This window comes from Xenopus laevis, chromosome 2L (genome assembly GCF_017654675.1).
Source record: "Xenopus laevis strain J_2021 chromosome 2L, Xenopus_laevis_v10.1, whole genome shotgun sequence".
NCBI lineage: Eukaryota > Metazoa > Chordata > Amphibia > Anura > Pipidae > Xenopus > Xenopus laevis.
In genome coordinates this window covers 13,423,303-13,495,391 of record NC_054373.1, presented here as the reverse complement: position 1 = coordinate 13,495,391, position 72,089 = coordinate 13,423,303, and the positions used below count along the sequence as shown (strand labels likewise).

The 72,089-nt window shown below is 40.1% G+C and overlaps 1 protein-coding gene across 2 annotated transcripts; it reads right to left on the bottom strand.

Annotated features, from left to right (window-relative positions):
• Positions 1–19,900: 19,900 nt before the first annotated feature.
• On the bottom strand, positions 19,901–33,059 carry kcne1.L (potassium channel, voltage gated subfamily E regulatory beta subunit 1 L homeolog). 2 transcript variants are annotated; one of them, XM_041580907.1, is made up of 2 exons: positions 32,799–33,059; positions 19,901–20,853 (listed from the first exon to the last, which is right to left on the bottom strand). In XM_041580907.1, the coding sequence occupies exon 2, from the start codon at positions 20,807–20,809 to the stop codon at positions 20,453–20,455; it is 357 nt and encodes a 118-aa protein (XP_041436841.1). In that variant the 5' UTR covers positions 20,810–20,853; positions 32,799–33,059; the 3' UTR covers positions 19,901–20,452.
• Between the last annotated feature and the right edge of the window lie 39,030 nt (positions 33,060–72,089).

Genomic DNA, 72,089 nt, shown 5'->3' with positions numbered 1-72,089 from the left:
ATGACTAGATTGCCTACTCACAGGACGAAAATGCAATACAATGCCCGTAGTATTAGCAGATCTCCGTTCCCGTCTGGTCAGCTCACGTGTCCCAATATGGAAGACACAAATCCAGGATAGTGTAATACCGTTTCTTTAAAAACGATTTTTACCACTCACGTTTGTTCGAATTGAATCACACATGTAGCATACAGGTTTCACAGGCTTTCCTTCTCCCCGTGGCCTTTCCTGTGATCCTAGCGTGACATCATTGGGGAACCTATATGCTACATGTGTGATTCACTTCGAACAAATGTGAGTGTTAAATTTATATTTAAAATTTGTGTTTTCCATATTGGGACACATGAGCTGAGAGTGGTGGATTAAAAGGGAACTACACCTAGAAATAGATCTTGGCATCAGGTGCTGCCGCAATATTTAACTATACTGCACTATTTTTGGTTTTTGTTTGTTTCTCTGTTGGCATAGGCGCTGGTCCATATATAATTTTGACTGCAGCTGAGAGACTGTGCAAGGATCGGCAAGGGAAAGTTAATCTAAAAGACTGAAATTTTTTTCCTATATTATTTTTGTATATTTTTTGATTTGAAAGCTGTTTGGTCAACCAAGTTGCAGAACGACCTTATGAATGTTTTTGGCCATACACATGGATATTTGGCTCATGAGAAACATGAGGTTCCAATGCCAACATGGACTGCTGGGAAGTACTCAGTTGTGTTTTCATGAAACTACAAGACAGATGCGCAAAAGGTCTTCTGAGGACAAAAGACATTAATTCAGCCCAGCTGCCCAATAATTTAGCTTCAAGTAGAGTCACCTGAAAAAGTCAATCAGATTTCCAATGGACTAATTTTCTCATCCATAGTTTAGATCAATTAAACTCATATCCACAGACTTCTACATCAGCTACTTGCAATAACTTACTTAAATGAGAACTAAAGCCTAACTAAAGAAGTAGGTAGAAATGTTGTACATTATGTTTTGGGCTTCTGTAACAGCCCAATGCAACCACAGCCCTTTAGCAGTAAAGATCTGTGTCTCCAAAGATGCCCCAGTAGCTCCCCATCTTCTTTTCTGCTGATTCATTGCACATGCTCTGTGCTGCTGTCACTTACTGAGCTTAGGGACCCACTCACAATATACAGTACACATAGAATAGAAATGTCACAATATAAGGCTGATTAGTAATTAATACAGATAATTACTACATGGCAGCACAGAAACCAGTGCAATTAGCATCAGAATTTAATAATCAGCAAACCTGTAGCATCAGCTTATATTACAGGGGAAGCTCATTTTCTGCTGGATAATTAGTGACGAGCCCTAAACTTAGCTTCTCAACAGCCAATCAGAGCCCACTGAGCATGTGAGTGTCACAGACACTTTCCAAGATGGTGACCCCCTGTGACAAGTTTGAAGTCCTGGATCATTGCTGCTATTGACAAGCTGAAACTTTAGCCTTGTGCAATAAGTTCACTATATAAAATATGGCATTTTTAGAAATACTCTTTTTTAGGGTTTAGTTCTTCTTTAAAGCATGCACCTTAGTAGTACAGGTATGGCAACCATTATCCAGAAACCCATTATCCAGAAATCTCTGAATTATAGGAAGACCATCTCCCATAGACTCCATTATGATCAAATAATTCATGTTTTTAATTTCCTTTTTCTCTGTAATAATAAAACAGTACCTTGTACTTTATCCCGACTAAGATATAATTAATCTTGTTTAATATTTACATGATTTTTTTTTTAGTAAACTTAAGATAGGGAGACCCAAATTACAGAAAGACCCCTTATTCGGAAAACACCAGGTCCTGAGCATTCTGGATAACAGGTCCCATACCTGTATGTGTACTGGGAAAATTATCTGCATCAGCTCAGAGCATACTGAGCATGTGCAGTGCCACTGACACTCAGAAGAGGGTCTAACAAGCTGCTGGGGACATGGAATCATTACTGATATAGGGCTTCTAAATGTTCAGTGCATGAAATACACATTATTCGCTGTATTTCTAATGCATTGTGTCTCTCTGTTGAGGATAATATGTGTGTGAAGTCTATAAGGAATGAAGCTGAGAGGAAAATGCTGCTCAGTAATAGATAATATTGTTCCTCTAAATGTGTTCTTTTGGTTAGCCTGGCATTCACATACAGACTACAGGTTCCCTGGCAGCAGAGCTGAGATTTAATGGTAAGAAAGAAACCCATTAGTGAAATGGAAAAGCATCCTGTCCATTGTGTGGATAACCACTACTTTGTCTAGAAAACTGAGATATGTGGGGAGGTTTGTTTGGCTTTGTAGGTCGCTGTGAGGGCTTTGTTTGTGTGATAACATAGGATTCCCAGAGTAGGCTGCATAAGCTGGTGTCCATCATCCCTAACTCTAGGGGGCAAGTTCTTTGTTACCTGCCCCCATATATCTAGGGCAGGCTGTAATCATTAACCAGATGGACAAGAGAACAACTGATGGATCATGACAGAAAATCTAGACGTGTTAGATCTAATATTAGCTCTAGGGATTGCACACTAGTAGCAAGGCCTTTAATCCTATTAATTGTAGATATTTCCACTAAATCCATTCAGGCATATAGATTTTTTTCAATTCATGGAGGACCAAAGGATGTGGATGCATTGTTCTGGTACCAAGAGTAGATATTCCCCCAATAGGGAAACGATAAAATCCCATAGTTATTCCTTTCAACAGACCTCCTAAAGTGGGAGGGAGGAGATGCAGGAGATTGCTCCACTGCTTCCCAATCCATTTTTGTCTGGCACACCCCTGTAACACCTGCTCCACTTTTCCATCAGGCTTACATTTTGTCCTCTTAAAGTCAGTTACCCATCAACCCCTTCTGCCCTGCTCACTCCTAAAAAAAATTCAATGCAAGGACCACTTTTTTTGGTCTTCATTTTGAAGGTGGGCTTTCTGGTGTATCTAGGCCAGCACACAGTTATAGAGATATATGGTACCCATCCTTTGTTTTATATAAAATATGCCAAAACCATGACTAAGCTGTAAAATATATATTCTCTTAAACAGAGTGTATAAGAGTGTACAATAGTCAGTTCCTAGTGTATATCCACTCCAGTTCATTGTACCTATTGTGCAAGTCACCCCTGCAACTTATTTATTCTAATGAGAACAAATCCAATTAGTCAAGTTTTTCTGCCAGGTGAAACCATCCATTACACTTAATTTCACAACTACACTCATTGCCCTTATTGTCTGCACTCACGAATCTGAAACTCTTGTGTAATGGACTCAAGTTGCCACAAAAGGCTTAGCATGGGTCTCCAGCTGGTATATCATATTACTAAGAAAAATACAAGTTTTCAGAATGTTCCACACCAATGTGATGTCCCACAACAATCAGATTGTACTGAGAATTCTAATTTATTGGCACGGGACATGGCTGGAGCCATGGGGTTGACTTACTAACTAGCTGCTTTGCTTTCATTTTTTTGCTTGTAGTAGACCAGTGGTGTCCAAGATTTCCCACGCAATGGAATCCACATAATTATAATACTGTTATGTCACACAAAGGAAAACTTGGTCATTGGGAATCTATTGGAACCGTAAATCTCCGTGCAGTGCTATGGGGTGTTAAAGATCATCACTGCCCTATAGCACAAACTGAAGTTCATAAAGCCCAAAACTAACAAGCACGGGATGCTTCACAATAGCTTTTTTTGACTGAATGTTTACCATTGTTAGTGATCAGTAAGAAAAAAATGCCAACATTTCAAATATAAGCCCCTAGCGATTGATTGGTTGCTAAAGATAACAGTATTGGTGCAGTGTAGTTAGTTAATTATTTCAGCGGTATAACTAGATGCTACTGGGTCCCACAGCAAAACAATTTTAGGGCCCCAACATATCCATAAGTTGACCTGTTTTACCAATATTTGTTGAAATTGCCCTTTATCTGGTCCTCATGGGGCCCCTTTTACGTCCTGGGCCCACCTGCAGCTGCAGGGTCTACTTCCACAGTAGTTACACCTCTGAATTATCCCTTCTGTTGACTCCTCTACTGATTTTCCTTCTTTCCATCCTCGCTCCTTCCCCAGTCCACACATCTTCCCTTGCTTCAACCACAATCTATGTTCTCCATCATATCCTCCCTGCCCTTTCCCAAATCTCTGTGTTGTCTTCCCCTTCTCCCATATCATTCAACCGATAAGTAAATTGAAGTAAAGTGAATATTCCCTATAAATATTGCTTGGCTCAAAGTGCAAAGATGTAAAGGCAGCAAAGCAACTTTTTCTGGCATGTTCCACTAAGCACGGACCTTCCAGTTGGAATGCGGCTGCCAAAGTCTTGATGTACATGGCTGGCATTGGTGGTCGATAGCTCTGCAATCATTGGTGTCCCACAGTGATTATTATTGTGGACATCATATACTTGGTCTTCTTTACAATTTACCTATTCTGGTTTCTTCTTCCAAGAGCATCAAGGTTTCCCTCAAGGCTGCCAGGTGGGTACTAAGCATTGCAACTCTATTTCTTAAGACTTGTCCTGTTGAAGACTGTGCCTTCATGGTTTAGAGACATGATACACCTTCCTCACAACGTATAGCAGCATGAGGTTAAATACAATACACATTGATTTGGTATTTTTTTGCTTGAGGCCATGTTTTATCTCTAATTTGCTCCATCTGAACCATCTTTATTAGCAGTTACGACACTTATGGATTAATTTGTTTGTATCATCATCATCATCATCATCATCATCTATTTATATAGAGCCGACAGGTTACGCAATGCTTTCTCTCAGGATTAATTAATATATAATGGAGAGGTGTATTTATTAAAGGGGAACTATATCCCCGAACAATGCAGGTCTCTTTTAAAAAAAGCCCTTCTTCATTTAAATAAATAATAGACTTTTTTATCATAATAATAAAAGTTTTTAGTTGTTAGTGCATTTGATAATGCTAAATAGAAAATTGCCATTTTAAGATCTGAGGTTCGCTCCCTGGGATCACAAGATTCACGGTGCACACTAATAAATCAAGGGCACAGAAACATGTTGGTCACATGAGCCAATTATCAGACAGAGTTCTGTCTTTTACTCACACACTTCTTCCTGTTAGAGCTGCAGTATTTCTGGTCAGGTGATCTCTGGGGCGGCACACAGACCATCACAAAATGGCGGATCAAGGTACTCAATGTAAAAGATGTAAAAGGGCAATATTTACTGATGTCTTTATTCCCGTTTGGTAAGATTCTTTAATAGACCACTTAATATGATTTAAACTATTTGTTGCTTAAGTATTCATGTTGGAGGTAAAGTTTTCATTTAAAGGACGTTTCAACCCAAAAAAATTTTTTTTGCCTGATAAAAGAAAACACATACATAAGCCACTTTCCAATATGAATTTATTAAAAATTGTTAGTGCTTTAACAGTTATTTGCAAATGAAATTGCTATCGAAAGCAGCAATGGTTGTTACTTTTTAAAGGATGTTGCAAAAGCCAGTCTCCTCCAGCAACGACAGGTCTGTTAATCCGTTGGCTTGTGTTACATTGTTTCAAAAGTCAGAGTCACCAGGACAGAGACTAGAAAGGGACAAACTGCTTTCAATAACAATACATATGCAAATAACTTAAAAACCATAGAAAATATGTAATGAATGTATATTACAAAGTTGCTTAGAATTTTGTTTTCTTTTCTTAGACAAACAATTATTGTTTTGGTTGACATGTCCTTTAAGGTGTATGGTGGGTTTGTACTGCTTGTACTGTTCTATTTCTGGGAGTGCCGTCCCCCTATACTCCTGTAGCACCAGGTTTATCAAAAAGTAGAGAATCCAGGGGGCAAATTCACTAAAGGGAGGAAGGCTCCACCACACTTCACGGCACTTTGTCAGGCGTTAATTTGCATCGCATACGCTAATTCATCAAAATGCGAATTTGCGTCTCGGCAGCCGAACGCTGGTGAAGTTTCGCTAGTGTCAATTCGTCAGCACAAGTATTTCATGGTGAACTTGTTGTGTTGATTTCTGCCTAGAAAATTACGCTTACGCTTAGGTCCATTTGAATAGGGCGGGTACATTTGGGTCATATAGTCGTCTTTATTAAAGCTATTGGTGCAAATGCTTGAAGTGGCCACTTATGATTACAAATGTCCAAGGAAGCAAAATATAGACAAAAGAGATCCTCTAATATCCTAGACACGAGCCCACCCTAAAACAAATGTGGCATGGGCTTCAAATGGTTAAAAACAAAAATATTTAAAAGTGACAACTTTTAAACACAATCCCACTTTAAAATATGAAAAAACACCAGCGTTTTTTTTTCTAATTTTATGTTTTTTCGGCATACAGGATATGTCAGTGACATTAGATTGAGGACGATGTAGCTTCATCTTATCCGTTTGCAAGGTATGACCTGGCGAAGGAAACTCTGGCGAAAGATTAATGTAATGGAAAATTCACACTTTATTGAATTTGCGGAGTATCGATTGTTCGCCCTGAACGAAAATTCACCTGGCGAAAGGCCGCAAATCTTCATTAGCGATGAACTCTTTCGCTAGTGAATGTCCTCTATGCCTGTTATTGAATTAGCAATGTCCCTGCGGATGGGATTTCTGGCCAATTTTCGCTAGCGACGGCCACTTCACCCTTTAGTAAATTTGCCCCCAGGTGTGCATGTGAATAAACTTTGGAACATGGGGCACACACAGGGTGGAATTGGGCCCCCGCCCGGCCAGATCCGCAAGATTTTCCCTGCCACAAATTCTGTTTTGCGGGTGGCCACGGGTAAACATAGTGTGTGCATTCGCACACGTGCTGCGTGCCGGTGGTGCAGCAGTGGCCGGAGGGTGGCCCTGAAAAGGAGCTCAAATCGCAACACTTCACCAGGCGTAGATTTGCCAGGACAACCCTAATTCACTAAAATCCAAAGTTGCGTCCAGGGCGCCGAACTCTGGTGAAGTTGCGCTAGCGTTGCTACACCAATCGAAGCGAAGTTGCGCTAGCATTGCCTAATTTGCATACGGCGGGAAGTTAAAGTTGAATGGACGTATATGTTGCAGCAAATACATTACATTACACAAGCCCAGGGAAACCTTAATAAAATAAAATAAAGTTGTTATATTGCCCTATACATGAGCCCAGTGTATAGTTTATGTTCCATATGTTAGGAAATGTATGGGGGAGCCCGAGTACCCAAAAAAATTTTTACGGACATTTGCAGCCAATCACCCTGAAAAAACTAAAAGACGCCAGCGTTTTTTGGGACTTAGAAAATTTTTCAACTAAAATTTGAAGAAGCCTTATACATTACATTGCACTTCACCTGGTCTGAGCTGGCGAAGGCAGGTAACGTTCAGTAAAATGTACACCTTAGTGGATTTGCGAAGTAACCCTCTTTCGCCAGAGCGAACTTCGCCTGGCGTAAGTGTGCGAAGTAGCACTAGAGTATCTCCTTCGCTAGCTAAGTTACGCCAGCACCTGTTAGTAAATCGGCAAAGTACCGAAATGACGCCATGCTGGCGAATTTTCCCTAACGTTAGTCACTTCGCCCTTTAGTAAATTTGCCCCATAGGATCCTCAATGTCCCTGAATGACATATATATATATTTATATTAGGGATGCACCGAATCCAGGATGTCCGTGATTCGGCCAGGATTCGGCCTTTTTCAGCAGGATTCGGATTCGGCCGAATCCTTCTGCCAGGCCGAACCAAATCTGAACCTTAATTTGCATATGCAAATTAGGGGCGGGGAGGAAAATTGCGTGACTTTTTGTCACAATACAATGAAGTAAAAAATGTTTTTCCCTTCCCACCCCTAATTTGCATATGCTAATTAAGGTTCGGATTCGGTTCGGTATTCGGCCGAATCCAAAATAGTGGATTCGGTGCATCCCTAATTTATATATTATTAAGGACATTCCAAATGGCAAAACTTAAGTCCATATAAGATCAACTTGATCATCGTCATAGTGGACATATTCATAAAACATTTGTTTTCTGTAATGGGCTCTTAGTCCCACTCAAAACCTTCTAGGGTTCTTCACAGCTCTCCTGATGCCTTTTACTGTTAAGGTGGGTTGCCTTCGACTCCCCTCCCCCAGCTCTTCTGGCTCCTGCCCTTGGACCTTTCTAGCTTGGTTGGCCCAATCAGGGTTATACACTCCTGCCAGCATAGCTCTCTGAGTCATAAGAGGGAACGCAAACCCCCTCATCAAAGTTAAGGTGGCCATAGACTCACCAATAATATCATATGAAACCAATTTTCGTACGATATTTGGTGCATGTATGGTGGGAGACGAGCTGACCAATATCAGTCAGGACGTCGATCGGGGAGCCCGGAAAATTTTGATTGGGCGCTTTTGAAGGCACCTGAACATCGGCCATTGTTAATGCCGAATCGTCAGATACAGGTAGAATTCTATTGTTTCTATCTTATATCTGATTATTCAGCTCTAACACGTGTGTATTGAAATGAACAATCTTTTCTGCAAAGATCATAATTGTTACATCTATGGCCAGATTTCCTGTCCAATCGGAGTAACCTGTAATTATTATTTAGTAAATATAATGCTGATTTAAAAGCCACTGTTAAAAGAGCCAGAAAGTACCAGTTAGTGCTCAAGCACTTGTGTTTGGTAAATGACCCTTCAGGGGGTTGTGAAACTACAATTCTCAGTATCACTTCAATTGCATACCTGCCCCCGTCTGTTAATTAGTTGGATTTTGCTACACTGAGTCAGAACCAGCAGTGCAGAGAAGATAGACAAACACAGCTTTTAATAACTATTACTTTTACATATAACCACGGAAGATAAGTAATTCATGTATAATAGAAAACTGCTTATACTTATAGTTTCTTTCTTTAAGCAAATATTATTTTTGGGATTTGCATTCTGTATTAAATGCTCGAGTGCCATTTGTTTTCACTGATTCGAATCAAACAATGGGTAATCCTTGACTTCTGATCACCTTTCGGTTTAAAGAGATTGCTTTTTTTTTTATGGTTGTCTCCCTGTCAGACTCTGAATAATCACCTGTATGATGCCTTTGGCAAAAACATCCTGCAGGGAACAAGAGGAACGGGTTCCACAACATTAAATTTTATACAAAAGTGTTGAAAAGCTCTATGTATCCAGATAAGACAAGATGCGATACAGATATAACTGGTATCTTCTAGTCTCTCAATCGCCATTACACCCTCATCTGGCACCAACGTACAATTGGGTGACATTCCTTGAAGACAGAAACATCTTGTTACCAGTGTTTTATGCTCAGATGATGAAATGTGGATTATAAATGTCGAATTTACTGATTTGTGTCTTAATACAGACTATATACTCATCCTCTAGTCAATTAACCCTTTATCTGCCATTGATGGCACCATGTAGTAACCACATTGGCGATCCTAGAGGGGGGCGGGCCCTGGTGCGTGACGCACAGCTGGGCCCCGCCCCCCTCTGTACGGCCACATAAGCCAGCATTCTCAGCGGCGAACAGACTGCCGGGGGGCCCTGATGGGGTGCGGGCCCTGGCCCGCTCGCACCCCCTGCTCCCCTGGTAGTTCCGCCACTGAGTAACCATTCTCTGCCCGCTTGTGTCCGGGGCATAGTTGCTTGCTCCACCTTGTGCAGACATAACATAAAATCTGGTGTAAGGTGCAGAGCACAGCACTGGTGGGTACAAGGTAGACCTGTCCATAGGGCAGGGGATAAGGACAGGGCTCCTTTGCACCCTGCACCCCCTGGCATTCCTTTCCTAACATGCTTTATTTAGTTTGGTTAACCCAGATTATGTATACGTAGAACCTCAATTTTACATCCCCTTTAGGTTTCCCTCATTTTACATTGTTGTTTTGTGCTCCCACCTATATATTATGCATAATACATTTCCCTGATTTTACATTTTCCTGGATTTTAAGCCATTTTTTTTCTGGTCCCCTGAAAAACGTAAAATGGGAGTTCTGCAGGGGCGTAACTACAGAGGAAGCAGACCCTGCGGCTGCAGGGGGGCCCAGGAGGTACAGGGGGCCCCATGAGGCTCTCATTGATGAGCAATTTGAACATATATTGGTAAAACAGGACAAACAATGGATATGTTGGGGGCCCTAAAATTAATTTGCTGTGGGGCCCAGCAACATCTAGTTACGCCACTGGGGTTCTGCTGTATTAAAATTAGGGATGCACCGAATCAAGGATTCGCTCTGGATTCAGCCTTTTTTCACCAGGATTCGGTGGCTGAATCCAAGGGTCTGGCTGAACCGAATCCGAATCCAAAAAAACAAGTGACTTTTCATCACACAACAAGGAAGGAAAAAGTGTTCGTTAATTAACACATGCAAATTAGGGTTCGGATTCGGTTCGATATTCTGCCCAATCTTTCGCAAAGGATTCGGTATTTGGCTGAATCCTAAAATAGTGGATTCAGTGCATCCCTAATTAAAATATATTAAATATACAGCACAAGGTGCATGGTCTGAATGACTTGTTTGCTAGAGGGCATTCCAGTTGCAACATCTGCAGATCTGATTTGGTCCCAGTGCAAAGCTTTTGCCCGTCATTGCACTTTGCCCTTTTGCCTAATAAACTTATTTTTTTTGCAAGCTGGAGAACAATTTTGCTGCCAGTAATTAGCGCAGTGAAGACACTTATGTTTTTGTATTTTTCCCTTAACCTTTACCTTCACAAATCAGCAGGTGCTAAAATCCTGTCACTTGTCGCCTGTCGTTTGAGGCAATAAGGGCTTTCCGACATACCTGTAATTCCTAATACATAGACTTCTGAGTTTCTTGTTTGCTCTATTCTTGGATACTGGGGGCATTTACAATCCTTGGCATCATTAAAGGGGTTGTTCACACTTGTTTCGGTTTCGTTTTCAGATAGTTCACCAGAAATAAAGACTTTTTCCAATTAAGTTTTCTATTTGTGACTGTTTTTCTAATATTGAAGTTAAAAGTTAAAGTTTCATTTTTCACCTTCTTGTGTCTTTCTAAAGCAGCTTGGTGGCGGGGGGGGGGGGGCAGAGACACACGCTGCAATTCAGGGAGATCTGTTTTCCGAAGTCGCCTGAAGTGAGGCAACTTCGGAAAAGGAAGCGCTCCAAGGGGCAAATTCACTAACCTGCGGAAATTCTCCAGCGCCAGCTTCGCTCACACTTCACCAGGCGTAGATTCGCCAGGACAACGCTAATTCATTAAAATCCGATGTTGCATCCAGGGTGCCGAACTCTGGCGAAGTTGCGCTAGCGTTACTGCACCAAGCGAAGTTGCGCTAGCGATGGCTAATTTGCATATGGCGGGAAGTTAAAGTTGAATGGACGTATATGTTGCAGCAAATACATTACAGGGAAACCTTAATAAACCTTAATAAGATAAAATAAAGTTGTAATATTGCCCTACACATGAGCCCAGTGTATAGTTTATGTGCCATATGTTAGGAAATGTAGGGGGGAAGCCGGGTACCCAATAAAATTTTTACAGACTTTTGCAGCCTATCACCCTGAAAAAGTAAAGGACGCCAGCGTTTTTTGGGATTTAGAAAATTTTTCAACTAAAAATTTAAGAAGCCCTATACATTCCATTGCACTTCGCCTGGTCTGAGCTGATGAAGGCAAGTCTGGCGGAAAAGGTAACGTTGAGTAAAAGGCGCATCTTAGTGAATTTGCAAAGTAACGCTCTTTCACCAGAGCGAAACTTCACCTGACGTAAGAGTGCAAAGTAGCCCTAAAGTCTATCTCCTTCGCTAGCGAAGTTACGACTGTGCCCGTTAGTAAATTGGCAAACTCCCGAAATGACATCATGCTGGCGAATTTTCGCTAACATTAGTCAGTTCTCCCTTTAGTGAATTTCCCCCCCCCAAGTGCCATCCCGCCGCCGATTTCCATTCTAGCCCGCGGGAAGGCATGGGAGGCAGTTCGGGAAGATTAGTCACCCCAAAGAAGAAGAGATTTAGATTAGTCTCCCCAAAGAAGAGGAGATTTAGATTAGTCTCCCAAAAACACAGCGTGTGTCTCTGCCCTAAGTTAATAAATATCTTATCTTTGGCCCTTCTGAGCAGAATCCTTGAGTTTCATTACAGGCAGCTGTTTAGCTGGCCATAGGTATGATGAGGTTGCCAAAAGAGCGGATCTCTCCCTGATATACCCTTGATGTGGGCAATATTGGGCTTATCCAATTGTGGGCCCCCAGTGTCGGACTGGCCCGGCGGGATACCGGGAAAATACCCGGTGGGCCCGACCCTAGTGGGCCCCCCGCCGGGCCAGTCCCCCTCTCCCAAACAGTTTGGGAGCCGTTTCTGTTTGCGCATGCGCGCCGTTTGCGCATGCGCGATGCGCCGCCTGGGCGCCGAGCAGGGATTCGCCTAACAAGTAGGTAGCGGGGGTCAGAGTGGGGCCCTGGACACCAGTCCCGGTGGGCCCCGGACCCCCCAGTCCGACCCTGTGGGCCCCTGGGCCCTACAATCACAACGAGGAGAAGACGAGAGGTTTGATCGAGAGCGGCATCAACAAACCGATGCAGTCCTTGATCCAACCGGATTCATCTGATTATAGAAATTGCTTGGGGCTCCACCAACAAAACGTTTGACTGCAAGGAGTAGCAAGGGCCTATTATCATGTGATTTCTTCTATACATGAATCCTCTTCCAGCTTTTAAATGGGGAGTCACTGACCCCATCTGAAACAAATGCTCTGTAGGGCTACAAATGTATTGTTATTGCTACTTTTTATTATTCATATTTCTATTCAGGCCTCTCCTGTTCATATCCCAGTCTCTTATTCAAATTACTGCATGGTTGCTAGGATACTTTGGACCCTAGCAACCAGATAGCTGAAACTGCTGAATAAAAAGCTAAATAACTCAAAAACTACAAATAATAAAAAATGAAAACCAGTTTCAAATAGTCTCAGAATATCACTCGCTGCAATCATACTAAACATTAATTTAAAGGTGAACACCCCAGTTAAGAATTCATAGGAACTGATACCCAAGTAGAAGTAAAGGCTTTATGGCTGCAGAACTCCTATAAATATATAATATGGGGCAAATGTGTGTTAGTGGCAAAAAAAAAAAAATGGATTATTTCATTATTAATTTCAGAACCTCCGCCAGCCCTATATATTGCCCAGGTTGTCATACCACTTACAGACAATAGGTGGCAGCATTTTAAACAGAGGAAATTAGTTGAGATATTTTCCATATCCATAGGATTTATATATAAATGTTCCGTGCAGCTGCTTGAGCTTAAACTAGAGTAATGGAAACAGCACAGGATTTAGGCTTTATGTAAATTATAAGCCCATTAAGATGTGGAATGTACAGTATATACCAGGGAACAGCATCGGCTCTCTTACATATCTCTCCCATCACTCAGTCTAACTGAACAGAGCCATTCTTGTTAGGAAGAGTTACTGTATATGTTATGGAAAATTATTTCTATAAGAGTCTTATAAATGTAGTATGCACAAGGCACACGTCTGTCTGATGGGAGGGGGGACCCATTGCTTCCAGGCTACACGATAGGGAAGCACCGAATCCACTATTTAGGATTCCGCCGAACCCCCGAATCCTTTGCGAAAGATTCGGCCTAATACCAAACCGAATCCTAATTTACATATGCAAATTAGGGGTGGGAAGGGGAAAACATTTTTACTTCCTTGTTTTTGTGACAAAAAGTCACACAATTTCCCTCTCCGCCCCTAATTTCGTACGCAAATTAGCATTCGGTTCGGCCGGGCAGAAGAATTTGACTATATCCGAATCCTGCTGAAAAAGCGGAATCATGGCCGAATCCTGGATTTGGTACATCCCTACTACACACACACAGCTACTGACAGGCCCAATACTCAGCTATTGTTTGAGGGACGCAGATAAGGGTAAATGCTTTTCTGAATGTTTCCCTTTGCAATTAGATCAGGGGAATAATCAGAGATCAATGTACAAAATGTGGACACAGCAGCGGCTGATTTTGAGGCTATACTCCAAAAACGATTTTTTTCTCATCTTGGCAGGATATGGGCGGTAAGATTTTTACTTACAATTTTGATTTGATAATATCAAAAGAGACAAATCATAGTAACATAGTGACATAGTAAGTTAGGTTGAAAAAAGACACGGGTCCATCAAGTTCAACCTTTTAACTTTTTTTAACTGCCAGTTGATCCAGAGGAAGGCAAAAAAAAACCATTTAAAGCCTCTCCAATTTGCCTTAGAGGGGAAAAAAATTCCTTCCTGACTCCAAAATGGCAATCGGACTAGTCCCTGGATCAACTTGTACTATGAGCTATCTTCCATAACACTGTATTCCCTCACTTGCTAAACACCATCCAACCCCTTCTTATACCTATCTAATGTATCAGCCTGTACCACTGATTCAGGGAGACAATTCCACATCTTCACAGCTCTCACTGTAACAAACCCCTTCCCAATATTTAGCCGGAACCTCTTTTCTTCTAATTGGAATGGGTGACCTTGTGTCAGCTGGAAAGACCTACTGGTAAATAAAGCATTAGAGAGATTATTATATGATCCCCTTATATATTTATACATAGTTATGATATCACCCCTTAAGCGCCTCTTCTCCAGCGTGAACATCCCCAATTTGGCCAGTCTTTTCTCATAGCTAAGATTTCCCAGACCTTTTACCAGCTCAGTTGCCCTTCTCTGGACCCTCTCTAATACAATAATGTCCTGTTTGAGTGATGGAGACCAAAACTGTGCAGTATATTCTAGATGGGGCCTTACCAGTGCTCTATACAGTGGAAGAATGACCCCTCCTCCCGTGACTCTATGCCCCTTTTAATACATCTCAAGACCTTATTTGCCCTTGATGCTGCTGACTGGCATTACTTGCTACAGCCAAGTTTATTATCTACAAGGACTCCAAGGTCCTTTTCCATTATGGATTTGCCTAGTGCAGTCCCATTAAGGGTATAAGTGGATATTTTTACATCCCAGGTGCAGGACTTTACATTTATCAACATTGAATCTCATTTGCCACTTAGCTGCCCAGATTGTCAGTTTGGCAAGATCTTTCAAAAAAATTTACGTTTTGCTAAAGTTCACTTATCCGTAAAGTACTGAAATATTAACTATACTGTGAATGTACTGGCCTGGGGCAGCACAGGTGAGCATGGGAAATAGAAGATGGAGATTACCCCTGGGACATTTTTTACACAATAGGAGCTCAGCAAGTCGTACAAAGTAAGTGACCGTATTCACTGACCAAAAATGGGCACCCTACAGTGAAGTTGACTTTTCGTGTCCTTTACAGGGTTTGTTCACCTTTTAGTTATCTTTTAGTATGACATAGAGAGTGATTGCCATTGGTTTTCATTTTTTATTGTTTGTGGTTTTTGAGTTATTTAGATTTATATTCAGTAGCTCTCCAGTTTGCAATTTCAGCACTCTGGTTGCTATAGTCCAAGTTACTCTAGCAACCATGCATTGATTTGATTAAGAGACTGGAATATGAATAGGAGAGGGGCTGAATAGAAAGAAGAGTAATAAAAAGTAGCAATAAAAATAAATGTGTAGCCTTCCAGAGCATTTGTTTTAAGATGGGGTCAGTGACCCCCCCCATCTGAAAGCTGGAAAGAGTCCAGAAAAAGACAAATAATTAAAATACTATAAATAATGTATAATGAAGATCAATTAAAAAGTTGCTTAGAATTGGCCATTCTATGACATACTAAAAGTTTACTTAAAGGTAAATCACATGTTTAAAAATTCAAGACATTATGGCTGTCAGCGTTGGTGTCCATGAGTTTCAAATCTTAGATTTCCAGGACATACCTTACAACATTTTGGAAGTAAAAAGAGGGATAAAAATTTGACCATGCCTATTTTTGTTGCCACACCCCCCTAATTACCATGTTCGTTTTACAAAATTTGGCAGGTTATGAGAATTTCTGTGGTTTTTATGTGTTATTACAGTTTTGCTAATGGAGGTGAATTTCCCCACAATTCCCACAGTTTCTGCTTATTTTAAATTGTTACAATTGTTTCTTTGCTTATCTTAAATTGCTACAAAAGTATCTAAGTGCACCTGCCACCTATTCTGGTCTCTCTGCCAAAAGCCAATTGAGTTTTAGAAACTTTGTATCTTTTTCTGGGTGTTCAGTGCAGGAGATCAAAGAGAAAGTCGGGACATTTCAGTAACAATCTGGGACTGTGGGTTGAGCTGTCAAAATCAGCACTGTCCCACGAAAAACTGAACAGTTGGGAGGTATGTTCCACATCACATAGTGCTCTAGGCCCATTCATGCTCAAAGTTTTTTAAGATTTTTAGTATTTTTTGGAGAATGTGTTTTATTATGTCAATCCTAAAATGACTTAAATAATAAATGGGTTAGAATCAGTTCAATTGGCAGCAAATTCTTCTTCCTACAGGGAAATGGCACTTTATACCAAACAGAGTGTATAACAGAGACCACAGCAAGATTCAGTTGGAAACCAAAAGCAAATAAAATGAATCTTTCTACTTTTCAAAAAATCCCCTAATTGGTTTCTAAACTTTTGTTGTTCTTTTTTCTAACTGGCTTAAAGGGGTTTAGTTACAAGTGGGAGTTGCAATAGAAACATTGACGTTTGGATACAAAGGCAGTAATGAATATGCTAGAAAAATAAACTCTGCTGCAAAAATGATTAAAGAAAGTCTCATTGCTGTCAGACATGCAAGTAACACATACTTATATTACTGAGGAGCTACTCCTGCAGTATGGCGTCCCTCACTGTATTTTTGGGATTTATGATAAAGGAGCCAATCAATATGTCTTTCCTGAAACTGCAAAAACTACAATTCCCATCATGTTCTACGTTAGCAACTTGCAAAATGGCAGCTCCCAGTAGGAACTTACAGAAGGGAGGTATCCGTATCACTTTATGACTTACTGTTCCTTGTCCATGGTCAGGGCCGTTCCTGCCAAGAGGCAACTTGTTACCAGGGCCACTTACCATGGGTAAATAAAACCGCCTCCTGTATCTTTAAGAGCTGAATTGCTGCGGCAGCCCCAGGATTGCTCCTGTCCATGAAATGGGTGCATGTCACAGCAATTTGACGGGTGGTGGTCCTTGCCAGGAGCAGTTAATTGTAAATTATACTCATATGATCATTGCTCAGTGCAATGGCTTCCATCTGGTCATCAAGGTCATCTGGCATTCAGCGAGAATTCAATGTTAATGATTATTGTGGGCAAAGATCATCATGTGTCATACTCATTACTAATAAAGCTGCTGCCAAGAGTTGTCAACCTCCACCCATCAAATTCCTGATGTGTTCTCAGTTATTAATTCTGAGGACGGTTTAGTGTTCTTTCTAGGGGTTACTAGGGAAATAGGTCCTCACAATCATGAGAGTACCTTATTTGGGACCTATGCAGCCCGATTCAATTCTTTGATCCCAATAGAGGTCTATGGTGAAATTTGGAATTTGGATACATTTTTCAAATTGAATTGAATCTGGTCCATTATGAGAAGACCCAATTATCTGAATTCTAAGAAGGGTTGAAGGGAATGAAGAACCTGGTCAGTTCGCTACAAGATGCAAAGCTTCAACCATGAACATTCAAATGAAAAGCCTGAATACTGAATTCAGGGTATTGGGAAACACATGTGATGATGGTCACTAGGAGATGAAATCATCTTGATGGCACTCAATTATAAATACAGGACTTGGACAGTCTGCAGCTGCTACTGGATCAATGGTGCTAAAAGTTGCTAGAAGAGCCATCTGGGCACAAATGATTAGAAAAACAGTAGAAAAAGACATTTCAATAATAAAAACACCAAAGCTTGTAACTTGTAAAACAAAACTAAGGACAGGAAGAAATTAAAATGGTTTCAAAAGGAGAAGAAAATGCATCAGGAGGTTTTATGGTTTTTATTTATGAATATCCTGATTAGTAATAATACAAAGTGAAACTATGGCTTAGGTGCAAGGCTACGCTATATAAAAATATTCGGTGCTAATCACACTCCCGCACATGCTTCATAGATGAGGAGTTTCTAAGGAGATCACCGTGATTTTTCTTTTTTATTCTTTACACCCAGTTCTGCACAGCAGAAAGCTGCTCCTCTTATCCTATTGTAATGCTATTGTATCTGACCTTGCAAGAAAGGTCTGGAAGGTATCTACATTTGCCCAATTAGTTGGTTTAAAGGGCAGGTGGGTATTAAATAACTAAAGTTTGCAAAGGCATTACAATATTCAAACAGGCATGAAAGTTCTTAATAACATTACAAAACACCAGGATTGTTTGCGGATTTTGAAGAGTCCCATTTAAGGACGACCTGAATCCAGGATACGTAGTAATCCTAATCGTTCAGCCCAACTGAATCCAAGCTGACTTTGAAGCTCAAGACAACTGATTTGACATCTTTGTTCACAAGTGATGTCATTGTATTTTGTCAAATATTAAATATACATTATGTAAATGAGTAAATCTAATTTCAATTGAATTTTTTTATGGGGATTCAGTAAGGTCAGTATTAAAAAATGATCGATACAGTTTAGGATTCCAAAGCTAACCCAGCTTCTCATATATTTATTAGTTGTATGGACTGTATTGGATCTGTAGGCCTATAGTACTATTCACTGGTTTTTTTTAATGGTTGATCAGCCACATACTGGTGTAGCGATCATCATGTGCAATGGCAAGGTCAGGTAACATTGTGATGCTACTGGATTCTAGAGCAGTGGAAAGGTTCCCCAGATCAATAAATAGTCACAATCTGATGGACATGTTCCTGTGGGCAGATACTAGTAGGACACTACCCGCCTAACTGCATAATGCTGACTGTTTGATGGTGGAGAAACAATGGTCTATGGATGTTTGTTATGATTTGGGTTTGGGCCCCTGGTTCCAATGAAACTAAACCTCAAGCCTGCAGCATTCAATGACTTTATTGACAACTCCATGCTTCCTACTTTGTGGCAACAGGTTGTGGAATTCCCTTATCTCTTTCAGTACAATAATGGCCCCATTCACAAAGCCACGTTTATACAGCTTGGTCTTGTCTGAGAGGGGAAAGGAAGACCCTTTAAGGCCTGCACAGATCCCTGTCCTAAACCCAAATGAATGTTTGTGGGATAAATTGCACACCCAGAGCCAAACCTTGTCTCCAACTTCACTAATGCTCTTGTGGCTGGATGGAAGCACCGCCATCAATGTCGTGGAAACCTTTCCAGAAGAATAGAGGCTGTAATAGCAAAAAAGGAAGGATCAACTTCATATTAATCCTCTTGGCTTAAAAATGATAGTTTGGGCACATATGGTGTATGTACAGATTATAAATACATTTGACAATTAACATGGTAATTAATGGGCTGACACCTTTGGTTACAGTTTGCCAAAATCTGGAGGGTGGCAGGTTAAACACATTTTGAATATATATACTGTATATTCTTTCACAGTTTAATATTATTCGGATTTCCCCTAAAAATGAATATAGCTAAAAATGCTATATTTCATAAACTAAACGTATTGCACCAGGCTAAAGTTTCAGCTTGTCAATAGCAGCAATGATCCAGGACTTCAAACTTGTCACAGGGGGTCACCATCTTGGAAAGTGTCTGTGACACTCACATGCTCAGTGGGCTCTGATTGGCTGTTGAGAAGCTAAGCTTAGGGCTCGTCACTAATTATCCAGCAGAAAATGAGCTTCCCCTGTAATATAAGCTGATGCTACAGGGCTGATTATTAAATTCTAATGCTAATTGCACTGGTTTCTGTGCTGCCATGTTGTAATTATCTGTATTAATTACTAATCAGCCTTATATTGTGACATTTCTATTCTATGTGTACTGTATATTGTGAGTGGGTCCCTAAGCTCAGTAAGTGACAGCAGCACACAGCATGTGCAGTGAATCAGCAAAAAAGATGATGGGGAGCTACAGGGGCATCTTTGGAGACACAGATCTTTACTGCTAAAGGACTGTGGTTGCCTTGGGCTGGTGCAGAAGCACAAAACATATTGTACAACATTTCTAGCTACTTCTTTAGTTAAGCTTTAGTTCTCCTTAAAGGGACCCCCTTATTCTGGGAACCAAGAGTATACAATTCTAGCTGACCTACAAGCTTGGCCCCCAGCAGCTGATCTGTTTCCCATGTACAGCAGTCCCAGATTAACTCATCGTATGTATTTGTATGTTTAGTTTTGAAAGGGGGGCTGTCGAGGTCCCTCAGAGTTCCAGTAAGATATTATGTTCCTTTTTAAACCAAATATTTTCCTTTGGAGGCAGCTACATTTCTCTTTGATGTTAATGAGTGGGGGTTCTCAGTACAGCACAAACAGCCCCTTGCATAAACTCCTAATGAAGCATTTCACTCCTTCACATTCTACTGAAGACATATTAAGCATATTATAACTGTTTGAAATGATTTCCCATTGATACAGTCATGGCAAAGGGATATTTGATGAAGCTTTATCCTTCCATGTCCGACCCCTTTTCCAACCCATCTCTTGACCCCTTTCTTCTCATTCAGTTGCTGGGAGAAGAGGGGATATATTGGGTTGGCTGTTCTACTGCAAACTTGTTCTCTACTAAAAAACAAGTTGGCTTTGGCCTCTTCATCACTGACGCTTTCTTGGCTTTTTCACAGTCTTGAGCAATGTACGTATTATAAGGATCTCCTGAGTGTTCTCGTTTTTTTGAGCGGATGTAACTGAACATTATCCCAAAAGTAAAAAAGCCGAAGAATCCCAGCAGTAGAAGGATATACACCACTTCCATTTCATCAAAAGACTTTATTGCCGTGGAGTTCATTGACATTGGTGTATGAGTATTGGTATATGTCAGCAGCAAGGAACTGGCGGCAGTGGTGTTTAACCCTGGCATTGTCTTCTTCTCTATCTTGGACTCCTTCTATCACTGTAGGTTTCCTAAATATAAAAAAAACATATGATGTTTGTTTGAGGCAGAGTGGCTTGTGTTATAAACATAAACATATATATAAGTTCACTTACCAAGGCAGATCAACTAAACAGTAGTTTACATTCTCTAGAGCAGTGATCCCCAAACAGTGGCTCACGAAGAACATGTTACTCATCAACCCCTTGGATGTTGCTCTTAATGACCTCAAACCTGGTGCTTATTTTTGAATTCCAGGCTTGTAGGCAAGTTTTGGTTGCATGAAATACAGATGTACTGCCAAACAGAGCCTCCTGTAGCCTGACAGTCAACATAGGGGCTACCCAATAGCCATCCACAGCCCTTGTTTTGCACCACCAGGAACATTTTTCATGCTTCTGTTGCTCCCCAACTCTTTTTACATTTGAATGTGGCTCTCGGGTAAAACAGTTTGGGGATGCCTGCTCTAGAGTCATAGTGCCCATTAAATAGCGCAGACATTGGGTTATCGCCAACAGGCATGTATTCATACTAGTGCCCTTCTGGTTTAGTTGCATCACCTGATGTGCCAAAGTGTTAAGTACATGGGTTGCCTTTGGCTATAGGCACTTGCTATGGAATTTGGTGAAGAATGTTGTGCTGTGAGTAATAAACATGGTAAATTGCACAGATTCTTTGCACTCCTTTAGTAAATGGACCCTGTAAGATGAAAAAGATATGTGCAGAAAATTCAGGGATTATAGCCCCAAAGCTGCCTAAGGCAGCTTTTGGGATGTTTCCCCCCTGCTTGCGCCCCACACTTATCTTTACATTGCTGGAGGGGATTTGGGGGGCGCAATTGCTCTTTCTGCACTAGAAGAATTAAGTTTATGATTTACTATCTGTAAATTCAACTCTTAGGGCAGAGGCACATGCTGCTATTTTCGGAGATTAGTCACCCAGCGACAAATCGTTTTTTCTTCAGGCTACTAATCTCCCCAAACTGCCTTCCGACGGCTAGAATGTAAATCGCTGGTGGGATGGCACTTGGATCGATTCAGCTTTCCGAAGTCGTCTGAAGTCTCCTTGTGAGGCAACTTCTGGCGACTTCAGAAAATGAAGAGTTCCGAGTGTATCCCGCATTCTAGCCATCTGGAAGGCAGTTCGGCGAGATTAGTCACCGAAGAAGAAGCTTGGAGACTAATCTCCTGAAATAGCAGCATGTGTCTTTTCCCTTAAAGTTGCCAGGGGTGGCTTTTGCTGCCCCTTGTAACTTTTGGGGTGCTGCTGCCTAAGTCGAGGTTCTAACCTTGACTTATGGTAGAAGTGCTGCAGATTAAATTGTCTTATCGCCTGAAGTTGTTCACCCTCTAAGGCAGTGGTCCCCAACCAGTAGCTTGTGAGTAACATGTTGCTCACCAACCCCTTGGATGTTGCTCCCAGTGGCCTCAAAGCAGGTGCTTATTTTTGAATTTCTGGCTTGGAGACAAGTTTTGGTTTATAAAAAACAGGTGTACTGCCAAACTGAGGCTCCTGTAGTCTGCCAGTCCATATAGGGGCTACCAAGTGACCCATTCACAGGCCACCCCAGGAATGTTTTCCATGCTTATGTTGCTCCCCGACTTTTATTTAATTTGAAAATGACTTGCAGATCCCTGCTCCAAGCAGTGGTGTAACCTTGTTCCATCTAACTGTACCTGCATTACTCCCCACCATGGGTGGGAGGTTGGCAGATGTGGAGGGGGCCCTAAAGATTTTCTGTATGGGAACCAAGACAAGTCCCCTTACATACAGTAGCTGTCCCTGAATTTCCTGTGCAACAGGAAACAGCCGTGTGAACACATAACCCCATTTATAATTACTGCATGCCCAAGGCAAAGTATAGGTGACATTACTGAGACTAACAGATGCCTCGTTATTTTTTTCTGGAAAAAATAACAAATGACCTTTTCAGACATCTCCCAAGAATTGCTACATAATATAATAAAACAGGGACTGCATTCATTTTAGGTACCCCCACCTCCTCCAGATCCGAAAAGTGCCATTCACTTGTCTCACCAAGAGATATGAACCAAGGACTCAAGGACAATGTAGAAGGAAATTTATGTCAAATAATCACATCTGGCTGCTCTCCATCCACACCATGTGAGAACAATATTCTGTAAGCTCCGTGAACAACAGAATCTGCAGGGAGACTCCATGGTCGAGCTCAGATCTATTACGTAGACCTTTTACTGTACCTGTGCCTGAACAGTACAGGGTGATTTTGAAAGCGTAAAAGCTTAAAGTTTAAAAAACTTGTTGGTGGGAATTAAATGTAAAAACTATTTCTTGGAATTAGCTGGAGAATTCTGCTCACTCTTGCCAACTTCTGCAGGTGGGCTCAGCCAAAAGGCCAGTTAGGGTGACATTTGCTCTCCTGGAGACAATTGAAAGCCCAGCTTGAAGGTCATTTAGGGTGAGATGCGGGGTGGAAATATGTTGCTATATTAGATGTACTTGGGATGACACATACCAATATTTTTTTATACCCTATGTGTTAAAGATAAAATCACCGGCACATGGTTACAGTGTTAGTTGATATACCATGTTTTTCGCTCTACCCTCATCTTGCAAATCTTTGCACTATTCTGTGATGCTTTCCCTTTCGAAACTCTGGATGGCTAAAATATACACTAACACTGTTGTTATGAAAACAGCCTTGCTATACCCTGAGTGGTCACATGAATGTTTGTATAAAGGTACCGTTATATTTCAGAAAGAATTGCATCAATGATGTTTTCGGATGGACTAAATGCTTTTCTGTCAGCACAATGTGTGAACACCCTGATATACAGTACCTTCTTGTTTTTATGCTTAAGACTTTATTAAAAAAAATAAGTTCCATAAAAACAACCAAAACTCTGCACCCTTCACTGATACAAAAGACTGGACCTCCACTTGGCTTAGATATACGTATACATGAGCACAGACATTTTACCTACAGCATGATAGAATTAGGCTTTGTACTAATGTGGTCACACTCTGCCCTGGTCCAATAGCCCATCCATGGTGTAGTGTAATACCAGTAATTAATGTGGACTTTCATTTTCCTTTTGCCAAGAAATGGCAAACGCTTCCTCTTCTATGTGGTTGTAACTAATCTGGGTGTTTTAGAAGTATAGAATGAAATGAGATAACAGGACAAAATACAGTAACTGGACATTCTGTTCGTGTTCGTGTTACTCATACAATACTATCTGGATTCAATAATGGATATTGTTTTCCTGGTCTCATTCTGCCTAAATGTCTAAAATGAATAGTTCCTGCAGTACTGATGTCTTACAGGGTATAGGCTTATGGCACATAGGGCACATTCTTAGTTGACAGAGAAGCTCCAACATCCTGACGTGGAGTCTTTCTAACAGTGGAAATTGCTGAATTTTGCCCCCCCCCCAAAAAAAACACTCAAAGGGTTTCACGTAAAACTAGTGATAAAGGTTCAGTGGTTGGGTTCAGCCTGTTCTCTGCTGACAGAATATGCTTTTTTTGCTATGAGCTTTATTGATGCTTTGGAGGCACCTTACTTTTCATTCATAAAGATTTCTTAGGGCATAGAGTTTCTAATAAGTATTCATTAGAATGATCATCCATGTATGCTTCCAGGGGGACATTTCTGATGAAGTTTCATACCTCATACAGGGTGACCAGTGGCAGATATTATTTGGCCAAGTCTCAGCCGAGGATCCAAAATACCAAATTCCAATCCGACATGCAGGTAAGTCTTTTCAGTTGGCAATGATCATGATAAGTAAACAATCATCAGCTGAATGGTTTAATGGGATACCTGCCTGATCTAAATGTCTGACTACTGAACAATCAGATCCAGACCTTTTTTATATCTAATTTGGTAACAAGTATGTTTAGCCTCAATGGCCAGAGATCTGCAATTTGTCTGTCTGGTCAGATGAACACGAGAGCTTATCTACTCATCATAACCCAACGGCTGTAATAACCTCCTCCATAAAATTAATCTGATCCCTGTTATCTTGATCCCACTTTGAGTAAAGACAAGTTGAAAGAATGATGAGTCAGTGTTGCCAGCAAATACTGATACTGTACCCGTGAATCAACTAGGGAAGCACTGAATCCTAGATTCGGCTCAGGATTTTGCCGAGCCTTTTTTTTAGCAGGATTCGGGGAAGCTGGATTTCGTGAATCTGTAGAATCAACACTTTAGTGAACCACCAGAAGAAGACATGACGAAGAACTGGAAACTGGAAACACTATAGGCTTCAATGTGCAAGAGGAAAGTTCTCCTGATATAAAATAGGAAACAGCCTTTACTTGGATTAGATTCCTTTTGTCCTGTGAAAACCATAGAACTTGCAGTGCTAGTACTGCACGAAGAGCCTTGTGAACTACACGTGTGCATAATTAAGGTTTAATGTAAATCATCTCTATAAGGTAGGGCGTTGTATTAAATAATCTGTCCTACATGTGACCTGAGTTGTGACTTCACCTGCTGAGCTGGCTATGTATCTGATCTAGGTGTTTACCCAATCCATGGCATGGGCACAGCTCAGTAAAAAAAAACAACAATTGCTCAGTGCTTTCAGAGGTGGAAAAGATGCCAAGCCACGCAACCAGTGATGACACCTTGATTTCAAAATGGCGTAATTCTGTTTTATAACTAGAAATAAACACACCAGCAATGCTGGGTGCATGTCTAGCCCATATGCACCACTCATAATCCCAGATGGAAGGATTATTTGAGGGTGGTATTTAGCAGCAAGGGCCCTAGGGAGCTGTGCCATAGAGACAGAGGGACATACAGATAGAGGAGCTTGCTCAAGTTTACAAGGAACTGACTTGGGAATCAAACCAAGGTATTTTTTCAATTAGAGTCTAGTGTTACCATCTAGTAACTTAATCACTAACACACTTTTGTCTCATTCAGCTTTAATGACAGTATTGTGTTCTATTGTAGTATTGTAGTTCGGGGTCAGTTTGCAGCAAATAACTGGTTTTGCAGAGGTTTTGGTTTCTTTGCGTCTTTTGTTGGATTGTGCTTAACATCTATTTAATTTCTGTAATATAGACATTTCAGTGTGAGGGCAGAGTTTATTATGTGGAAGGAATGGTGCATGTTTGCATTGGAGACTGCAGTTATGCCTAGAGGAACATTCTACGTATACGATATGCTATAACGGTACCGCAGTGCTTTAATGGAGTGGTTCACCTTTAAGTTAACTTTTGGTATGTTATAGAATGGCTTATTCTAAGCAACTTTTCAATTGCTCTTCAGTTTTTTGTTTTTTTGTTTTTATTTCAGTTCCATCTCATTCCTGGCCATCCCCCGGTAGAAGATAAACTGTATAAAATGTTATGCTGGCCAGGAAAATAAAATCTCGGTAAGTATGAATTGATTTTCTCCTATCATAAGTATTGATTTGTGCAATGATACAGTCAAATGTTACAAGTTATGTAAGGGGAAACAATCAATAAAATCGCTTTGATTATTACAATGATTTAGTTTGTGAGTTAGTTCCCCCCCCCAATATGTAAGTTATCCATATAGATATAACAAAATATGAGATAAATAAAAAATATAGAACTATTTGAGGTGGGGTAGTGGTAGTTGCACTAGTAATTCACTGCTACTCCTGACTAGAGTGGGTGTAAGGAGCCTTTTATTTTTTTAAATGTATAACAATAACAAAGCAAAACAATATGATAAACCAAATAAGAATAAAATAAGCCGTAATTTGCCATATCTGTGAGTGGTTGGGATATTCACAAATACCTGTGTATTAATAGACTTTGGGAGGCAGCCAGTTTTGTCGTCTGATTGGATTAGCTGTGTTTAGAATCAGTGGGTTGGTGCCTCATAGGCTTTACCAGATCATACGGTTACACAGGTATTTTATCACTTATCTTTCTATTCAGACCCTCTCCTAGTCATATTCCAGTCTCTAATTCAACTCAATGCCTGGTTGCTATGGGAATTTCGGCTCTAGCAACCATATAATGCTGAAATGACAAACTGGACAGCTACTAAATAAAAGGCTAAATGACCACAAATAATAAAAAATGAAAACCAAGTGCAAGCAGGCCCGGATTTGTGGCGAGGCCACATAGGCCCGGGCTTAGGACGGCATGCCGCCCAGCCGCATTATGGGGACGTGTGCATCCCCATCCAATTACACCAGCTGCGCCGGTGCATTTTCGCCGGCGCGCTGGGAAGGGGACGTGTAGGCGGGCGATAGGACCGTGCGGCCGCCTGGTCGGACCGCGCGGCCTAGGGGTGGCCGGCAAACAAATCCGGCCGAGTGCAAGTTGTCTCAGAATATCAGAATATCATGAAGTATGCAGGAAACTGGAGAGTCTTCAAATGTGAATGTGAATAAAGTCATTTTTATTGACGCACTACATGTTTCGAACCCCTGGGTCCTTCCTCTGGTGCAACTTGCAGACCAATCAATACACTCACATATATACAAATCTATACAAACACCTTTGTAGGGTAAATGGTTCCTGCCTTTCACTCTCTTCTGCTGATGGCTGCTGCTGCATTGCATCCTGGTTACCTCTATATCCTCGGATTTTCCATATATTTATGGTATCAATTATTACAGGTAATGGAAAACTTAAAGGGATACTGTCATGGGAAAACATGTTTTTTTCAAAACGCTTCCATTAATAGTGCTGCTCCAGCAGAATTCTGCACTGAAATCCAATTCTCAAAAGAGCAAACAGAATTTTTTATATTCAATTTTGAAATCTGACATGGGGCTAGACATATAGTCAGTTTCCCAGCTGTCCCCAGTCATGTGACTTGTGCTCTGATAAACTTCAGTCACTCTTTACTGCTGTACTGCAAGTTGGAGTGATATCACCCCCTCCTTTCCCCCCCAGCAGCCAAACAAAAGAACAATGGGAAGGTAACCAGATAGCAGCTCCCTAACACAAGATAACAGCTGGTAGATCTACAGTAAGTACAGTCCCACTGAGACACATTCAGTTACATTAAGTAGGAGAAATAACAGCCTGCCAGAAATTAGTTCCATCCTAAATTGCAGGCACAAGTCGCATGACTGGGGCAGCTGGGAAACTGACTCTTTTTACATTTGACTATGGTTTATGGGTGGTTTATGCTTGGGGACCCTCACCATAGACTGTGCACTGTGTGGTTGATATTTCTGTGTTGAAACATCCGGATTTGTATTAATTATAAAAGATATTTCATGTTCCGAAATCCTAAATCCTTTTGAGTAAATTCTCTATGATTGAAGGGGTATTTTTTCATATCTCTCTTATTACCTGTCTCTACTGTGCCATAGTCACATCTTGCCTATTCCTTGAACTTTCCCTCTTCATCCCTCCTACTTTAATTCTTTACATTTATCTCCCAGTCATCATCGTTAATGGATAATAAAATGACACAAGTAATCATTAAGCCACTGATGTTGGAAGAGGTTCAGGTGCCCATCATTGACATATCTGTGGAATAGATAGGTGTTTATGCAATGAGTTGTTTTTCTTTATTGATGTGCTCATTTAGTCATTTGTTTACTGTCATGATTATCTTACAACACACTCTATGGACATACTATTCTTACTACTCCTTGTTGAACTTCCTCTGTTTACATTTTATATTACCCTTTTGTCCTGCGGCATCTTTGTATTATGCCCTTATCATTGTATAAACTTGTGTATATAGATTCTGGCATAGAAAGAAGTTTGTGAGTTTCTGTTCCACAACATACACTGGCCAATATTGACTTGCAACTTAGTGACTCCTGACGAAGCTGCCTTATTGTTTTTGTAATTGGCCAAAATGTGCCTCCCCCCACCGATATCTGATTAGGGATCATCAAGCCTCTCTGCTAGGACTACATCAAGCTGTGGATCAAGTTCTCAGATCTGCACAGGTTCAGGTAGAATCCATTTATTGGCTTGGGTCCAATCTATCAAAGCAGCCCAATCTGTCCAATCTGATCCATCTATTGGGCAATGATGAATTCATCTGGCAACCACGTCAAACAAGTGGATCTTCCAATGTTTGGCCAATGTCTTTGACATACTGGATTTCCCCACTGGCACTACTTATACTACAATGTTCATGTCCCAATATCAATTGGGAAAGTACATTTTGGTCCCATACACTGGTTTGGAGAGGCCAAACCTGCGACCATATCTGTGCATGTATGGGCACCTTTAAACTAACCAACTTTATCACATCTTATCTGATGTTATTCCTTAGTGTCCTAGTAAACCTATTCAAATGGAATAGTCTTCCTCATATTGACTAATCAAGGATTCAGAGAGTTGTTTGGAGGACACATTTCTTGTTTGTGGTCTGGACTGAGGATGAATGTACAAACCTTTAGCACTGGGGTACCAACAGAGTTGGGGAGCAACACAAGAATGAAACATGTTCCTGGTGGTGACAAATAAGTGCTGTGATTGGCTAGTTGGTAGCCCCTATGTGGACTGGCAGCTTACAGGATGCACTTTTCGACAGAACGCATGGTTTTTATGCAACCAAAACTTGCACCAAATCAGAAAATCAAAAATGATCACCTGCTTTGAGGCGCCTGGGAGCAACATCCAAGGGGTTGGTGAACAACAAGTTGCTCCCAAGCAACTGGTTGGGGATGGTGAAAAACCCAATCTAAAGTTGCCTCTAATCACCTTAGAATAGGAAATAATGCCTTCCTCAGCAGTATTTTGACTTTTATATCTGTTACATTTTCCACTGTGGCCAGTGAGCTGACGTTTGAGCATAATCAGATTCATTGGGAGAAAACCAAATCAATGCTCCGATGAGATATTTAAACCTGCCCAATTAATATCCAGCAGGCTCTCCCACTGTCCCATACTTGGGCCAATAAGTTGCCAATTCATTCTGGAGGGGCCAAGTTGGCAGTTTTTATCAGCTCATCTACCTCATGGTTTCCATGAGAAACTCATTTTAACTGGCTGAAGAACCTTGCAGAGAAACAACATAGCTTTCTTAAAATGGAAGCCTTTTCTGAATGGCCTACAACAAAACCAATGTATACAACATCATAGAGAAGGCCTCTATGTACTAAACTATTTCAGGACACAACAAACTTCTATTTCAGGTCACAACAAACTTCAGCTTGATACATCACCTGAGCCTTTATTTACTGTTTCACGTATCCTCTTAGATGGTGCAATGCTAATGTCCCCTCCTGGTTCTGTCCTAGAATTGTATATATGCCAAGAGCAGCCAGGCATCGTCATCAACATTCCATATGAGCTGACATGTATAGGACTGCCTGCACGTGCTTCCTGTTGAGGATCACACTGCCAGAGCAACGCTGTATGGGAATGTTAATTTGGAAACAGAATGGGGCTCACCATCCAAGCATGTTAGATAAACACACACCAGCTCTGGTTCCAGAACCTACAGACTGGCATCAATGTTCCTTCAGTTCTATTTTGGCCCCTGGCCCCTCAACTACATATTCTCCAAAAATTATATATGGATCAGCGCCTATAGCAACAGAGAAAAAAACAAAAAACAAAAATAGTGCAGTATAGTTAAATATTGTGGCAGCACCCGGTGCCAGGATCTATTTCTAGGTGTAGTTCCCCTTTAATCTTCCTGATGCCTCTGAGGAAGCCATTTGGCGAAATGCATCCTCAGAAGCATCAGGAAGATTAAAGGGGAACTACACCTAGAAATAGGTCCTGGCACCGGGTGCTGCCTCAATATTTAACTATACTGCACTATTTTTGTTTTTTTCTCTGTTGCCATAGACGCTGATCCATTTAAAATTTTTGGAGATTTTGACTGCAGCTGAGAGGCTGTGCGAGGATCGGCAAGGGAAAGTAAGTTTCCTCAACTACATATTGCTGTAAGGTTCTCTTCCCTCTGTATAGGTATGGGATCCATAAATACAAATAAGAATACAATTGTAATATTATATCACAACTGCCTCCATGTCTTCTCACACCTGACCCAATTCTACCCACTACTCACTTCTATTATTACACTACCAAATTCCCCCACTTATCTCAGCTCACACTTTTCACTCACGAGTAGACACTGCTAATGGCAATACCCTTTATACAGAAGAATTGGTTAATTAAATTTAAAGATTTTTTTGTTTGATGAGCTTGCCGTTGAGAAAATCTCTGCCCCTTCTGCCCACCATGCGATGCATCAAATAGGGCTAATCCAACTGTCTGGCCCCAAAGCCAATGATTGGGTCATAAGGTGGGTCTATGCAGACCCACTAGGATGGGACCAATAACTGACTGAATCTTAATAGATGAACAGTAGGCATGACTATAAGCCAGATATCAGTCAAGCAGACCATCAAGAAGGCCTCATATATGGGTCAATAAGTTAGCAACTCACTCTGGATAAGGAGGGTAAGTTGGCCTCGTTCATTAAACAGGTATATCATTTTATAAATTCTATTACTGTACTTTTATCAGGTCTATATTATATATATATATATATATCTTCAGTTGCTGTACATGTACGAGGTATATGGGATATTTATATGGAGTAAATTGTTAATATAGTTGTACTGTGCTATACATTGACATTTTCTGTACTGCACTATACAGGCCATCTATATAAATAATACCTATTCCTCTAATACATAAGCACACTTTACAGTACAAAAAATCCATACAGTACAGGTTATCCAGAAAGCTCTGAATTGCGGAAAACCCATCTCCCATAGACTCCATTATAATCAAATCATCACATTTTTTAAAAATGATTTTCTTTTTCTCTGTAATAATCAAACAGTAGCTTGTACTTGATCCCAACTAAGATATAATTAATCCTTATTGGAGGCAAAACCAGCCTATTGGGTTTATTTCCCGTTTACATGTTTTTTAAGTATATTTAAGGTATGGAGATCCAAATTATGGAAAGATTCGTTATCTGGAAGACCCTGGGTCCCGAGCATTCTGGATAACAGGTCCCATACCTGTATATTTATCTAAATATAGAACTCTATGGAAGATAGCTGTGCTGTATTTTGGATAACAGGTTCCTGGATAACAAATCCCATACCTGAACAGGGCACCTACAATATATAGACAACTTTTTTTTACTATATGGGGAATCTAAATAAATATATATAATATTGCTGTAATATAGAGACTACCTATATACAATGCTCTTATAAAAATAGCTTTTATTATTGTATTACTGTAATTATATTATATACAGGGTATATATATATATATATATATATATATATATATACTGTATATATATATATATATATATATATATATATATATATATATATATATATATATATATATGTGTGTGTGTGTGTGTGTGTGTGTCATAGCTAGCATACTCATATTATACAGGGCACTTATATAAATATATCATATTGCTGTACAGGGCATCTATATAGATAGTTTCTATTGCTGTACTGTAGTCTGGGCAGCAGAAGTTTGTCTTCATTTGCAATTTTATTCATTTTAATCCATTCTTTTTTTTGTGCTAAAAATATATATATTTTCTTTACTTTAGTCAAGCTGTACTAGTGATTTCTAAATTTTGTATTGCCCCTACTCCCAGAATATTAAAGAATAATATTATAATTACTTGTCTAGACTTCCATAATACCTGTTTTGTAAAATGTCGCATGCACATACAGTATAAATCTGCGTGTGTAGACTAAGATATATTTTTGGTAGTATGAGATATATCTTTAATCCTAATTTCTACATGGTTTTTGAGGCAGAAGCAGGACAGATTTGTGAATAAGAATCAGCTCTGAATATAAGGATTTTGGGTCAAATTGTTTTTAGTATTTTGTACCCCTCAAGATGATTCAATAAGGAACAACCATCAATTCTGTCCATACACTTTTGAAACTCTAAAACAAAAAAAAAAACTCTCAAATAAATTAAACTTGAAGCCATAAATGAAGAAAACTTCCAACAAGAAGAACCTGGTTTCATGACAAAATAAGTTAAACAGGTTAAAAAGACTTTGCAAACGTACCTGAAGAGAATGCAGAGAGATTCCAGGAACACTTTACAAAAGGCAGAATATCACATTTCACATGCAGACAGGTTGCTCCTTCTCTTTCTTCTCAATAAGTCTTGGTAAATGGAAACGTTCAGAGAGGTCTTTGCATCTTCTCCCCACACACACACACACTTGCACTGGGCTCTCCCTGTCTCAGCACTGACACACCAGTTTAAATTGCAGGTTCTCTGGGAGGGTACAGGACATGCAAATGATAGCACAAAGAGTGCAAGATTTCCTATCCACACCCAGCACTTCTTAAAGCCTAGGCAAGATTTAGAGGCAGCAGAGGGACTTGCCTAGGGGGACTGCTGTAAGATGCTCCACATTATTGTGTTCTTTCTGCCTTCCCATAAAAAGTAAAAAGTGTCAGGGTGGCCGTGATTTATACCACCTTCTGGAAAATGTTACGATAAAAAGTTACTCTCAGGGCTTTAATACAAATAAATGACCGTGAGTCAGGTTCATATGAAGAAGCAAACACTGTGGGTTTTGAGTGCAGAGATTAGTTCTGGTTTCATACAAGGCAGGGCTCATAGTCGTAGCACAAATAAACCAACTGGGCTGTGTTGATGCATCACAATGTTACAGTAGGGGATATCTCAGTTTAAACATGAAACTTGCGGGACATACACATGGATTTATTCGCATCATGGGCATCCAAGTGGTGATTGAACCAATTGTTTGGCCCCTGAGGTGGCAATAGCTTTGGCCTCACATATGGCACAATAGATCAAAGGGCTCATTTATGTCCAAAAAGTGCAATTTCCAGCAAAATCGCCATGTTTTTTCCCCACAACGCAGTCCTTTTCCCAGAGTCACTGTAGGTGCAAAGGTGCATTAAATTTGACTCAATTGCATTGTGGTTGGAACAATTGTGCCCAATTAGCCAAAATTAATTGTGCATGTGCTTCGGGTGAAATGTTTGGTGTTAGAGTGGCATATGCTGTCTATGCTTTTGGTGCTGTGACAAATGACACAGGGAGCTGTGGGAACCCTAGAACTACTGCCTGGTCAGGAGGTGACAAATACTTTAATAGAATATCATATGTATTCTTATTTAATAGTATTAATGTTTTGGCATTCAGATTTTTGTAGAGTAATTTTTATTCTTCACCCTACACTTTTATCACTGTCAATGACAATAAGTCAAATAGATTTGCAATAAGCAGGGGGACACATCAGGGCTGCCCACTGTCACCTTTACTATTTCATTTAGCAATAGACCCCCTTACCTTCTACATTACCCAAACTTTCTTGGGATTCAAGTGGGTCCAACATGCCTCCATGTAGTATAGAGGAGACCCCAGCTTTGTATGGATTCAAACTGGTGGCAGCTTTCAAATCAGGAGCTTTGCCATTTTTACACAATGATTGGCCAAAGGAATTTTCTATTAAAAAAAGCGATGCATAATATAAAATATCTAGGGATTAATATTCCAAAAATATGTACAAGCTACAGAAGATAATAGACACCCTGCAATAAGACACACAACAATGGAACCATAGAAATCTAACATTCCTTGGCAGAACCCACTTCAAAATTATCTTATTGCCAAAATTATTATTTCTTCCATGTCAGTGCACATGGGTAGTATTGCCCCGCCCACACCAGCAGGTAGGACCTGTAACATAGCCAATCTAAACTAACCATTTTCTATAAAACCATCTCTGCTTCTGGGTTCTGCAATTCCCCTGGTAAGGTGAGTTTGCCATTACATTATCTTCAATATTTCTGTGCAATGTCCTAAGGTTTTCATTGTTGTGCATTTTAGTTATAGGCTCAAGCCCTTTTGGAAAATATTGTTTTACCTTTGTGCTGACACAGGGTGTGCTCTCATTTATGACAGGTGTATCCAGGTCTTGTGGGGATTTACTGTATCTGCCAGTTCGGTTGCATTAGAAAAAAAGTTTTTTTAAAAGTGTCTGTCTGGAAACCATATGCTTTTTCTGCATTTGCATGCATTTTATCTGACTTTGGTGCAAGCATTGTCTTGCGGGCAGTTGCTTTTGCTTGGTACCAGTACTTGCATGGGTTGCCGCTGGCCTTTTCACCAGTATTTCAGTGTTTCTGGCCTTGACACCAGAGTTTATGGGCCAGGTTTTGCAGGCAAGTCAGCTGGCATTCTATACCAATAGTTGGCTTTTGCGCTAGTGATACATGAGGGGTAACCGCTTATCGTGCCATTGTGGCATGGGTGGGGTGCTGGAGCTGGTTAGGCTAATGTTTACTTGTACTGTCATCAGTTTGTATGCTAGTCTTGGAAATGTGTGCCAATTTTTGCACCAGTGTTACATGCAGGGCCAGATTTACATAGAGGGCGCCCCTAGGCCCACTGCCGTCCGTCGCCCCTGTTCCCCCCCCTTTCATCATCTGGACTGGAGCCATGGATTGTCGCACGGGAAATTTAAAAAATGATTGTATCTCCAGAGCATCCCCAGTGTTTTTGAACCAATGTGGGTGTGGTTGGGCAGCATGCCGCCCCCTAAAATCCTGCTGCCCTAGGCCCGGGCCTAGATGGCCTTTCCCCAAATCCGGGCCTGGTTACATGCATGGTAGCAGGCTTAGCACAATGTTTTCACTTGCGATACAGTTATAGGTGTGTATTGTTGTTCTGTAGCGGGTTAGTTCAGTGTTTGCTTGTACAGGTGTGGGATCTGTTATCGGGAAACCCGCTATCCAGAAAGCTCCGAATTAAGGAAAGACCATCTCCCATAGACTCAATTTTATCCAAATAATCAAAATCTTTAAAAATGATTTCCTTTTTTCTGTAATAATTAAACAGTAACGTGTACTTGATCCCAACTAAGATATAGTTAGTATATATTGGAAGCAAAACCAGCCTATTGGGTTTATTTAATTACGTGATTTTCTAGTAGATAGGTATGAAGATCCAAATTACAGAAAGATCTACTATCCTGAAAACGCAGGTCCCAAGCATTCTGAATAACAAGTCCCGTACCTGTCCTCAGTTTGTTTGTGAGTTTTAGAAATGATGTGCATGTGACGGATTTTGCATTTTACAAGCATGTTATCAGGCTTAGCATAGTATTTTCTATTCCAATAGAGTTATATGCATTTATTTGTTCTTCTGTGACTGGTTATGTGCCAGTATTGGCACTTGTGGTAGCTGGTTTTGGTGTTGGAACTGCTTTGGGCATGGCATGCTTTGTAGCTAGCTTATTAACCATCATGATTTGCAGCTGGCTTGGTTCCAGCTTTTTTCCAGTATTGCATGCATGACAGCTGGTTAAGTGGCAGTATTTGCATGAGCTGTATTTGGCTTGTATGTTAACATTTGCATGAAGTTTTGAGTGCCAGTGTTGTTGGGACTGGAGAGCCAGAATTTTTGAAGATGCTGTACTTGGCTTTTTCGCCACTCATTTGCATGTGATGTTTCTGGCTTTGGGGCCAGTATGGGCATGTGCTGAATGTGCATTGTAATGCTAGTGTGGGCATTCAGTGTATCTGTCTTTTGTGGACAGTGTCAATGTCGGACTGGCCCACCGGGATACCAGGAAAACTCCCAGTGGGCCCAGATGTCAGAGGGCCCTCATGCTGCTAAACTTTTGGCCTATTTCATGGTCATTCCCTATTTCTATGAGAACAAAGTGGCTAAATAGGGGAAGAAAATAGTACTGAGGGTGGTCTAAAACTTTTGGTGGGCCCCTGGTGTCCCAGTCCGACACTGGACATTGTGAGTAAGGGCTGTAGCTGCCTCTTGTTCCATCATTGGTTGGCACAGTAGCTGCTTCTTGTTACCTTCATTGTGTGCATGATACCAGTCCATGTCTGGAATGAATTTGTCTTGTTCAAAGAGTTATGGCCTATTTTAGCTTTGGTTTATAGGCTACAGTGATGATATTGTCTTCTGATGTGTGTCAGCCATTGTGCAGTTCTAACCCAAGTGGTTCTATATTCAGCTACTAGTGTGCACAAGGGCTTTTACACATGTTATGATTCGGGATGTTGGCCTTACCTAGTTGGGCTTCTTTTTACAATCTTAACTTTTTCTTCTTGTTTAGGTGGAGTTTGAACTGATATATATATACAGGTATAGGATCCCTTATCCGGAAACCCAATATCCAGAAAGCTCCGAATTACGGAATGGCTGTCTCCCATAGACTCCATTTTATCCAAATAATCCACATTTTTAAAAATTAATTCCTTTTTCTCTGTAATAATCAAACAGTAGCTTGTACTTGATCCCAACTAAGATATAATTAATCCTTATTGGAAGCAAAACCAGCCTATTGGGTTTATTTAATGTTTAAATGCATTTCTAGTAGACTTAAGGCATGAAGACCCAAATTACAGAAAGATCCGTTATCCGGAAAACCCCAGGTCGCGAGCATTCTGGATAACAGGTCCCATACCTGTATATAGTTTAGTGAACCTATGGATAATCAAGTGTTTTTAAACTCTTAATTGTGTGTGTGTGTGTGTACTGTTTGTTTTCTTCCCCTCAGGCTAAAGGGGGCTGGTGTCTTTTTAAAAATTCAACCTTTCTGAGTTTCTGAAGGTATTACAGTTTTATATGTTTCTCTTTGTGTGCTAAACCCAATAGCACAGGTCGGCTCTTGTTTCTCAATTGAATGTCCTTGAGTATGCCAATTATTGTATTGTTGACTAGATGTCTTCCTTATATAAGACCCATGTATAAGGGCAGTGATATGGGCCTTGTAAGGGTGTGTTATAGCCTCTAATGCTTTTTATGGCCTTTTTATGGTGTTTTTTATTTAGAGTGTGAATTGGGTCACACATCACTTGAGTACTTGCTTCAATGCAGGTATTGTAGTATTGTCCATTGTTAGAACTATGTTCAGATTCAGTGGAAGTTTTCCTGAAGCACTGACACTAAAGGGGTGATTTATTATGCTTCAATTTGAATGTTTGCTGAGATTCGAGTTAAAACTCGAAAACAAATTGAAATTAGAGCTACAAAAAATCAAATTTTAGAGATTTATTAAGCAGAAAAAAAATTCAAAAACTGAAAAGCTGAAGTTTTTTCTATTTAAGTTTTTTAAAGTTTTTTTAAAATTGTGTTTTATTTGTGGTATTGGAGTTTTTTTTCCGACAATTTAAAATGGTGAACTCCAAGTTTCACCCACTGATAAATAAACTTCTGAAAACCCCATAGAAATGAATAGAAAGTGGTTGAGTTTTTCTGTGATGAGCTTTAATCTCACCTTTTGTTAAATCTGCCCAGTGATTTTAGAGTTTTTTTTAAACTTTTTTCTACTTCTCATAATTTAAAAAACTTGAATGTTTGTTTAATAATTAAAAAAAAACACAGAATATAAAAAAAATGTAAATACTTCAAAAACTGAGATACTTCAAATTCATGTTTTACTTTTAAATGGTGCAAGCCCCCCTTGTAGGTTTTCCACTTGTCCGCTTTTCAACTGGAAAGCTGTCTGGTTAACAACCTTCCACATCTCCCCATCGGCTTGACACATGATGTCATAGCCACGTCCCCAACATCTTGGTCCGCCCCCAAACATCACAGGACTGCCCCTATGATGTCAGAGGCTTCCCCCTTTGTCCAAATATTAACAAGGAAAAAGGTTGAAACCTTAACACTCATTGCCCAAAGGTTGGAGAGTCGGGATTTGTTTACAAATATGGAGATGGCCTTCCCGTAATTCAGAGCTTTCATGGGTTTCCAGATAATGGATTCCATTCCTGTATTTTCAAAAAGTATAACGCAACCATTGACATTTTTTTAATTGCTTTCTTACTCCTATTTTTTGTCATTTTTCTAAAATTGAGGCTTTAAAAAGAAACCTGCTTGCTTTTTCTACGTTCAGTGAGCTAGGGCTAGACCTTCTAATTCATTTTTGATGTTAAGTTATAGAAAAATGAAGTTATGTAAAAAATTCATGATGTTTTGTTCATTTTGTTTTTTAGATCTAGCTTTGTTGAACTTACTGTTCCTCTGAAGTGCCACAGTACAGCTGGTGATGACTTTTCTCAGCCTCATAGGGGCCAGTTGACGTGTTATGTTTTTTTTTGGATAACTCTCTGATAAGAGTGCTACTCATTTTGTACAAAGAAAACTATATTGTCTGTGTCATCAATATGCTCATATATGCTGGTCCCTACAGGCATGCCTGTGCTGCACTAATTTATACCCAGAAGTGATTGTATTTAATAACAACTAAAGTTCAATTCATGTAATAGAGTTGCAGAGTGATATGTATATGATATGAATAAAGAGAATGTTGGAATTGGCTTGAAAAGGAAGAAGCCCCATTAAGGGGCAAATTCACTAAACGACAAAGCGCCTAACGCTAGCGTGAATGCGCCAGCGTAGTGCATTTTCGTTAATTCGCCGATTCACTAACGGACGCTGGCGTAAATTCGCTAGTGTTACTTCGCACCCTTACACCTGGCGAATTTGCGCAACGGACGTAACTACGCAAATTCTCTGACGCGCAAATTATTCTGAACGCTACCTTTTACGCCAGACTTCCTTCACCACCTCAGACCAGGCGAAGGGCAATAGAGTAGATAGGGATTGCTTCAAAAAATGTTAAAACTTTTTCTAAGTCCCAATAAACGCTGGCGTTTTTTCATTTTTTATGGGTGATAGGCTGAAAAAGATCTACATTTTTTGGGGCTACCCTCCTTCCCCCCTACATTTCCTAACTCATGGCACCTTAACTATACAGTGGGCACATGTGTAGGGCAAAATAAAAAATTTATTTGCTGTTTTGAAGGTTTCCCAGGCTTGTGTAGTGATGCTACATATACCTCCATTGTAACTTGAATTTGGCGCCGTATGCAAATTAAGCATCGCTAGCGTAACTTTGCTTTGCTTGGCGAATTAACGCTAGCGCAACTTCGCAACCTTACGCTTCCCCTGAGCGCAACTTCGGATTTTAGTGAATTTGCGTAGCGCTGGCGAAAATAGGCTGGCGAAGTGCGGCGAAGCGGACGCTGGCGCAACAACGAATCTTAGTGAATGTCCCACTAAGTGTCTGCAAATGGGCAGAAGTGAATAAGAAATGTAGGGGATTGATATATAACTAATTGGTGCAATTACTTAGTTATTTAATAACATACCACTAAGTACATAAAAAGATGGTGGAAGTACAGTCAAACTCCAGAGTGTTTTAGTTGCATCTATACTTTCAACATTTCCCACAACTGCCTTGCACATTTCAACATATCCATATATCAAATATGGTGACCAAAACGACTTTGCCTGGGACTATTAACGGTTACTGTAGGAGTTCATAAAGACCACTGGGCTGGGTGAAGGTGGCCTCGATGCTTTTGCAGATCTCTGTAAAGGAAATCTTGTATTAAAATCAAAATTTGTTAATGTTTTTATGCTTCTGCGACCCCCAAAATATGTAACTTCAAATGTTAGTAGAATCAGTTGAGTGCTTACAGTGTATTCTCAGCTGTTGCAAGACCTCCCCATCTTCTTTCCTTCTTCTGAAACCCAACAACCGAATATATTGTTACACCTCATCCAAGTGGCCTTATCTCACCAAACACTTTATTCTACCAAAAATAAATGAGAATTTATTTCTTCACTGAGGGACTCAAGCCAATGCAATATACAATAGTCGACAGTAAATGATCTTATTCCAGATATACCTGGAGTTAAAATGTATGGGTTCAAATGGCATGCCTTTTTGGCATCACAGAACTTGATCCACTGCTTGGAATGGAAATATAAAGGTAAAGTAGAACTAAACTACAGCTTTGCAGTTCTGGCTACGACCACAAGAGTGGACAGGTTACCTTGTGTGGCTCCAGTGTTCCAGTGTGCTCTATGATTTGGGATGAGTAGCACATAGGGTAGCCAGTTGCCACCTGTCCATTTTTCACCCAGACAGCCCGGGTTTCAGGAGGACTGTCTGGGTGAAAACTGCTTTCCTGAATTTCCAATTAGAAGATCTGGACATTGAAGTCAATGGCACTAAGTTCAGCCAATAGCTGATTGCCATATCATTACCCCACAGCTGATGTCATAGATCCACCCTTGAAACTTCACCTGCCCTGCCCCTGATGTCATCCCTCCTGCCCCTAATGTCACTCCACAAATATAACCCACACTACCCCAGTCACTCTATCTATTCCTGTCTAGTTCCTTGTCTTGTCCACCCAAGGTGGTCAAGAGAAATAATTTGTAGCCTTAAAATCACAACAGTGCCTCTACAAAAGGCAAATTTAAGGTGCAACCACACCAAATGTGCACATTAAACTATTTTATGTTCTAAAATGAAGGTCAGTCTGACCTGTAACGTCTTCAAATACAGGTACGTTAACAAAAAACAGAGATAAGAGTAATGATAGATAGCATTATACATTCCCAGCATCCCACAATCATTATTTTCCACTAGTTGGCCCAGCTGAATTCCCTCCCTCACACTCTGAAGAATAAGAAATATTGTGTTTGCCAGGAAAAAGTTCTTAATTACCGCTAAGCAAATTTAGCCTCTTCTTGGCTGTTCAATTCAATTGGATACAGCAAATATGTTGCTTTCCCACATACTACAAGAAACAATTCTTTAGTATGGGATAAAATTCTGTTTTTTTGTGGCTGTTGAGTGCAAATACTGCACTTTTTTTGGCACAAACCAGAAATTATATATAAGAAATTAGTGCAAGGGAAGGCCTTGATCCTGCAAAGTCTTGCCACGTGCCAGGCATTTTACTGGAGTCACTTGATGCTTGTGTCATTAATAGGGTTGATGAATAGCAAATATATGAAGGTCAGTATATCGTGCAAACACAACAATGCTGGTCACCCAAGTCATCAAAACAGGTCGACACCCAAGACCACTGGAAAACACTGCAGAGAAAGGAGTGTTGAGGAAATATGTTACTCATGAGCCACTGGTTGGGGATCACTGATGTACTGTAATAAAGTCATCTGCAGTGCAATCTATCCATGCAAGTCATTTGTAGTGGGATAGTTATTCCCATTGGAAAAACATGGCTTTTAATCGACACCCTACATTTAAAAAAACTCATAAGTGTATATATAGTAGTATAGCAGACCAAACCCCCAAAAGGCCATCAACCAGTTCTGATAAAATCTATCTCAATCTGTTTTAATTTTCATTTATGTAGCACTATTCCCTGTTCCTTTAAGGAAGAAATGTAAAAGTGTTGTGGCTTAATTCAGATGTAAAGAAGTTTACAGGAATGAAGAAGAAAGCATTTGAGAATTACATGTCAGAGGGATCAGATGCTTCTATCAGGACCTACATGTGTTGTAAAGGGAATCAGGAAGGCAAAAATATAAAGTGTGGAACTTGCATTCTAAGCATTATAAGCAAAGACTAATCCAAAAAAGTGTTTATTGTATATATCCTGTATTATATGTATTATTTATATTAATATTTAATAAAAATATGATGTATTCGTTGTCCAGTGGCATAAATACATATACAGCAGATGCAAGGGGGCCCAGGCAACAGGGAGGGGGGTAGAACTTTGTGGTGTGCTGTATCATTTCCCCTCTCCCCAACCCCTCTCCTACCTTAAACTTTGGTACAAAAGCAGATCGGGAGGAGGGCAGAGGAGGAGGGAATGTTCACATTGGGCCTTCAAAAGATTTTTTTTGTGGGAAGGCCTGGCACTTTCAAGGTACACTGCTGTTTTTTGTTAAATGTGCTTAATCAGGACCAACTCTGTAAAGATGCTCATGACTTAACTCAATGACTGATGCAGGATTAAGGTTTAAGAAAAATGAATGTGAATAAGATAAGGGTTTGGGTCCTTATGGAATAAACCCTAAGGTATGTTGAGAAATTTGTTTAGCTTTAGCCAGGCCACTTTTCCTGATTTTTTTCAGACATGATACTTTGAATTCAAATATTTAAAATCGATTACACTCTCTGCCTGGCAATTATAGACCAGTAAGTTTGTCATCTGAGATGGGAAAGTTATTTGAAAGACTGTTAAGAGATCAAATTCAAGATTCTGTTCTGGAGAATGGCAGTATACATAAGACTCAGCATGGCTTTATGCAGGGTCGGATTTACATAGCAGGTGCCCCTAGGCCCGCTGACGTTTGTTGCCCGCATCCCATCCCTTTTATTCACTCAAATTTTCATCATCGGGACTGGAGCAATGGGGATTGGTGCATTGGAAATTTAAAAAACAATCATATCTCCTGCACATCCCCAGTGTTTCTGAACCAATGTGGGCTGCCACCCTAGGTCTTGGTGGCCTCTCCACAAATCTGGGCCTGGCTTTATGAAGATCATAGCAGACAAATTGAATAGCTTTTTATGATGAGGTAAGTAGGGACTCGGACAGTGGGGTTTCAGTAGATGTGGTCTACTCGGAAATTTGCAACATGAACAGTTGAGGTGTGTTGGTATAGTAATGCTGTTTGCACATGGATAGGGACTTGGTTTCAGGATTATGTGCAAAGGGTGTTTATCAGTGATGCATTGACGTAGGGTTCCCAGTGGGGTGCACCAGGTTCCTGTATTTGGCCTACTTTTTTATTGTTTGTTAATTTATGACTTTGGGAATGGCATTGTAAGTAATGTATCAGTGTTTGCAGATGACACAAAACTATCCAGCACAATTCATTTCACCCAGGATGTGGCAACCTTACAGTAGGATCTTGACTAAATGGCAATCTGGGTGGCTAAGTGGCAGCTGACATTCAATGTTGATAAACTTGATATGCTACTGGGATACAAAAATATGCAACCACTTGTACCCTAAATGGGAATAAGTTAGACACATACTTGATAGACATGGGGGTACTTGTGGATACAAAGCACTAGTAAAGCCCCATCTAGAATATGCAGTGCAGTTTTGGTGTCCAAACCTTAGAAGTGACATTAAAGGGATACTGTCATGGGAAAAAATTTTTTTTTCAAAATGAATCAGTTAATAGTGCTGCTCCAGCAGAAATCTGCACTGAAATCCATTTCTCAAAAGAGCAAGCAGATTTTTTTATATTCAATTTTGAAATCTGACATGGGGCTAGACATTTTGTAAATTTCCCAGCTGCTCCTGGTCATGTGACTTGTGCCTGCACTTTAGGAGAGAAATGCTTTCTGGCAGGCTGCTGTTTTTCCTTCTCAATGTAACTGAATGTGTCTCAGTGGGACATGGGATTTTACTATTGAGTGTTGTTCTTAGATCTACCAGGCAGCTGTTATCTTGTGTTAGGGGGCTGCTATCTGGTTACCTTCCTATTGTTCTTTTGTTTGGCTGCTGTGGGGAAAAGGGAGGGGGTGATATCACTCAAACTTGCAGTACAGCAGTAAAGAGTGATTGAAGTTTAGCAGAGCACAAGTCACATGACTTGGGGCAGCTGGGAAATTGACAAAATGTCTAGCCCCATGTCAGATTTCAAAATTAAATATAAAAAAATCTGTTTGCTCTTTTGAGAAATGGACTTCAGTGCAGAATTCTGCTGGAGCAGCACTATTAACGGATTCATTTTGAAAAAAACATTTTTCCCATGACAGTATCCCTTTAATGTAATAGAGAATTCCCAAATAAGATTTACTAAGTATATAAAGGGAATAGTAGGTCTATTTATGAGGAAGGATTGGCTATGTAGCAGTTGTATACACTAGTGAAAAGTCACTTAAAGGAGAACTAAACCCTAAAAAATGAATATGGCTAAAAATGCCATATTTTATATAATGACCTTATTGCATAGGTAAAATTTTCAGTTTCTCAATAGCAGCAATGATCCAGGATTTCAAACCTGACACCGGTTGGTCACCATCTTGGAAAGTGTCTGTGACACTCACATGCTCCATGGGCTCTGAGCAGCTGTTGAGAAGCTAAACTAAGGTATTGTCGCAAATTATCAAGCAGAAAATGAGGTTTGTCTGTAATATAAGCTGATGCTTTCTTCCAATAGACAGCACTCCAATAATGTTAAAACCGTCTTTATTTGTAGGACAGCAGCACAGATGCAACGTTTCGAGCGGCACCCCACTCTTTGTCAAGCATAAAACACTCCACCACCACCTGACCTTAAATACCATTGGACACAGCGCCCTCTGGTGTCACCACATATTTTAACAAGATATACAAAAAAAGTTTTAAAAGGTTGCAGTTTATCATATGTAACACTTAGTATCATGTTAGTTGGTTATCTTCAAAATGTAGCAAAAAGAGACTTATCTTGATAATGTCCATTGTTGATTACAATCCCAGATAACTGATACACAGTATCCATAAAACAACCTACAAAAGATAAAATCATTTTAAAAAAAGGCAGCTATTTCAATAAAAATGGGTTCAAATCGTATTCATGATTCAGTCCATTGGGGAATAATGACCCTAATCTCCTTATCCATTGCGCCTCCTTGGGCAGTAATTCCTTGTCCCGATCACCCCCACGTCTCTTTCTTGGGACTGAGTCTAAGATTTGAAACCGCAGCTGACTTACAGTGTGTCCATTTTCATTAAAGTGCTTGGCAACAGGTTGATTTAATTTATTCCTAATAGCCGACTTATGTTCAGTGAGCCTATCCCTCACACTCCTTATTGTCTTTCCTATATAAATTTTGCCACAGGGACATTTGATATTGTATACCACATATGTGGATGCACACGTAAAGTAACCTTTAATGGGAATACGAGTGCCCTGTAGGGGATGATATACCCATTCTCCTTTCAGTACATTACTACAGTGGCTACACCCACAACAGGGGAAAGTCCCGTTTTTAGGGGTTTTAAGGAAGGTTTGTTTAGGTTTAGTAGAAGGGCCAAGATCCGCTTTCACCAATTTATTCCCAATAGTATCTGCATTCATATATGACATCACAGGTGGTGATTTAAAAGCAATTTTATCAGGGAAATTTCTTGTCAATAGACTCCATTCCCTTCGTATTATACCTGAGATCTCATTACTCAACACATTATATTGATTTACAAAGGGGATCCTCTTCCTCCCTGGGATACTATCTCTCTCTATACTCCTTGATTCAATCTCAACCCCTTCCAAAATCCTATTAGGATAGCCCCTTCTTCTAAACTTTTCTTTCATTTCATCCATCCTCTGAATCTGTTGCTGTTCATTGTGAACTATACGTTTCACCCTTAAAACTTGTGATCTGGGTAAAGATTTTTTTATGTGTGGGGGATGAAAAGAGTCATATCTCAATAGTGTATTTCTATCAGTTGTTTTTACGTATAGATCAGTCTCAAGTTTGCCCTTTCTAGTGTTCTTAACCATCACATCTAGAAAAGAAATATTATTCACATCACAGTTTATAGTAAATTTAATAAAGGGGGTACATCTATTTAATCTATCCACAAATTCGATGAGCTCAGAATGTCGTCCCGTCCAAATTGTAAAGATATCGTCTATATAGCGATACCAGCACTTACAGTTCTGTTGAAATCCATGATCAGTGTAAATAAATTGATTTTCAAATACATCCATGAATAAATTTGCATAGGACGGGGCGACATTCGAGCCCATCGCTGTACCTTTAATCTGTAGAAAAAATTCATCCTGAAACAAAAAATAGTTCCTACCCAGGACAATCTGAAGTAGTGTAACCAAAAACTTTTTTTGGGCTCCATCAAGGGTAATATCTCTGTCCAAGTGATGTAGGACCGCCTCCACACCCCCATCATGGGGGATGGAGGTGTAGAGGCTTTCCACATCTAGTGTAACTAGTACAAATTCTGAGGGTAGATCATTGATCATATTAATTTTACTTATAAAGTCACCAGTATCCCTAATATAGGATTTTGTTTTAAATACATACTCCCTAAATATTTTATCCAAAAATTTTGCCAGTGGACAAAACACCGAATTAACCCCGGCCACTATGGGCCTACCTGGGGGCTTGTCCAAATTTTTATGGATTTTAGGGAGTATGTATAGTACAGGTGTAGTTGGATTAACCTGTATCAGATAATAAGCCAATTTCTGATCAATGATCTCCATTCTCAGGGCATGGTCCACACAATCCTTGATAGCCCGCTGTACAGCAAAGAGGGGATTGGTAGTTAATCTCTCATATGTAGTGGTATCATTTAACATTGCCGCAATTGTATCCACATAATATTTTTTATCCATTACCACTACAGCTCCCCCCTTATCCGCTGGTTTAATCACCAGTTCTTGATTATTCTGGAGGGACAAAAGTGCTTTTCTCTCCTCTGATGTAACATTCTCCCTGGGCTGGTAAATCTCACCTTTTTTAAAACTATCCTCAAGTTTCATTACCCCATCTTTCACACCCTGTATATAAGTTTCCACCACATGATTATTTTTAGGGGGCATATATGTGCTTGGATTATACAGACCCCAATCCTGTAAATGAAAGGTGTTACAATAAACATTCAGGTTATCAGTAGTGGATTCCCCTTTATCATCCAATTCAGCTGTCAGCCGTATTCTCCTAAAAAATGCCTCCAAATCTATATCAAGTTGGAAAAAATCAGGGAACGTTGTTACAGCAAAACCCAGCCCCTTAGAAAGTACCTTGGTTTCAATGTTGGTAAGTTGTACTGTAGAAATGTTTACCACCGCATTTTCCTCCTGCGATATGGCTGTTTCTTTTTTACGATGTTTCCTGCCTCCCCTTCTCCGTTTGACCGGATGGAGCCAAGGCTGTCTTGTGAGCCATATAAAAAAGACCTTGGTGAGGAAGACACAGATGCGTTAGCCTGCTCCTGCTCAATACGGTGCTCCGTGCGTGTTCCTCCTCTGTAGGTTAAACCTTGTTCCGGGTTGCGTTGGTTCCACCCCTGTTGGCGTTCCCGTGGGGTCCATCTGTACACGCGGCTCTCCGTATAGTCCGTCTCATCGCGGAGAAACTTTCCTCGCTTCCGCGATTCAAGCTTCAACCGGAAGTGACGCAAACTCTCGTCGAGCTTGGATTGTGCGGCTTGGAACTGCTCCGCTGAAACTGTGGCTCGTATCTTTCGTTCCGCCTCCTCAACCTTAAGCATGATCACGGGCGTCTCCTGCTGTAAGCGATCCATTATTAGAAGCATGATGTCAAACGAACATTTATTAAGAATCGCTTCCCATCTGTTCTTAAAATTGGCATCTTCCATAAACATTGTAGGTCTTAAATGCGATCTTAAGCCTCTAGGGATCCTTTGTAGCTTATAATATTCTGCTAAAGTCCATAAGTGCAGATCATGGGCAATTCTTTGCATATTTAGCCTTTCAATTTGTCTGAATAAGCCAGCATTATCTTGTTCACTCAAGAATTTACTGTTGCCAGTGATAGAGTTTACAATGCTGATGCTACAGGGCTGATTATTAAATTCTGATGCTAATTGCACTGGTTTCTGTGCTGCCATGTAGTAATTATCTGTATTAATTACTAATCAGCCTTATATTGTGACATTTCTATTCTATGTGTACTGTATATTGTGAGTGGGTCCCTAAGCTCAGTAAGTGACAGCAGCACAGAGCATGTGCAGTGAATCAGCAGAAAAGAAGATGGGGAGCTACTGGGGCATCTTTGGAGACACAGATCTTTACTGCTAACAGGCTGTGGTTGCCTTGGGCTGGTACAGAAGCCCAAAATATAATGTAGAACATTTCTAGCCTACTTCTTTAGTTAAGCTAAATATTATATTATTACTTTATATAAATACACAAGGCGACCATGTAATAAACTCTGATGCTTTATACACCAGTAGTTCCTTCAAGCAGATACTGCGGGAGGTTCCATATTAAGAAGGTTTCATTTCAAAAAGTTTTTTTTACAGTGAAAACTGTGTAGTTGTGGAACTCTCTCCCTGAAGTGGTTGTACAGGTAAATCATTTCAAAAGGGTTGGATGCCTTTTTAGAAAGTGACAAAATACCAATTTACTGAAATTAGAGTGTTGATCTGGGGACTGGTCCGTTTGCCCACTTGGAAGTTCCCTCCAAGGCAAATTGGAAAGGCTGCAGATGGGTTTTTTCACCTTCCTCTCAATCAACAACCGGTTTGGTGGGTATCACTCAAAAATGTTGAACTTGATGGACATTGATACTATGTAACTAAAGAAAGCTTTACTTAAACTACACTTTTTCTAATTGAGGGATTTTTATTACCCTCACCAGACCGTGGCCAAGTAGTACTGACACCCAAGGTAATTCTACTCACACCCAACTCTCGTCGGCAATCCCCTTTCCCTGCTGTTGGCCTACACACTATCATCAACAGGCTTCCTATCGTTTCTCCTTCACCCATTAATCACAACCCCATCTTTAGCACCCTCCTTAATTGTGCCAGAGGCTCATACTTCTGCTTATCCCAAATTCCAGCCCTAACCCTCATGGTTTTGCATGTAGAAGTTCCAGCCGTGCCAATGTGAGTAAGTCTTTAACATTACATGGTAATTCTTAGGTAATGGAAGATATAACATGTCTTTATAAAGGGTAATCTGGGTCTGGAAATAAAACTGTAAACATGACTAATCAAGGTAAAGGTGTACTCAATCAAAAACGATACTAGAAAATAGTATAAAAGTGATACATTTATTGGCGAAATAATGAAAACAACAGCAAACTTTTAGATAATTACCAGCTTGATCATCCAATAAAGGTATCACCTTTACACCACTTTTGTTTGATTTTATCTCAAAAAAACTTTTTTTATGGCTTATCTAGAAATTCATCTACTTCTGCTGTAGGAAGAAAGCCAGTTTTTTTCCACCTGTTCAGAAGTAAAACATGCCAAGCTGTGCAGTTTACTTTTTGGCTGAAGGCCACAGCTTTGACATTCTTGTTTAGTATGCTGATATATATTTGGCAACAAAAAGTTCAGGGCAGGACCAAGTCATATTGATGCAGATAATTAGTGTCTTCATAACAAGAAGTCCTGACTGATCTATGTAATAAGCACTAAATGCTCTCTGACGATTTACTGCATATAGATGAATACAAAGGGCAGTGTCTCCTCTTTCGTAATGATTCCTGTTGGTCTTGGAAAAATAAATACACAAAATAACTTTTTTCCAGGGGAGGACAGATTCAAATACTGTGAAATTTAGCTACATCCAGGTGGCCATTTTGGATTAATCCAACTAAGGGCTCTTACTAACGAGCGTTTTTACCTGCGTTCCGTTTTTCTGCGTTCAGCCGCAGGGGAGCGCAGGAATAGACGCATTACATATTTTCCAATGGGGCTGTACTCACACAGGCGTGTGTAGGCGCCGAAAAATGCAGCATGTTGCGTCTCAACCTGCGTTCGGCGCCTACATGCACCTGTGTGAGTACAGCCCCATTGGAAAATATGTAATGCGTCTATTCCTGCGCTACCCTGCGGCTGAACGCAGAAAAACGGAACACAGGGGAGCGCAGGTAAAAACACTCATAAGTAAGAGCCCTTAGAGTTCACTTATGCAGAAGTAGTCAGCTATACAGGCATGGACTCACCTGACCAGAGTTAATACATTGTACCACTAGGGTTGCCACCTGGCTGGTTTTTACCAGACTGGCCGGTAAAAATGATGGTTGATCCCAATGTTATTAATAGGGAAAAAAGATAAATATATAGGAAGGCCAGTATTTTTACCCAGAAAAGGTGGCATCCCTATGTACCACTAATAAGTCTGTTTGTAACCAGAGTTAAAAGACTGAATTCATACAGACAAAGACAATTTATATTTTATTTTTTGCTACAGTTAAAAGAACAGAGGTCACTTTACACTATAAGATATGCAACACAGAAAGTAAATGAATGATGTAACATATGGTATGTGTATGAAGGTGTATGAATAGACATCTAGTTGGTTGCTACTTATAATAACAAATAAGCAGAACTTTAAGAAAACGCAACCTCCACTTCCTCATTTCTACCGTGTGACACATAGAAATCGGAAAGTGATTGGAGCCTTAAACTGGTCGATTATAAGAAGTGTTGATAAAATGAAGTTCATTACTGGAAGTGTTCCTCATATATACCATGTGACATAATCCCTAGAAGATGATTGGAGCCTGAAACAAGCTGCTACTTCCTCGGATCCACTATATTACACATTCAAACACTGGTGCCTGAAACAAGCTGATTACATAAAGAGTTCCTCATAACTAGGTAATTTAGGCCTCCATTTCCTCAATTCCAACATGTTATACGTTCAAACAGAATGATGGTTGGTAAATTGATAAGTGTTCCTCATATCTATTTGAGTCAGACCTTCACTTCTTCAGTTCTACAATGTGACACAAGCAAATGGAATAAAGAATGGAGCCTAGAACATATCTAGGTGCGTCTAGTCTCCACTTCCTCAGTTCTACTATGTCATACATGATGATTGGAGCCAGAAACAAGATGATTACACAAATAGTTCCTCATATCTTGGAAAATTAGGCATCCAGTTGCTCAGATCCCCATGCTACACATGAGCAACGAAACAAGCTGATTACACCAAGTGTTTATCATATCTAGGTGAGTCAGACCTTCACTTTCTCAGTTCTACCATGTGCCACAAGCAAATAGAATGATGATTGGAGCTGGAAACAAGCTGATTACATGAAGTGTTCTTGATATCTAGGTGTGTCTGGTCTCCATTTTGCTCAGTTCTACCATGTAACACGATCAAAAAGAATGATGGTTGGAGCCTAAAACAAGTTGATTACATGAAGTGTTCCTCATATCTACATGAGTTAGTGTTAGACCGTCAGTTCCTCAATTATACCATGTCACATAATCTAATAGAATGATGGTCGGAGCCACAGGCAAACAGAATAATGATTGGAGCATGAAACAAGTTGATTACATGAAGTGCTCCTCATATCTACTGTAGGTAAGTTAGGTCTCCACTTACTCAGTTCTGTCATTTGAAACAATCAAATAGAATGATGGTTGGCGCACCAAAACAAGTTGATTACGTGAAGTGTTCCGCACATGTAGGTGAATTAGACCTTCAGTTCCTCAGTTATACCATGCGACACAATCAAATTGAATGATGTTTGGAGCACCAAAGCAAGTTGACATCAGGAATAAAATGTGGCACAGTCAAATAGAATAATAGAAACAAGTTGATTACATGAAGTGTTCCTCATATCTAGGTGAGTCAGAGACAGGTTTGGCCTAGAGATAATGTGACCATTCCTGCAACTGCTGTATGTCTAAAAACATGGCAATGTCTGTACGATAAACCGCTTTGCACACTTCACTTGGGTTCATAAATGACCCCTGCAGTTTTTTCAGTTTCTTAACTCGTTAAATTAGTATCTATTTACTTGCCTGACCCATTTTATTGTGTATTGTGTCATAAGTCCAGGATAAGCTGCAATCAATTATGTTTTGTATTATAGACTCCCCATAAGCTTGCAATGCATAGAGGCAATCCGATTTTCTGATGCAGACTTTATTTTCAAGGAACTGCATTTAAAGGGAACATTGATAAGGTTTTAATCAGATGTTGGGTTAAAGTTATCAAATACATATTTCTGATTGTTACAAAATACTCTTTCAAACCAATGCAATATGTACCAGTACCTTGGTTTCCTTTCATTTGTACATACGTCATAGAGCATTGCATTGTAAGTGGAATGGCATGTAATCACATCTAAGTATAGGTGTTCATGTGCTGCTCACTATACTGCAGTACAGTCACTTTCTATTCAATTTTGTGACTTTAAAAAAGTCTAAGGGCTATAACACCTTTTGTAATTCTTATTTATGGTTTCTTCCATCACTTGGTTCAGTCCCAGTACCTGTACTAGAACCCTTCAAAGCATGCCAAACATGTTGGTGCTTTGTATTGTAATAATTAAATCTATAATGACTATCTACATAGTTGGCCAATAGATATTTGACCTGTAACTCAACAGGACTCCTCTTAAGATCCAATTTTCTGTAGGGAGTAATACCTTGGTTCCAACATTGCCATGTCTATCAGTTCTGGTGAAGCTCGTAATGTTCATCGTAAAGTAGTAAGTACTAATCTATAGCAGGGGTCCAAACCTTTTAAAACCATGAGCCACATTCAATTGTAAAAAGAGTTGGGAAGCAACACAATCATAAAAAACGTTTCTGGGGGTGCAAAATAGGGGCTGCCATTGGCTATTTGGTAGCATCTATGTGGACTGGCAGCCTACAGGAGACTCTGTTTGGCAGGACACCTGTTTTTTGCAACCAAAACTTGCCTCCAAGCCTGGAATTCAAAAATAAGTATATGTTTTGAGGCCACTGGGAGCAACATCCAAGGCGTTGGAGAGCAACATTTTACTCGCAAGTCACTGATTGAGGATCACTGATCTAGCGGAACACTGCTGGCTAGGTATTGACAGAGTAAGTAAACATTAGATAATATGTTACATTACTACCCAGTAATACAATATGAGGCTTATTCTGTATCAGGGGTCAGTGTTCCACCCTCTGTACTTGTAGGACTGATTGGTTTTCAATGGCTAAAGATGAAAAACTTCTGTTGAATGTTGAGACCAAAATGTGCCATTCATCAAGAGAGTAATTATGGTAGGGGACTGTGTTGTGTTCATTCATCTTAGAGAAAAACCGGTAGAACATGACAATAAAGGTAAATATGGCAAAAGAGGTCATCAGCAGGAGAACATATGTGAGCTTCTCTGGATCTTCTACCATGTTTGTTACCATAGATGGAAAAGTAGAATTCAGGAGGCATTCTTCACATTTTCCTCCTGAAGCAAATGTGGTGGTTGAATCCAACAAGGTTTCGGAATTGTTGAAGGAGCCCATTGTGAAGACAAGCCCTTTAAATTGATACCTACAATAGACAAGGGTAAAAAAAGCTTTCCACTGATATACAAATTAAATAATTTAGTCACCTTGTTGCACTATAATGTTAGGAGATGTCCAGCATTAACGTCTTAACTTACCTTGTCTCTTCTCTGTCATTCATCTTCTTTCCTGATACCTATTCCCTTATTCACCAGTTTTCTCCTGTCCAAATATAATGAAAATACAAATATCCATATATAATTGTAGTAAAATATTGCATACAGATGCTTCCGCTATTCCACAATAGGAATTCGGGTTGAAATGGCCCATTCATTATCCAGACCAGCTACTTAGCTCAGAGAAGGGACAGCGGGATAGCAGGTATAGTAGGGAGAAATAGTTCCTATAGTAACAGTGGGATAATAGTCTCTGGGAAGGGAGTGTGACTGTGGGATAGCAGGTATAGTAGGGAGAGATGGTGCCTATAGTAACAGTGGGATAATAGTCTCTGGGAAGGGAGTGTGACTGTGGGATAGCAGGTATAGTAGGGAGAGATGGTGCCCATAGTAACAGTGGATAATAGTCTCTGGGAAGGGAGTGTGACTGTGGGATAGCAGGTATAGTAGGGAGAGATGGTGCCTATAGTAACAGTGGGATAATAGTCTCTGGGAAGGGAGTGTGACCGTGGGATAGCAGGTATAGTAGGGAGAGATGGTGCCTATAGTAACAGTGGATAATAGTCTCTAGGAAGGGAGTGTGACTGTGGGATAGCAGGTATAGTAGGGAGAGATGGTGTCTATAGTAACAGTGGATAATAGTCTCTGGGAAGGGAGTGTGACTGTGGGATAGCAGGTATAGTAGGGAGAGATGGTGTCTATAGTAACAGTGGATAATAGTCTCTGGGAAGGGAGTGTGACTGTGGGATAGCAGGTATAGTAGGGAGAGATGGTGTCTATAGTAACAGTGGATAATAGTCTCTAGGAAGGGAGTGTGACTGTGGGATAGCAGGTATAGTAGGGAGAGATGGTGTCTATAGTAACAGTGGATAATAGTCTCTGGGAAGGGAGTGTGACTGTGGGATAGCAGGTATAGTAGGGAGAGATGGTGCCTATAGTAACAGTGGGATAATAGTCTCTGGGAAGGGAGTGTGACCGTGGGATAGCAGGTATAGTAGGGAGAGATGGTGCCTATAGTAACAGTGGATAATAGTCTCTAGGAAGGGAGTGTGACTGTGGGATAGCAGGTATAGTAGGGAGAGATGGTGCCTATAGTAACAGTGGGATAATAGTCTCTGGGAAGGGAGTGTGACCGTGGGATAGCAGGTATAGTAGGGAGAGATGGTGTCTATAGTAACAGTGGATAATAGTCTCTGGGAAGGGAGTGTGACTGTGGGATAGCAGGTATAGTAGGGAGAGATGGTGTCTATAGTAACAGTGGATAATAGTCTCTGGGAAGGGAGTGTGACTGTGGGATAGCAGGTATAGTAGGGAGAGATGGTGCCTATAGTAACAGTGGATAATAGTCTCTGGGAAGGGAGTGTGACTGTGGGATAGCAGGTATACTGTGGGACTGTGGCAGTAGTACAGTAGATATAGTTGTAGATAACTGTGTGACATTTTAGAAAGTTCAAAAACAGTGCCATTAGGCCAGGGCCAGATGATGGAGGAGAGTCCGCTGCAGTTCTGCTCCAGGTCTGCCTGCACTTGGAAGCATAGTATCTGCTCTGGTGCAGACAGACAGGGTGGGTTTCGGCACAGAAATTAGACACTTTGCATTTTGCGCCAAAGTTTGAAGCAGGACAATAGATTCTCTGCTTGCGGAGAATTTGCTTTGGTATGGATCATCTGGCTCTCACCTAAATATTGCCTGCAATACAAAGGTGTCTTTGAGAGTTTTATTGCTTTAGTGGGAGGTGATTTCACAAGGGAAAACAAAACGTCTTGTGTCCCATTTCCCCCTTTTAGGTTCCCATGTGTCTAATCAGTTTTTTATTACTGTATCCTATATATTTACCTTATGGCACTTTTTAGGAAACAAAATGTAGCTAAACATTTCCTTGAAAACTATCCCAACTGACGCCCTAGTAAATGGACACTGCTGTCACCTAATCCCGCCTCCCTTTTTTTATTAAAGGAACAGTAACATCAAAAAAGCAAATTGATTTAAAGTAATAGTTATATAATTCCGTGCTGCCCTGCACTGGTACGGGTAAGGACACAAGGGCAGATTCCGGGAGATTAGTCGACTAATCGCCTCTTCTTCGGGATGACAATCTCCCCGAACTGCCTTCACTTACCTTCCCACCAGCTATAATGAAAAATCGCCAGCGGGATGGCACTCGCGGCGCTTTGTTTTCCGAAGTCGCCCGAAGTTTCCTCGTAAGGGAACTTTGGAAAAGGAATCACTCAATGTGCCATCCCGCCGGCGATTTACATTCTTGCCGGTGGGAGGCAGTTTGGGGAGATTAGTCTCCCCGGAGAGAAGATTTGTCACCAGGCGAATAATATCCCCAAATCTGAGCATGTTCCCTGACACTAAAAAGTTGGTGAGAAGGTTGGAATCACAGCTGTCTGTACTGGTAGAGATGCTCTGGCTATGCAGAACACTATTGATTACTGTCAATTGTATGCAGACTTACATAGTTACATAGTTAAATTGGGTTGAAAAAAGACAAAGTCCATCAAGTTCAACCCCTCCAAATGAAAACCCAGCATCCATACACACACCCCTCCCTACTTTTAATTAAATTCTATATACCCATATCTATATTAACTATAGAGCTTAGTATCAGAATAGCCTTTGATATTATGTCTGTCCTACAAATCATCCAAGCCATTCTTATAGTCATTAACTGAATCAGCATCACAACATCACCCGGCAGTGCATTCCACAACCTCACTGTCCTGACTGTGAAGAACCCCCTACGTTGCTTCAAATGAAAGTTCTTTTCTTCTAGTCTGAAGGGGAGGCCTCTGGTACGGTGATCCACTTTATGGGTAAAAAGGTCCCCTGCCATTTGTCTATAATGTCCTCTAATGTACTTGTAAAGTGTAATCATGTCCCCTCGCAAGCGCCTTTTTTCCAGAGAAAACAACCCCAACCTTGACAGACTACCCTCATAATTTAAAGGAGAAGGAAAGGTTAAAACTAAGTAAGCCTTATCAGAAAGGTCCATCTAAATATACCAGTAAACCCCCAAAGTAGTGCTGCTCTGAGTCCCCTGTCAAAAGAAACACTGCATTTCTTTCCTTCTATTGTGTACTCATGGGCTTCTGTATCAGACGTCCTGCCTTCAGCTTAAACCTCATTGCCCTGGGCAAGAGCATGCTCAGTTTGCTCCTCTCCCCCCACCCCTCCCTTCTCTACTGTAATCTGAGCCCAGAGCAGGGAGAGACTCAGGCAGGAAGTGATGTCACACCACATTAATACTGCAGCTCCTATCCTAAACAAACAGAGAGTTTCTAGAGCTTTTTATTCAGGTATGGTAAAACATTCTACAGAATAAATATAGCATTCTAGCTTGCACTATTGCAGCTAATCTATTGGCAATAAAATGCCTCTGTAGCTTTCCTTCTCCTTTAAGTCTTCCGTCCCTCTAACCAGTTTAGTTGCACTTAGTCTCTGCACTCTCTCCAGCTCATTTATATCCCTCTTAAGGACTGGAGTCCAAAACTGCCCCCATACTCCAGATGAGGCCTTACCAGGGACCTATAAAGAGGCATAATTATGTTTTCATCCCTTGAGTTAATGCCCTTTTTTATACAAGACAGAACTTTATTTGCTTTATTAGCCACAGAATGACACTGCCCAGAATTAGACAACGTGTTATCTACAAAGACCCCAGATCCTTCTCATTTAAGGAAACTCCCAACACACTGCCATTTAGTGTATAACTTGCATTTATATTATATATATCAGACTTGTTATTGTATTCTTATTATTATAATTTGTTTATCATTTTGTTTAATATATAATCGTTATTCATAATAGAACAGTTCTGCCTTGCATTATAGAAGAGGTTACAGGTCCCTATCACATTGACAAACAATAGGGTGAGATTTATCAGTAGCCAATGAACCTGCCTCTATGATTTAGGACACTTATAGTTATATAGTTCAGCTGAGTTGAAAAAAGACCAAAGAATAACCTGGGACAGCTGAACCATTTTTAAGGTACAAGGAGGCCAATAAATCATGCAAAAACAAACCAGCTAAAATTGATATGGAAAAAGTATTGCAGCAAGGAGTAAAATGAATCCAAAACTATGTTTAAATATGTAAATAGTTACAAAAAGAAGCAAGAAGGAGCTCGACCCTTAATATCTGAGGGGGTCAGATGGTTGAGCAGGTAAAAAGCAGAAATTCAGAACTGTTATTTTTCATCTGCCTACAGAACTGACGAACCACCTAATGAAGTGTTAATAGATAGGTCATTCAGGGGGGAAATCAAAAAGAGACTTAAAGGGCAAGTAAAGCCTAAAAGAGAATAAGGCTAGAAATGCTGTATTTTGTATACTAAACATAAACATGAACTTACTGCACCACAAGCCTAATCAAACCAATGATTTATGCTTTCAAAGTTGGCCACAGGGGGTCACCATCTTGTAACTTTGTTATACATCTTTGCAAGACCAAGACTGTGCACATGCTCAGTGTGGTCTGGGCTGCTTAGGGATCGTCATAAATTATCAAAACATGGACACAAACAAAGCTGCTTGAGTTCTGCATGGCTGGGAAGTAAGGCAGGGGCTCCCCCTGCTGTTCATAAGTATGATTGTTTCCCTGCAGAGCAGTTAGGGACCGTCTGACAATTCCTATCCAGAGAAGTAAATGAAGGGAGAATTTCACTGCATACAGTCAGGTTTCTTATAAAAACGGTACACATTTTTTAATTAAAGTATATTGGTTTCATTTTCATTAAAGAAAGTAAAACTGGGATTTTATTTTTTTGCCTTTACATGCCCTTTAAACATGTAAAGGTAAACAAAGGTCTGGGATGGTGGTATTCACAAGAATAGCTCTTTGATTGTCAAACCTCTTTGCTTCATTTTTTAGGATTCATTGAGGTCTAGCAAGGTGCCGAGAGACTGGCGATAGCTAACGTGGTGCCTCTATTCAATATGGGATCCTGTTCTCAGCCTGAAAACTGTAGGCTTGTTAGTCTGACATCAGTGGGAGGAAAGCTTTTGTAAGGGGTAATAAGGGATAAGATACTTGACTACCTTGAAGAAGGTTGTGCTAGCGTGGTTTTATGAGTTCAGATCTTGCCTTTTATGAGGAGGTGAGCAGGAACCTCAACTCTGGGATGGCAGTGGATGTGATCTACTGAGACGTTGCTAAAGCTTTTCATATGGTACAATACAGAAGGTTACTGGTTAGATCAAGGAATATTGGCCTCAAACATAATATATGCACTGTGACAGAGAACTACAGAGAATGGTGGTAAATGAACCATTTTTACCAGTGTTGTTAATAGAGTAATGCAGGGCTCTGTCCTTAGTCCTTTGCTGTTTAAGTTGTTTGTTAATGACCTAGAGGTGGGCACTGTTTTTATTTTTGCTGGTGATACTAAATTGTGCAGACCTATATGTTCCATGCAATAGTAGTATAGATATTGCTAAATACTGATATATATATATATATATATTTTTTTTTTTTTTTTCCAATGAGTATCCGCACTCCAAAGCTGTTGTTAATGGCGGGGTGCACGGTAATTGTTTATGTATCAATTATCTTCAGACCAGCACTGTGAAAAAGGTCCAAATGTGGACCGAAACGTCGGGTATTTGATACTACACAATAATAAAATTACCAAGTTTTTAAAGGGAGTGCTGGTCTGAAGATAATTGATATATATATATATATATATATATATATATATATATATATATATATATATATATATATATATATATATATATATATATATAGTTTAAATATGTGAGTGTGAAGATGCAATGGCGTTGATTTGGAGGGGTTAAACTTGATGGACTTTTCAACCCAACTTCACTATGTAACTATGCAGTGCACAATACAGTGAATAAATATAAAAGTGATAGCATCCCTTTATATCTCATTCTATCCAAATAGCTCGAGGCAGTCTTCGCCAGTGCAGCCTCAGTAAACAATTTACAAATGAAACACAAGACACCGGGAAAAACTTTTGGACGGTTCAGCAAGTCTTTACAAGCGTTGAATGATGAATTTTTTTCATTTGAATTCTGGCAAGAATATACTGCACATTGCATATTGTGTGTACTGTACATTTATCAGCAAATGCCAAGGGAGTGATTGTGAATAGATTGATATGGGCCACAGGTTTGTGCCTTGCGAATCTCTTGAGAACATAGAAACGCCTTAGACCTCTTTTCTTTCTATATTTATTCTTGGGAATCTTTCCAGGAATGGTGTGCCAACCCTTATAATAAGGTCATCTCAATTCTGTTTACCTGGTTCCTCCCTTGTCTATTACTTGGAAGCCAATGCTATCTGTGTTTCTGCACTAAGTTCGTTATTCTTGGGAAATTCTGGCCACTGCGTATTTAGTAGTATTTTTGGCAGGTGCCAAGACATTCAGAATCACCAGGGTTGGACTGGCTCACTGGGATACTGGGGAAAATCCTGGTGGGCCCTGAGCCTGGTAGGCCCTGGGCAAACCCCTACATAGTTTTCTTTCAAATGCACTCCAGCCCAATGCCTCTATATGCCTTCACAGGACACTAGCTTCAATTCATACAGACAGGCACTGGCATAAGGATTCCTTTTGGTCATGCACCAGGTGTCTGTTCTGGAATGTAGGAGACCTCACCTACCAATACTTTGCTAAATGTCCAAAGGGTGTAGAACCGAGCATTAGTGTACAGAGCTCATGCAATCCAGCACTGGTGCCGGGCACCACGTACAGCCCAGAACCAACATAATTGAGCCACTTCCACCCATAAACTGTTTTACCTGGGGTGGGATACTATAAATGAATTAATGATTAGTTGATGCAATAAATAGAATGAGATGCAATTTATAAATTATTCCTTAATAAAGTTCACGGAGTATAGAATACATAGGGTATCATGTGTATATATAAAATTTAATTCATGCATTCAAAGTTAATTAAGCCTTTCATTTAAAAATTCCCTGAAACGACTCTAAACAGCTGGTCTTTGAGGTCTTCATAGTTGGAGAGAGAAGGAGAGCTCAGGGGGAGGAGCTTCACACTAGACAAGGAAGTAGCTAAAAGAGCTGCAGTTTAGCTGCAAATGAAATAAAACTAAATGGAAGGAGAAATGTATGTTTCTCTGTGGGTTGTCCAGAAGAATTTTAAAGAAAGAAAAAAGAAATATCTAAAAAATTGTCTATTAGGAGCGCCCTTGAGTTATGGTTTCCTGGATGGCCCCCAGGAACCCCAGTCTGAATCACTTCCCATTGGTATGATGGATTTACCATGAAAAATGTTGACCACGGTAGTTTTAGGCATCAGTTGCCTGAGCAACAAGTGCACAACACTGGCCCGGGCGATTGCCTTTCCAATTAATATTTAGTTGCCTGCCAGCAGAGGCACCCAAGCAATACCCAAACCTACCCTTTATTTAACCATCGTTGTTCTTTAATATCCTTATTTAATCCTGTTCTTTATTCCTGCTACACAAACACACAACTGTGCATCGCCCCATTCCTATCTCATCTCATTTAGCAGCGTATGAATATCTCAGTATAATTAGCAGGTATAGAGATCTCGCTTTCAGTAACCACATAATTACAGAGTGTCGCAAATCAGAATACTTCTCATCCATCATGACATCCATTTATTTTCAACCTTGGAGCTGGATCAGAATTATATGTCACTGCTTCTTTTCCTTTTTGTTGGATACTGTATACATATTAAATATCAAAGCCTTGCACTTTCACCCCCATAAACAGAGTTTTAAAGAAACAGTAATATCACAAGAAATAAAAATTATATATATATATATATATATATATATATATATATATATATATATATATATATATATATATATATATATAGATATATAGATATATATATAGATATATATATATGTAAAATACACAAAAGCCATGAATATCTTGTAAATTATATCCTTATAAACGGTGAGTTCTGATGTCATCAGTTATAAACGGTGAGTTCTGATGTCTTTTTTTGTCACATGACTCACTGAAACTTGTGTATTATAATAAATAAAGTAAAATACACAAAAGCCATGAATATCTTGTAAATTATATCCTTATAAACGGTGAGTTCTGATGTCATCAGTTATAAACGGTGAGTCTTGATGTCATTTCTGTCACATGACTCACTGAAACTTGTGTATTATAATAAATAAAGTACCCCCTTTTGTAAAATATAAGGATACTAGAAGTCACCTCAGAGTTCCATGACCTGTTTTTATATGGTCATGAAACTCCTCGGTAACTTATAATATCCTTATATTTTACAAGAGGGGGTACTTTATTCACTATATTTATATACTTCTTTTTACAGGCCACACTCACTCAAAATGGTTCCTCATCGTTGCGGGTGCTGCACGGGGTTGTATTTCGATACAGAGAATCAGGAATTGTGCGCACACCATCAAATCACGTTTTCTTTTCTTTATTAACGTTTCGGTTCAGGTCTAGAACCGTTGTCAAAATGTAAATATCTATGAACTGAGACACTTGTTATTTATAACCTGTACATCTGAATATGAATATGAGAGGCCTGGATAGAAAGATGAATCTTACAGAGATTTTGTATTAAGATGGGGTCAGTTACAATTAATTCAAAAACTATAATAATAATAAAAAAAAAAATATTGAAAAAAAAAAAATTAGGACCAATTGTGAAGATGCTTACTATTGGTCATTCTATAAAGGTGGCCATACATTGGCCAATAAAAGCTGCCGACAGACTGAGTTGGCAGTTTATTGCCCCGTGTATGGGGCCCACCGACGGGCATCCTATGCATGTGCAAATTAGGAAGCAGAAGGTGGAAAGTCTGAGCGTTGATGCACTAAAAAAATGTTTTGACCCCCTTAATCATGTGACCTAAAGTCAGGTGATTTCTAGGGCTCTGGTTTGGTTCGGCCTGGTCCTTGAAATCGGAAGAATCCAAATCCTGCTGAAAAGGGCACAGATTTGGCTGAATGATCCGAATCCTAGACCAAATTCCGGATCCCTAATAAGTAAACTGTACATGCCCAGTCTATGCTGACATCTCTATTTACAGCAGATAAGTAGATGTAAGCTGGCCATACATGTAAAGATCCGCTTGTTTGGCAAAGCCGTCACGCAAACAGATCTTTCACCGTTATGCCCAGGTCTGGACTGGCAATTTCTGGCAAATGCCATAAGGCAAAGATGCCATACACAGCTACTATTAAAGGGGTTGTTCACCTTCCACACACTTTTTTCAATTCAGTTGTTTTTAGATTTAAAGATTTCTAAGTTTAAACTTGAATGTTTGTGTCTCTGGTGTTTGAGTCTGGCAGCTCAGTAATTCAGGATCAGACTCAGGGATTCTGCTCAGCAGGGACACAGATAAGAAATGTATCATCTAAATGTATCAATTTAGAACAGTTTACAGGGTCGGCGACTCTCCCTCCCAGAGCTGCTTTAGAAGGTGAAACATGACACTTTACTAGGGATGCACCGAATCCAGGATTCGGTTCGGGATTCGGCCTTTTTCAGCAGGGAAATCGAGTGACTTTTTGTCACAAAACAAGGAAGTAAAAAAAAAATTCCCGTCCCACCCCTAATTTGCATAGGCAAATTAGGGTTCGGATTCGGTTCGGTATTTGGCCGAATCTTTCACAAAGGATTCGGGGGTTCGGCCGAATCCAAAATAGTGGATTCGGTGCATCCCTACACTTTACACTTTAATATTAGAAAAACTGTCACACACAGTAAATAGAAAGTCATAGGAAAAAAGTTGTTATTTCTGTTGATCTATCTGAAAATAACTATTGTTTGAAGGTGAACCCCCCTTTAAGTGGGCTCGTGGGGGGCTGCTTGGCCCTCTGTGGACTTAAAATGCCAGGGCCTATTTTAAATCCCAGTTCAGACCAAGAAATATCCACTTTGAGGTGGGCACCATTGGGCTGATCCGATTATTTGGCCACTGGGACAAATAATCAGTACATGAGGACATCAGTACACAGATGTGGTCCTTGATCAAACCTGCCTGGTCAATATCTACTGATTTTTCAGCCAGATATTTGATGGGTAGGCCTGTTTGAGTGCTGTGGCTTATCAATAACTATAGAGAACTTGCAACTGTAGGGAGCCCGTGGGACATCTATGACAACATCTGTATTTAAAGCAGATATTTATATGCATGTTCCACTTTGTGCTGACACTTGTATTGACCGCAGATAACTATTCATGCCTAATCTCCGCTTCCATGCCAACTCCCAGTGCTGAAAACCGGAGCTTATTCCTATATGACCTTGTAGATTGCGCATTATAAACCTACTGGATACATTACTTTATCTGCAAATTCTGCTGAAAGCAGTTGGCTACATTTTTATGTAGCTGAGTTTTCACTTTTTTGTTTTGACATGAGGGTGTCAACAATGAAACAATTTATTTACTGTATCCAGACAAGTGTTGATGTTGGAGAAAATGAACAAATGACACATTCGGTGAACCGGGGAAGTTTGTCAGTGAAGCGTCAGCGGACATATGTAGCTTGGATCTTAGTTTCACAGTGACACTTACAGGTAGAAGTCAGAACAAGGAGTTTCTTAATTTCCCAAAAGTACTGGCACTAGGTACAAACTATATATATACAAACAAGGGAAAGTTGTGCTCACCGCTAATTTTTAAAACCATTAGGCGGGGGTGCAATGAGGGTGTGACCACAAAATACATATAGACAAATACAAGAGTCCTCTGCACTCAACCCATTATCAATATATTTAAGACAGAGACATTTTGTGCATACTGCTACTGAAAAATGCCTTACCCTTTAAACAAAACAGGGATTGTTTGTCCATATATTGCAATATATTTAAGCTGGCCAACTACGTCAAAGTCATCCCATATCTGGCCAGTCCTATGCATATGTATTTTGTGGTCACAGCCTCATTGCACCTCTGCATAATGGTTTTAAAAATAGATATATATATATCTTGTATATACAGCCACTTTCACTACAACTTGTTTCCCGACTAAAGAACCAGTTTTCTAAGTAGCGAATTTCACTCTTGTTCTTTCAGTCACACTCATAGTGACACTGACTGTGTTAGAGCCTTGACTGACACATGAACACATGTAATTAGGAGTGATTAACTGGCAATTCTGGGTACAATACAGTGATTAATTACTGATTAAAGGGAGTGCAGGAACATATTCTGCCATGAACACTTATTTCATAAGTAATTGTACGTCATTGCAGACTTTATATTGGGTACTGAGCTCATCATTTTCCTTTGTCACCCTTCCCATAGCACATTCCATTACTCGCCTGCAATTTGCACCTATGAATATGAGTGGCAGTCAAAACATTTATGGCCTTGGTACATTCAGTTTATGAACACTAGGGGAGCTGTTCACATGTCTTTAAGCCCAGAGATGCCCAACAGAAGGCAATTCTGTGCTCAGTTGCAGTCCTCATGTTGCATTTTTTGTGCCCCTATAACACTTCACATTTGTGCTTCTTCCCATAGTGACAAAGGTTGGATTTCAGGTATTTTGGTCATGCTCCATTCTGCTGCTGTCATGTCTGCTATGTCCAGACCATGCCCCCCATCCAAGGGTATAAATCCAAGAAACTCCTCACAATATAGAAAAGTTAGGGTAATGCACACAGGGGTATCTCAGTTAGGGGGAGATTTGGGGTGAGTGCTTATTTGTGCCCTGGGTACCCCTGGAACTAAAGCAGGATGACTGTTACCCCAATGTTTCTATATATCTGTAACCTTGTTATGAGCTAAGGGGGCTCAGTCTGAAGGCCAGTTAGGGGGAGATTTGGGGTGAGTGATTATTTGTACCCTGGGTACCCCTGGAACTATAGCAGGGTGACTGTTACCCCAATGTTTCTATATATCTGTAACCTTGTTATGAGCTAAGGGGGCCCAGTCTGAGGGCCAGTTAGGGGGAGATTTGGGGTGAGTGCTTATTTGTGCCCTGGGTACCCCTGGAACTATAGCAGGGTGACTGTTACCCCAATGTTTCTATATATCTGTAACCTTGTTATGAGCTAAAGGGACACAGCCTGAAGGCCAGTTAGGGGGAGATTTGGGGTGACTGTTACCCCAATATATGTTACCTTGTAATGAGTTACATACTATATATATATATATATATATATATATATATATATATATATATATATATATATATATATATATAATGAATAAAGTACCCTCTCTTCTAAAATATAAGATATTATAAGTTTCCGAAGAGTTCCATGACCACATAACAATTACCTGGGTGCCGAGTTGAAGTCCAACAATAGCAAGCAAAATGATCCAGCACTCACAGGATTTGTAGAAAATCTACATCTCAGACCTTTGTCAAGATGATATAATATTGTTATAAATATTATTGCCACCTAGTGGATGTGCATCTCTGCTGACGATATAGACAAAGTAAAAAAACCAACCTGCTGCAGTGGGATCTGTAGAGATTCAGCCTCTTCTATAAAGTCCTGAGTCCTGAGAAATGCGTTGGGCTGGTGATAGAAGCAGCTCTCACATGAACGAATACCCGGCTAATAACTAAGCTTCCTGCCTTGGACATGTGCCCTTAAATATCTGATGGGGTTAAGTAAAAATGTGCCAGGAGTATTTCTTGGATATCAAGGTCCTAAAACACAAGAAAGTCCAATAGATTATTCGGATTCAAAGGCTAATAAAGGAACTGCAATACAGTCAAATACCTTAATGCAAATCTATATTATAGGACATCTATATAATCTCATATAATATTATAACATGACATATGCCTATAGATCTTTGTATAGTATAGTCATGCCTTTCCTCTACACAAGCTTCTCTCTGTGACTCCATTTACTTTTCTTTTTTGGGTACCTTGAAGGCGTAAAGTTATTAATTTACCTGTTTGTAGCTAGTAAGTAGCAGCTGCTAATTTCCCAGTCTGAGAAAAAGCTTACACTTCCCTTACTAGGGGAAACTTTCTAGTGCAGTGGATAATAACAATTAATAACAGAATTGAACAAGAATACTCCCCCCATAATAATTATGGTATAGATCCAGAACAGAAAAGGACCAGTAAAGATGGAGAGTAGGTTTTGGATTGACAAATAAATATTGCTAAAATTGGGGACATAGAGAGAGAGAGAGAGAGAGAGAGAGAGAGAGAGAGAGAGAGAGAGAGAGAGAGAAAATAAACCAAATTAAGAGATGTTTTACCCAAACACTGGACTCAAGTGCAAAAGTACACAATTTAAAGGAACAATTCAGTGTAAAAATAAAAATTGGATAAATAGGCTGTGCAAAATAAAAAATGTATCTAATATAGTTAGTTAGCCAAAAATGTAATGTATAAAGGCTGGAGTGACTGGATGTGTAACATAATAGCCAGAACACTACTTCCTGCTTTTCAGCTCTCTAACTCTGAGTTAGTCAGTGACTATAAGGGGGGCCACATGGGACATAACTGTTCAGTGAGTTTGTAATTGATCCTCAGCATTCAGCTCAGATTCAAAAGCAACAGTTATGACCCATGTGACCTATGTGCCCCCCCCTCAAGTCACTGATTGGTTACTGCCTGGTAACCAATCAGTGGAAACCAAGGGAGCTAAAAATCAGCTATTATGTTACACATCCAGTCACTCCAGCCTTTATACATTACATTTTTGCCTAACTCACTATATTAGATACATGTTTTATTTTGCACAGCCTGTCTATTTACCCAGTTTTTATTTTTTCAGTTAACTTTTAGAATGGCTACTTCTAAGTAAATTTTCAATTGGCCTTCATTTTTTCTTTTTTTATATTTTTGAACGATTTGCCTTCTTCTTCTGACTCTTTCCAGCCTTCACATGGGGGACTTAAGCTGGTCATAGACGCAAAGATCCGATCGTACGAATCAACGTACGATCGGACTTTTCCATCTCCCGACCCTCCACTAACCATTCAGATCAAAGTCTTTACCATTCCGATCAAATAAGAACAGATCACCCAATGTTCTGCCCCTGACAGCAATCGTACGATACTTATGTCTGACAACACTAGTGACAGTCTCCCTCTGAAAATCGTACGATCGGCAATACACGCAGAGATATTATCGGCAGGCGACAGAAATTTTCTAACCTGTCCGATCGACCAAACGACCGATCTCCGACGAACGAAAAATGTCGGGACTCTCCACACATGGTCCGAAAATCGTACGAATCCACGATTTGTACGATCGGATCTTTGCGTCTATGGCCAGCTTTATACAACAAATGCTCTTTAAGTCTACATTTGTATTGTTATTGCTGCTTTTTATTACTAATCTTTCTATTCAGGCCTCTCCTATTCATATTCCAGTCTCTTATTCAAATCAATGCATGGTTGCTAGGGGAATTTGGACCCTAGCAACCAGATGGCTGAAATTGCAAACGAGAGCTGCTGAATAACAAAGCTAAATAACTCAAAAACCACAAATAATAAAAAATGAAAACCAATTGCAAATTGTCGCAGAATATCACTCTCTACATTGCAGAAACCTGCGACAATATTCCCATGCGCTGGCTAGTTTTTTGCAATTTGCAACCTGCCTATAGTAAATGAGCCCTATGATGTAGAACAATGCCAGTAACCTTGTAAATTTTGGATGATACATTTTGCAGTCGTATTGATTCCTTTGTCACTTCAGTTACTTGCAGCCCCACTTCTGACCAGTTTTACATGAAGGCAGTGATTTCATTAAGATGGACTATGGTATTACTTTGCCTTTAATGCACATTGGGGCTGAGCTTCCTGGAAACCTATGAAATCTTTATGTATCAGTAAATCTATTGCCCCTGTTGGCTTTTACATTTAAATCATAGATTTGCCCCAGTAAACGAAACATGATGACAGCTGCCAACCAACCCCTAGATCTTCTGATACGATCAAGAACACAAGGTCAGCAATGTAATGAGCTTTATAATGAAATTTCCATTTCATCAAGTTCAGCACAGAGGATCAAACGATCGGCACAACAGCGAAAGGGCAGGACTCACACACTGACAGGCTTTCTCCTTTTGTTTAGACAGAGCAGCATGAAGACAATCATTAATCACAGATAATATAATATGAGCTAAATGCGGCTTGTGCATTTCTGGTAAATTTAAGGAATTAAAGGGGCAGTAAACCCTTATACATTTTAGAAATTTTAAATAGTAAAGCAAAGACTAATGGGCAGATTAAAGCAGCTTATCTGCTCATGTTTTACCATCAAATTTATTGAAATTGTATATGAATTAGGGCCTCATGGGGCCCCTATACCTCCTGCAGCTACAGGGTCTGCTTCCTCTGTAGTTACGCCCCTGCGTTTGGCCCTAGGGCAGAAAGATCAGATTAACTCGATATTGCCCTGCCTTTGGTGGGCATATCGGGTTAAGATTTGCTCATTTGGCGACTTTGCCAAACAAGCGGATCTTATTGTGTATGGGCACCTTTAGGAGCTAAGGCAGCCCTGACCGAAAATTTGGCCCTCCAAGGAGGGCGAAAATGTCCGGCAACTGCTTTTAAAAAATCACCCAGCTGTTACTTGTTCTGACTACTGTAAGGGGGTTATTTATTAAAGTCCGAATGCCAAAAACTCAAAATATTCCATTTTTTTTTACTATAGAATCCAATTTTTTTGTGAAAAAAAAAAACATGAATTTTTCGGGATTTATTATACCCCGAGGATCGAAAAAGTCAGAATCTGAAAATCCGGCATCTCAGACCTGCTGAGGTCTGAGATGGGAAAAGTCCCAACAATATCCTGATCCGCGCTGGGTTTCGTGCACAAATCTGAAGATTTTATGGTTTTCGGACAAAAATCCAAAAAAAAAGTTTTCGGGCGGAAAATCCAAAAAATTCATACGATTTCGAAATTTCAGAATGTTTTTGCTTTTTTTCCTAGAGTTTTTTTCATTATTTCGGGAAAATGTATCATTCCTTATTGCACAACTCTTTCTATTAAGGATTACATGCTAAACAGCAGGGGGGAAAAGCACATTCCAGTACTCAATTACATCTACATATGGATTTGTGCTTTGACCAATGGAATACCTAATCATTATACATTTACCTCCTAATGTTAGACAAATACAAAGGGAAAACAACTTTTTTTTCAGCGTTCCACACAATGCATTATTGACACAGGGCAACTGTGCTGAACTGTTTTGCATGGTGTTTTAGAACGTTCAATACTGAGATCCATACATTTAGATCAATCCTGATTTCACTGCTTAGTACAAGCTATTTATTCTCAATGACCAGTAAAAAGTCCTGTCGATACCAGGCCCGGATTTGTGGCGAGGTCACAAAGGCCCAGGCCTAGGGCGGCAAAATTTTAGGGACATCCAGCCACGTCCCAACGATCGGATCAGAATGGAGGCCATACGGACGGTTGGATGGCGGGACCGCGTCAATGAACAGATGCAGCCGCGATCTGACAGGATCTTTTACCCTGCCTGATCGGCATCTGGTCAACTCTCAGTGGAGTGGACACTAAGTGGAGATGGCATGATCTTTTTTCTGGCTGTTGATTGGCCCCTCTAGTCTTTGGATGTTCTCAAAGCTTCTACTTTTGACCTAACTATGCAGGAGCAGTTTCCTCAGTGCTTCTCTGGATGGTCTAAGACAGTGATCCCCAACCAGTGGCTCATGAGCAACATGTTGCTCACCAACCCCTTGGATGTTGCTCCCAGCGGCCTCAAAGCAGATGATTATTTTTGAATTCTTAATCAAACATAGGGGTTGCATACTCAGATAAAAAGTCCAAGTTTATTACATTAAAAAACGTACATATCGGCAAATGGCCCTGCGCATTTCAACCACATGGGTGGTCTTCACCAGGGGCAAAATAATTACAAAAAGTACAAAAAGAGATAAAAAGGGCAGAACGATTGCATGCATTAGTGCTGTTTGTATACCTTTGTTATCCTCATTGCCTCCCTTCAATTCGCCACATGACGTTTTAACATCGATTCTGTCTTTCCCTCTCTGTTATACAGAAGAGGCAGTCCATAGCTAATCCATGGAACCCACGTGTGTTTCAAAACTGCGCTTGCTAATTCAATCATTTCCGCCCACATTACAGCATTATAAGGAAAATAATCACGATGTATTGTGCCCCTGATGAAGATTACCCATGTGGTCGAAAGGCGTAGGGCCATTTGCCGAAATCTACTTTTTTTGATGTAATGAACTTGGACTTTTATCTGAGTGTGCAATCCTTATGTTTGATTTTGGATTTGACTAATTAGTCGGCTTCATTTGGGCAGTCTCCTTGGGATTAGCACCTTAGTATTGATTTAGAAAATGGCTGTGCGCTTTCTAAATTATAGTTTCATATTTTTGAATTCTTGGCTTGAAGCTTGGAGAAGTTTTGGTTGCATAAAAAACAAGTGAACTGCTGAACAGAGACTCCTGTAGGCTGCCAGTCCACATAGGGGTTATTAAATGGCCAATCACAGCCCTTATTTGGCATCACCTGGAACTATAGTCATGCTTGTGTTGCTTAAGGGTAAAGAAGTTTTGGGACCCTTAGTCTAAGGTCCAGATCGCATTTTATAGGCTTTTATGTTTGTTTGTTTTCTCCTCCCAGCAGGGACCTGGGTAGCAGTCTGCCCCACAACCAGCCAAAAAAATAACCCCCCTCCAGGATTTTGATTACGGTTCTGCCACCAAGATGCCCATGAGGCCCCAGAGGATACACTTCAGGGAGAGGGGAGTAAGTACACACGTCCCCCTATACATTATTTTATTGAAACTTTTGGCATTTGCTACAATCCAGGCTGGGTCTGTTCATTATTTAGTCAGGGCCCCCCTTATGTCATAATATGGTGACATACATAAAAACTCAGCACTAGTGCCAGGATTATCTAGGACAGTGATCCCCAACCAGTAGCTCGTGAGCAACATGTTGCTCTCCAACCCCTTGGATGTTGCTCCCAGTGTCCTCATAGCAGGTGCTTATTTTTGAATTCCAGGCTTGGAAGCAAGATTTAATTGCATAAAAAACAAGTATAGTGCCAAGTAGGTCCTCCTGTAGGCTGCCAGTCCACATAGGGGCTACCAAATAGCCAATCACAGCCCTTATTTGGCACCCCAAGGGGTCTTTTCATGCTTGTGTTTCTCCCCAACTCTTTCTGCATTTGAATGTGGCTCATGTGTAAAAAAGGACAGGGGCCCCTGATCTAGGACAACAAGAAAAAAAGTCTTCATCCCAAATCTCACCCTAATTAACCTTTTTGAGTTGGGCCTCCAGGAGTACTTAAAGGAGGAACTAGGCTTTTATCTCAATATCTTCCCCTAGGAGTATTTTGTAAACTGGCCACAAGGTGACTCTCATTGGCCAGTATCTTTGATTACAGCAAATGTAAAAATAGTCCTGGTTTGGAAACATTTCACCACTGTCAGCTTGAGAGAAACAAGAATGGTTTTCCTGGCTGAGGTTAGTAAACCCAGCTGCACTGCTCAACCAAACTTTATGCAGTT

Bases quoted from the DNA above. Each gene is read 5' to 3' on its own strand.
- kcne1.L (XM_041580907.1), bottom strand. From the start codon at position 20,809: ATGCCAGGGTTAAACACCACTGCCGCCAGTTCCTTGCTGCTGACATAT.